This window comes from Echiichthys vipera, assembly GCF_963691815.1.
Source record: "Echiichthys vipera genome assembly, chromosome: 16".
In the NCBI taxonomy this organism is placed as follows: domain Eukaryota; kingdom Metazoa; phylum Chordata; class Actinopteri; order Perciformes; family Trachinidae; genus Echiichthys; species Echiichthys vipera.
This window is the reverse complement of record NC_139841.1, coordinates 7,545,839-7,617,927: the sequence shown is the minus strand read 5'-3', so window position 1 is coordinate 7,617,927 and position 72,089 is coordinate 7,545,839. Positions and strand designations below refer to the sequence as shown.

The following is a 72,089-nucleotide window of genomic DNA, read 5'->3' as shown; positions in this document are numbered from 1 at the left end:
GTCAATTAATGAACATGTAGCACAAAACAAAACTATGTACAGTTTAAATTCAATTAAAATTTAAGGACAGTGCTAGAGAATGTTGGTAACTAAGCAAGGTCATTAACAATGTACACATTTTGAATTTGATGAAATTTAAAACTGTGTGTATGATGAGTATGCTACAGTTGTTAACGTTTAATTTCATTAATGATATACAGTATATCAGGAGGACACGTCCTCTTCTGACCCAGAAGTCAGCACAGGTTCTGGTCCAGGCTTTTATCATCTAGACCACTGTAACTCTGTCCTGGCTGGTCTCCCTGCCCGTTCCATCCGACCTCTGCAGCTCATCCAGAAAGCAGCAGCTCGACTGGTCTTAAACCTACCTGATTTCTCTCACACTACACCGCTCCTCTGCTCCCTACACTGGCTTCCTGTAGCTGCTCGCATCCATTTCAAGACACTAGCACTTGCTTATCGTGCTACTAACGGATCAGGCCCAGCTTACATCCAGGACATGATTAAACCCTACACTCCAGCCCACCCACTCCACTCTGCATCGACAAATCGGCTTGCTGAGAGGAACACCTAGTCACTCGACTAAGTCACGACTGTTTGCTGTCCTCGTTCCCAAATGGTGGAATGAGCTTTACTTTTTTGTCTTATTGAAATGAATTGGAATACCAATGTATTTTTTCCAAAAGGTGGCTTTTGTCATGAGAACTTTCACACAGTGTGAAGACTACACTAGTTGCTGCCATTTCAGGGGACACTGCAGCTGCAGTAAATGACGCAGACATTACAGGAACTACAGAAAATTACTCACCTATGGTACAGAAAACAAGGTAGATGCTATCCTAAAGTCACCCGGTAATTGACAGTGCCATATGTTATCATTAACGTAACTGTAACAGCAGAGGATTGTTGGTATAATGAACTCTATCTAGATCTAACTTCATTCATGTTAATGTGGTGGATCATGAATGCAGGAGAAGGGGAGATATAGGGCTTCTGGTTCCAGGAAGTGAGACACTGGGGCCAAACCAGATACAGGAAGTGGATGGCCACCCAGTCATGGTGGAAACTGGGGGTGGAAGCTAAGGATATGATAAACCTGTGTGTGTGTGTGTGTGTGTGTGTGTGTGTGTGTGTGTGTGCAGTAATCAGATGATGAGATGGATGACCAGCCTTGTGGACTGAAAGTCAGGCCAGGATTCTTACAAACAGCCATCCATGGTTAGAGTGGAGGGACAGAAAGTTAGGTAAACATCAGCAAACAATTGAAATACATAAAGTTAAAAACTATGCAAATGAGAATTAATCAATTCATGGTCATCTTAATAATGCATTCATTTAACCCATTAATTGCTATGTGGCAATGCTAGTTATCAATAGTTGTCACATAATTAGCTATTGAAAGAGTGGATCATTTTCCATTATTGTTAATAATAGTTGCAGTTAAATTGGTGATCGAACCTGTGTTCCAGGGACCATATTCATATAACATCTAAGGTTAAATGTAGTTCCTAACTGGCTGAGTAAAATGATGGTGACAACACTATACAGTAGAAAATAAGAGGCCTGTGAGAGATTCCATGTGCAAAAGACGTCTGTAAATCTGTGGATCATTTCGAGCACAATCCCAGTGAAATAACTTGGTTCACTTTCAGAATTTCATCAATTTGGTCCGATAACATTTTGAAAGTCTAGAAGAGCAGCACAAATTCAAATTAGCCAGAGCATGAAATTGTAACGCCGGAAGTCTCTGTTGCACCTACTATATGGGCCACACAATGCGATAGCAGAGGGAAAGCAGTGCCGATAATTTGGGTATTTTTCGACGTGGCCATTGACCTTCTTGGTTTCATGCACCACTGAGCACCTTTCATAGGAATGAACACTGGCTCCACCTCCGGGACTGTATGTAGTATCTTAATACTGTGCCTAGAAAGTTAGAAGGATAGAAAGTTATGATAACTTTTTGAAATAGTCATATATGAATGATTAAAATCCAAAATACATGTAATAGCCGACGTGTGTCAAAATTATTTTCCGAAATTCTTACGGAATTTATAAATTGTGCAAAATATTTTTAATACATTTTTGAAAAATCTCCCTCTTGCCACCGAGAGATTCCCAGAGAGGGAGAACTATATTGATTTTCAATCAAGATTCCAGCGCGGCAGACTATTTCAGCGAGGCGGCCGCCTCCAAATTTATAATGCAGAAAAAAACCCTGCACATGCAAAGATCGACCAACCTCTGCTATAAAGACTTGAAACTCCTTTAAGGTCACCATGGGTGTCTTGGTAGCTTCCCTGATCAATCTTTTCCTGGCTCAGTCTCCAGTTTGGAGGGGCGACCCGATCTAGGCAAGGTCTTTGTGGAGCCATATGCCTCTACTTCTGGACAATCCTCGAACGGTCCTCAGAGGGAAAGTTAAAGCCTCTGAAATATTTTTATGTCCTTCTCCTAACTTGTGCCTATCCACAACTTCATCCCAGAGCTCTTTTGAAAGCATCTTTCCAACCATGGTGAATTCTTCGTGTTACCATGCACTACTAGGAGTGGACACCACAGTTGATGTCAGGTGGAACCAATTAATCTGGAAGGTGATTGGTTATACCTGAGAACGTTATAATGCTTATACTGAAGGGACTCATCACTTTTCCAACACTGCTTCTCTAGTTGTTCATTTTTTATTCATTTTGAAAATAATTCACTTGAATGTTGTAAGACAAAAAAAATTTTATTGTTTTTTTTAATGTATTATCATTTCAGGCTGCAAAACAAAAAAATTATACCAAAAAAAGGGTATCATAACTTTACATCCACATGCTAGTTTAACTTAGTCAAACTCACATACTTACTTTTTAATCTGTCTCCTGTTTGCTGCTGAGCTGGCAGCATACCAGTGTTTTTAGAGCTTTTTCTCTAGAAAAAAAAGAGAGCTGTCTGCCGCAGCTGAAAATGACATAGAGAGAAGTGAGACTGAACCAATACAGTATAGTTGCTAAAGCTCCATAAAGCTGAGGGGAGCTGCAGATCAGACAATGTCACATTGTATTCACATTGCCATTTGAAACATTGTTATACAATAGAAGTGCCAGCTATAGCTGCATCAATAATACTCTGTATTATTGCTCTTATTGGTGGAGGTGATGTGTCACTGATCAAACCCCTTTCTTTGATTTTCATTAGCAATACTGGACAGAGAAAAACTCTTCAATAATCTCCTGCACTCTCTCATATTGGTTTCTTCTCCAAGCAGCTATTGATTGATCATCGCCATAGACCCCGATCTTCACGATGACCTTTGGGACTTCATCAGAAAAATGTGAGAAATGGAAGAAAGTAGTCTGATTTCAGTGTGGCTTGAGAGACCGAAAGACATCCTGATGAATATGTCACTTTATCTGACTGTGTCCAGGCTGCAGCCACTGCAACCACCACTGCATCAATCAACACATTTTTTTGCGTCAATATAAATGCAAATCATACAATCTGGTAAGGCTGTGTGGATTATGATTTAGCAGTAGACTGTCTGTGCAAAATGATGCTGTGAAAGGTCACTGGCTCATTAAGTTTGGGCGATTGCCAAGACTGGAACAGCGAGCATAAGGGGATGAGCTGACTTGTCTGTGCACTGTAAAGAGCAAAAATATTGCTGGGCCTTTTTTAAGATGTTCAGAGCCGGGGCTGCTGCATCGGGTAGCAGCTGCATGATGTGTCAAATCGGTTACAGTGAGGCAAACCTGCACAAGAGGACTTTGACCTTTTGTCATTTATATTCAATGGAAATGTAGTTTATTTTGCCTCTTGATTTATCTTTAACTTGACTTTCTCCACAGTACATGCACCTCTTGATTTAACTGCTGCCATTAACATATCATGCTTTGTTACCTTGGTTTCAAGAAAATTCTAAATCAGTTGGTAAGAATTTAAGAGGAGAAAACTGTTGGGGGAACAGTTTGCATGTGTATAATACACAACACACACAAATGCATGTGCACAAATGTCCGGATGGTAATTTTTGGTAGTCATTTTTATTTTTTATTTTATGTGTCTTTGGAAATTGACCACTTGTGGCAATTTCCACCCTGGAAATCACTAATAAAAGCTTTGAAACCCAAACCTACAACCCTGTGTTCATCTGAACACTGACATGTTCCAACAGGAAAATGATTCAAAATTGGGTAGCAACTAAGATTGCAGGTTTCCCTGATGTTAGCATGTTTATGTAGCAGTAGACTAGCGGAGCATGCAGCAATATCACCAATAACACCAAAAACTACAAAATTGAACATGTTTTAATGGGAATGTTATCTGAAATTAAGGAGAAAGTAACATCTGCAACAAAGATTACAGCTTTCCCTGGCATTAGCATGTATCTACATGTAGCAGTGGAATGACTGTAACAGAGAATAGAAGCACTTTCAACCATGAAAACAATACCAATAAAGTCTTCTAAACTAAAATCTGCATTTGCCTGCTCCCTGATTGTACTGTTGCCTATGGATTGCTTACCTGTGTACCTACTTCAGCTAATAAAACCTTGCCAACTGATCTGCCTTGTTTCTGAGCCTGCATCCCTGATTCCTCTGCTTTGTTCAATGCTGATAAGGTCAGGTCAGATCTCGAAAACCCACAAAATGTACAATGTTTTTCAAAGCTTTTATCTTGCCCTGTGAAATACTACATCTAGCAGATTGATTGGCACATACTTTTGTAAAGACATTCATGGTTCCCAGCTGATGTATCCTTATTACTTTGCTAATCCTCTGACTTTTCCCGTAGTGCAACCATGAAGTAGACATTTCCGGTTTTCAGTTAAATGCCTCAACATCTATTGGATGGATTGCCATGACATTTAGTATAGGCACCCAATTTTCCCTTGAGATGAATTGTAATAATGGTGGTGCTCCCATAACTTTTCATTTAGAGCCATCATGACTTATGAAGAGTGCAGGAGTAACTAGTGCATTTGTTGAGGACTATTTTCAGCTGCAGATACACATTTGGTGCTTTGTAAGGTAGGTATCTATTGCAGCAGGATGGTCTATAAGGGACTGACTTGAAATACGCTACAATGGGCTTCTTCATGGTAATGAAGCTTAAGTCTAATCACGAAGACTGACTATCTTCATGCTTACTACATGGTATGTAGAGCCGCATTTAAGTTTACATTTACATTCATGATATTTGCGGAATCGCTATGTTTTAAGACAAAATGTCACTGTGCACCTTTGTTCTGGTGACAGCGCTCTATACTGTAAGTTAATGAGCATGGCCTCTGGGAGAGAGAGAGCAAGCTACAATGGATACCGTCTTTAACCTAAACAACGGCCCTGTGAACGTGTTTGCTGGCGACGCAACAATTAATTAAGGATTCTAAGGTACAGTTAACCAAATACACTCTCTGGGATTCTTCTTGACAAGACAGGCTGTGAGTTAGTCAGACTGCACCCGCTTTCCCATTGTGGTAAAATGAATGGAACATTAACAGAGGTCAAACAAACTCAAGACAGTTTTTGTCTGTACCAACTGCCAACTCAATGAACTAGCTGAGAGCATTCACTCTTTAGTCAAACGAATTAGATTTTGCAACAACCTCTGAGACCCAATCATCTCGTTGCTACCAAAGTTTAATATTGTCCGTTTACCTCCTGCTGGCAGCTGTCATTCCAGCATCAGCTCTCTGATTCAGAGCCAGTTTCCTAGTTGGCCGTCCAATGACAAATCTTCATGACCACCACGAGTGTATAGTCTAGACTCCATCAGGGCTATATTCCTGTACGGTTTATGGCTTCACTACTACTACTAGACCAGGGGTAGGCAATTCCGGTCCTGGAGAGCCACTGTCCTGCATGTTTTAGGTTTCTCTCTACCCTAACCCACACCTGAGTCAAAAAATAATCAAACTGTGACAAGCATCAGCTGCTTGATAACAAGCAAATCATTAGACTAGTGTGTTAGAGCAGAGAGAAATTTAAAACATGCAGGACAGTGGCTCTCCATGACCGGAATTGCCCCCTGTACTAGACCATACCTCTGTGGAGATAGGTCTGCCAATGCAATGAACTTGTGTGAGGGACCAAGCAGGAAGGCACAAGGAATCACAGGTGAGTTTAAAAAAGGAAGAGTTTTATTTACTAGTTTTGTGAGATGAAGCATCATGAAGCATTGAAGCTTTCCATCCAATTGATTAACTCACGGGCCGAAGCTCCGTGGTCCTTAATTTGGATTTTACCTGCTTAGACAAAAAGAAACAGAAAGTTTATACAAGATGGGATATGCATTTTTCTGTCTTTCCCAATACTCCAGGGGTTACTCTAATCTTCCTGTTATCGGACCTCCCCTCTTCTTCTCGGCAAATGCTTCTTTATTTACTTTATTGGGGCTAAAGGAGCCTATCTTGCATCGAGCAAATTGACACGATGCTCATTGCTTGCAAAGTGTATAGCTTCTCGCTTAACTGTCTCCTCAGACTTTCAGCCATTGCTGTGGTCTCTGGAGTTTGAACCTTTCCCCTTTCCTACTCCTCCAGTGTGTGGTGTAGTATTGGAGAATGACTTTTGATCCTAACACTCTCCTTCTCTGACAGCTCAACCGTGGCATAATTAAGATGGGGACAGCACATTTAGACATTCCGCAAGGATTCCATACTGCTCTGATGAGAGCGGATCAACATCAGAGTGTACAGTAGGCCTTCCAAAGCTGCTCCTACAGGTGCCCTGAGGTCATAAATACGGTGGAACATATGGTATGTGCTGTTCCAGTGAGTATCCACCTCTTGAATGAGATTCATTGCAGGCACATTTGCTCCTGCACCTGTGTCAGCCTTGCCTATAATTTAGCCAATAAAAAGTGACTAATAATATTAAAGTGTAACTGCAGCAGCAACTTAAACAAAACAAGAATATTGCAATGAAATAAATGAACTCACATTTGCAGTGGTGCTGCTCATGAAATAGCCCACTGTCTTCCTAGATTTTGCCCAGATGTCAGACAGTGTTTTGGTCAAGAGCCATTTTAATGAGTAAATTTAAATCGTGCAAACAAACCTCCCTGGCACAAACACCCATATTTGTTGCTCCATCAGTCACAAGGCAAGTAACTTTGTGTGTAATTCCCCACCCTGACATAAGTGCTGCTTATACAAATTTGCAAATCTAAATTTTCAGTATGCATGTATTTTCAGTAATGTATGTGCCTCAGGGAAATGCAGGAACCCTAAAGAAACAGAATGCAAAGTGATGCTTGCATGTAAAAAATGGCATGTCACAGCTAGATAAGCATCAGTGTTGATAGATGTCCACATATCTGACAATTACAGATGCCTTTGACCCAATGACTTTGGCTTTCTCCTTGGATTCCTTATATCTGTCCACCACCATGGCTTCCAAAGCCTAAAGGAAAGAAGAGAGCGCTCTTGGAATGGCAAATTAGGGGAAATGGTGAAAATGCTTATGTGCTCACATACGCACCTGCCTTGTGGGGAGAACATAGGTAGGGTTCAAAGCTCTAACAAGCTCTCTGAACCCTTAGTCCTCCACTATAGTGAAGGTCTGGGAATCCTGTAAAAAATGCAGTATTTAATTACAGATGGCATTCATTAGACACGTTTTAGATATAAATAAATGTTGTCTAATACAAATATGCCATGAAATTTTATTTTTGTATGCCGTCTTATCATTACATACTGAAACTGCTTACCTGAGCTTGGTCTCCTTGGTTGGTGTCCTTGTTTTCATTCAGGGCTCCATAATGCTTCAGCATAGATGAGGTGTCATTGTTGTATCCCAGTTCTTTTGAACACAACAGAAACTTAAAATTAAAATTCCATAAATTAGAAGAAAGAAATTAGATTAAGGGTGTCAAATCAAGCAAGCACACACCTGATTAAAAAAAAATCAACTGTGTGAAGGCAATTCAGGTGATTCAGGTGTGTTCTTTCTTGGTTGGAATGAAAATCTGCAGCCACAGCGGTCCTTTACTGGATCGGTTTGACACCTCTGGGTTAGATGGTGTCCACTGCCCTCAGTATGAATGGGTTGATTTCACAAATAGTGTAAAGGGTCTTGAGTAGTCAAAAGACTATAGGCGCTATAAAAGTAACAGTCCATTTAGTTTACCCAAAATTAAGCAAATTAAACATTTTACAACTGGACCTGCAAACGAGGTCAACTAAAAAGAACTTAACTAATGCTACTAACACAACATACAACTGACCTAACAAAGAAGAAACAAAGGGGACATATGTACTGGCTGATCAGACCAGGTTTGACAAACAGGGGAAACTTAACAACCAAACACTACTAATTAAACTACAAATAACAATCAAAACAACAAAACAAAATCCTTACACCCAAAAAAATGTTGATTTATTTAAACATTAACCACAGCAAAAAAGTACTCAATATAATGCACATGAGGAAACAACAAATATGTCTAAATAAAGGATGAAGCTTCCCTAATGACATGGTGAGAAGTGGTAGAGTCCAGTTTGGCCACCTCTCCTATAAAACAGCTCTTGCTCCAGGTGTCACCCTTTTGCCTAGATAAAAGCAAGCAACTATTCCAGGAGTGTGGAACCTCATACACTAGTGAGATTAAAGAAAGAGAAGTTTAGAAAGAAAAAGGACTCTGCAAAAGTAACTTCATGTGCACGCTACAAAAAGATACCTTGGCACTGTCAAACAAAATACATAAAGTATGTGTATGTGAAAAAAAAACCCATGTGGCTATTTTTTTTGTATTTGTACCAACTAAATATGTTAAATACATATTAAACATGCATGTATAATGTGTCCAAGAAATTATATGAATTGACTTAAGACAAAAAAATGAGCAAAATAAGATATGTCTGGGTGAAAGAGGTTACCCCTTTTTGGGATGGCTGTGTGGCCATTGCTATGACCATTAAACCATGTCAGAAAACTGTCAAATGAACATCAGGCATTATAGTCCTTTAACTGCAAACTCTGATTCTATACAGATTGGCTATATACATAGAGGTATCGAGTTCAGAGGTAAAATGAGGTGAAACACAGATGGGGGGGAGGACAATCAGAATCAGACTATACAAACAACCTATAAGCAACAACATATTTACATATACACATACCTGTATATACATACATAGAAATATAAAACAATATATATATATACAAAGCCTGACATCAGGCGCATGGCCCCACATCCCAGCACTGTACATCTGTTGAGCCAGGCTTTGCAATGCAAAACTAGTTGAACAAATTTCTTGTAAAACAAACTAATTCCTGTCAACCTCAACTGTACTAAAATGCATGTTATGCTATGTTGTTCTATAGATAAGTTCTCTGTTATTGACAACCTTACAGGGGGAGAATTCGTTATGCAACTCACCTGTTTAGATTATTTTAAGGCTTCAGGTTATGTATTGTATGCTATGTCGGTGCATCACAGGTGCAAGTTTCAATCCAGGCTTCATCCAGTCCACCTCAGCTCCATCGACACTCCACCTGATTAGCCATTTTTGGATTATCCAGGAACAGGCGGAGCAGGCACTGCCAACTACACTGAACTTCACTATGGCTCTTTAGAAACCAAGGGTTGATGTCACAGAGACTACGAACATATTTTATAGATGGGACGCAAACAGCATCCAAACATCATTTGGTCATTCCATTGATCTGTTGGGTCCAGAGCAAGATACCTGAAAGGCTGATGACAAGTTTGCTGTTACATTTGATATGTATATTTGTGGTGCCCAGAGGATCATTTCAAAAGATTGTAGGGACTTTGAATTTTCCTCTAGTGCCACATCAGGTCAAACTTTTGGCATCATGCTCAAAATGTCAAATTTAAACACAGATTTTTTTAGAACATTACATAGAGTCACTAAGCGCATTCATTCTCACCAGCAGATGACCACATTTGATTTAAATGACCGTGACATATCCTGAAGTGAAATATCCTGAAGTGTCATATTGTGTGTTCAAACCTTTGTGTTAGATACACACACAGGAACAGGCACACACACACACACACACACACACACACATTCTGGACTTTAGTGGTGGCTTAACTCCAGCCTCAATCAAACAGTCCATTTAAATTGCAGACCTTTCTCCACTCCGGGGATAATTACCCCCATTATTCCATTGATGAAGTGGCACCTGAAAAATCCCTTTAATGTTTTACCCTCTTTGTATTCTGCAGCAGTAACACACCTCTTGTGCTGCATAAATCAAAAAGTTCTTTAAAAAAGGTTGTTATAACTGTGTGGGCGCTGGTTCAACCTCCAGAAAAAAACAAATGTCCACCTGTGTCAAACTGCAGTTAAGGAGCACTAAACTCCACCTGCTGCTTCTCTGTGCTTCTAAAACATCAATGCAACAAAGACACCGTCATCTATTGTACCAATTTAAAACACAAAGTTACACAAAGTTATTCCTCAAATATCAGAGATGTATGAGTCTTGTTATCCATTCATGCTGGCCCCTCCTTCACTGCCCGTCCCCAAGAGGTTTCAGTGGCACGGCAGCCGTCCTCATTTGTTTTGCAAACTAATTCAGGGCTATCAGCAGCCAGACCAATTAATTAGGCAATCAGTCAGGAGCAGAGGGAGTCACAGCGAGGTCACTGCATGAGGTATCCTTTATTCCTGTCTCCCTCTGAGATGTATGTAAACCTCCTACTGTTGATCTTTAATCACTGAAAACAATACTAACCTTCAGCAGCAATGTCTGGACACTACTGTTTAAAGATTGTAATGCAATTCAGAAATGTTGTCATTTTTGGTCAATAAGTTACTGAAAGAATGACTTGATTATTAAAGTAACTGGTGTTTAATTGTTTTGTCTGATAGTTTGTAAACATTTTTTCCGTACTAAAGAAAGTATTGGTAAAATCTGATGTGCCATTATAATACCACTAACAATACCCATTAAATTCACATCCACAGATCTGCTTAGAAATCTTTGACCAAAAAATGCTCCTTATAACTCCTGATCTCGCTAAGAACATGAACGGATTATGAGACAATAGACTCATAGGCACAGACATGCAAAAGGCACCCCACACACAGATTTGATAGTAGCTTGATCTCTTTGTAGTTATTTGGTAGTTATTTCTTGTCTGTGGTCGTTTTGCCCCTTTTTGTTGTGGTTTTGTTTTGTGTCTGTGGTCGTTTTATTTTTTCTCGTAGTAATTTTCACCCTGTTACGACCTGGCACTAACGTACATTCTGAGTGATCCGACTACAGGTGGACGGCTCTAACTACAGGTAAAAGCACTCTCAGAACGCATTGAGGACGCATTGAAATCAGATGCCACAAACAACATTTGAAAGTGGTTCAGGACGCATGTGTCCACATTCTAATGGTAGTGAGAACAGGGATGTGACTCTGACCACATTAAGGACCGACCTTCACAATTGACGCCCTTTGTGTGAGCAAAACTACATCGTCATTCACACGCTTTGCCTGCACTCATCCGGCTCACTGGAGCTTTTCCGTGGTTGCCTTTAAAATGTATCAGTAGTGACCAGCGGTGGATAATAACCTTATTTTTTAAGGCTTCATAAAATGTACCTGAGTTCATTGACTACAGATATTCTTGTTTGTTCTTTGTGCTGTTGCTATTTGAAGCCGGAGCGGTTGTTGGATTTATTTCCTATATCGTCTTCTCGATAAAAGTCCGCTGTTGTTTTGTTATAGAGATTATTTTATTATGAAGCAGCGAAATCAGGTAAAGGGCTTTAACTGCAGTAACTTACCATGTAAACTAAAGCCGAGAGCTGAACATCGAGGCTTTAAAAGAGCCGATCCCAGCTGACATCGGGCGTACTCAAAATGTCAATGCTAAAGGCACATAGAGACGCACAGAGACAGACAACCATTCACACCTACGGGCAATTTAGAGTCATCAATTAACCTAACACATGCATGTCTCTTGGATTGTGGGAGGAAACCGGAGAACCCGGGGAAAACCAACGCAGACACGCGGAGAACATGCAAACTCCACACAGAAGGGCCCCAGCCGGGATGCAAACCTGGAACCTTCTCGCTGTGAGGCGACAATGCTAACCACCACAACACCGTGTAGCACCCTAAGAATCACACATCCCATTTTAAATTTCTTCAGCATCAAAGTAATCCAGTGAAAGATGATAATTTGGCATAATTTAAATGATGATTGGCCAATTTGCCAAAAAGTAAAGGGGCTCCAGCCGGTGGTGTAGAATTTGTCTGAATGGGGGGCCACAGGTTCAGTTAAAAACCACCAGCTAACGTAACACCTGCTTAGGAACAGGTTGTGATTTGGTAATAACATTGATCACAGTGAACTTTTTTGACCTGTTGAGACTATGCAGATACATCCATTAAATGTTTGTCAGTGTGTTGATAAAAACATATTCCGTGGAATTCCATTTCTGTCAAACCATACTTGCTCTTTCAGATTAGTAATATACTGTATAAATGTAATGCTAAGCAGACAGGTCAAGCATTTTCTTCTATGATGCTAGCAGGCCAGAGGTGTGTACTACAAAGCTCGATGGTGGGTTAGCGAGGTATGTTGCGCTAAAAGCCTGGGTCAACTGTGACACGAAGGTCACTCTCTTTCAGCGTGGCTGTATCACCATGGTAACTGATGCTTTCAACCAAACCTGGTCAGGAGGAGGTATTCAGCTCAGACTTAAAGCTAAATGACGTAGACTTTGTCTGTTTCACTGCGATTCTTTGCCACAGGTACATATTTGCATGCATGCAATTGGTGATGCTGGTGATGACTGTGAGCAAAAATACGGTGTGCTGTGCTATCCGCAGGGTTGTAGCTGTGCTCACCTCTTTTCTCAATATGTTCGTGAAGTATAAGAGCTTTTTGCCCACTCAAACTGTCAAGGAAGGATTGACTTAGACTTAGAGTTAGACTTAGACTTCCTTATTGATCCCTTTGGGATGACTGCCACAAGGCAATTGAGTTTCCAGCAGCTTACAAAAACGCAAGAGCGGTATAAAAAAATTACAGTATAGGATAACCAATGAACTATTAGCTAAATAAATACAGAAAGTATATAAAAAAACAATAAACAGTAAGCAATAAACTCTTAGTCAAATATATATGAGGTAGATGTAAGAATGTTAAATGTAGAGGAAATGTATAAGATAAAATATGTATGACTGTATATGACAGAAATGAGCAGTAAGATTAAATTATTGCACTAAAGTGGTGGATTAAGTTATTGCACAAAGAAAAGAAGATAAGTGCCCAGGTATGTTAGAATTGGAAGAAGTGTTTGAGATGAAAAAAAAATCTGTGAGATAGTGGTAGAGTGGAGGCAATATTAGACTTTTGCATTCCCTGAAACAAAAGTAAATCAGGTTGGACGTTGCTTTTGCATTTTTAAATCAGCATCACTCTATCGAGATTAATGGCGAACAGTTCTACATTTGGCGTAGTTTATTTTTAGACAATATGCAGAATCTTTTTACCTACACAATCTGCTATTATTTTTTTATTTTTTGTTTTGCCAGCATGCCTCCCTAGTCTTATTATGTGTTGCCCCTTGCTGTTATTATACTCTTGAATTGCTCATAGGAGTTCATTATAGTGATCTGCTCCTCTTGAGTGAACTATGTGGCCCTTGATCCATCCAAAGGGTGAGTCAAATGACACGATACATGCCCTTTTTATGAGAATATGCATTGAAACTAAAGTAGAAACCCTGGCTTGACAAATTAACTCTAAAGTGAGCTTCTTGGTACCATTTAACTCTGATTGCGAGTTTCGTATTTGTTGATCCTGGTTATCCAAAGAAACCCTGGGTATGTTCAGTGCGCTTCATAGTACACCCCTCAGGCTTTCAATGGCCATAAACATAGACAAAACTGACTTCTGAGCTCTCTAAAATAAATATACTCACTTATTCACTAAATTACCAGTTTTATATGGTCCTGTATGTGATTCTACAATAGAAAGTCACGTCTTTAATACGTGGCATCGCAATATAATCCCTATACTGAAGGGACTCACTCATGAGGGGCAAATAAATACTACAGAGACAGTGGGGTATTTAAACCTACTGGTTTGAAATCACAGGCCACATTATAAATGAACATTCTGCTCTCTTCTGGCTTACAATATGAACTACAGTTCAAAAAATGAAAAAAAGTAAGGCACAACTTTAAATTGAATTAGAAACTATAATTTAAGAACAACTCTGAGCATTCAGTTCAAAAACACAAATAGTGAATCTTGAAAAGCAAAGTCTGAAGCATTAACCGTCACTCCATAGGGTCAGATGTGTTAGAGGCTGAACTGAATAATTAGACTGATGAATGCTGTAAAGACAACACCAAAATCAAAATACATATAAAAACTCAAAAATATGAAGTATGCACCATAACAGACATACTCAACTGTTCTCAAATGTGGATATTCTTTCATTTCTCTTAGCATGCTTTTATCCAATTCTGCAGGAGCCCTAAAAGGCAAGGTGACTTTGTTTTTTAGCATTGTTGACACAAGAAAAAAAAAAAAAAAAAGTATATCTACTAAGTGGGAGATATTAACTTGCACATAGGAGATACTATCTTCTGCGTAGGAGATCAACTTTAAGGCTTAATTGGCCTGACACACGATACAAAGAGAAGTGAAAGTTCAGCAAAATACACAAAAAACAAAATGTTTGACCTTATTAGTTAATGACAAATGTCTGTAAAACATAACGGGACTGTGCATAGGTGCCTACTTGGGTTAAACAGTGTAGATATATGGTCTGATGGAATCATATGCGTGTTGCACATGGCTACTTAATATTTATAACCACTTCTGATGGGTGACAGTTATCATGGTGTCTGCAGGCAGCGTAACATAAAGGTGGTTAACTTATCTAATGTGAATATGATGCACCTGGATAAAAGAAATGTAATATGTAAAATACGTGTAACATCAAATGGAAAGTTCAGTACACACCTGGACATTATTTGTACATTAGAGCTGATGCGAAACATGGCTATTTCACAGGAGGTCTTTGAACTGAAGCAGACTGCTGTTGTTTTCAGGTGATTTAAGAACATAAACATGAAATCTACAGTACCAGTCAAAAGTTCTGACACACTTTCTCATTCACTTGAATGGAAAAGCGTGTCCAAACCTTTGACTAGACCGCATGCATAAAATTATGTACAGAGCTGGGAACTGGCTGACTTCACTATCTGCATTAATCGTTAAGGTTTAATTGCATTTATAGGTTATATTGTAACATTCATTGTCAAGTCAGGTGTGTGTGTGTGTGTGTGTGTGTGTGTGTGTGTGTGTGTGTGTGTGTGTGTGTGTGTGTGTGTGTGTGTGTGTGTGTGTGTGTGTGTGTGTGTGTGTGTGTGGTGCGGATATGCCTTCATGTTGTGTGATCAGTGAACTGTATGCTTATTTTGTCCAAACAGTCAACACCATCTAAATATCTAATGAAAAGGACAAACTAAGCATACAGTTCAGAATAAATGCAGTATTAATTATTTGCTCTCTAATTTACATCTCCAGTGTATATGTTTCCTTTTTCCACCTGCTTGACACCATTTAGCTGCTAAGACATTAGCGACTAAATATGCAAATTAATTAAGTCCAGGATGCACGCACAGGTGTCTTGATATATTAACTAAAACCTGGGGTAGGCAGATTATTTTTGGCCTTGTTGGGCAGGAAAAAAAAGTGTGTCAAGACTTGGTTCTGTCAGTACCCTCCTCTCTTCCTTTTGTGTGAGTTTGTCTCCCTCTGTCTGTGTTTCCCTGCGTGTGTGTTCCTCTTGTGTCTCTCGTCTAGGTCCGGTAGGCATTCCCCCCAAGCTGCAGCCTGTTACGCTGATCACCTGGATCACTACTAATACCCTGAGCGGACAGGCATGCAGCGCCGGACCGTTGTATTCCTTCGTTGGTAAACTATTCCCCCCGGATCGGCATCCCCTTTCTCGTTGTGGTTATCACGCTTCCCGTCGCTTTTTCTCCGTAGTTTCCCGTGTTCCTATTTCCTCGTCCGTCCCCCTGATTTTTCCGTCATCTCCTCGTTCCTGTTTTCCCTCGACCGTCTCGTTGTTTGTATTGCCTGTTTTCCCTGTAGTGTTTTGCCGTTGTTTGTTAGTATTATTAAACTTTTCTTTGTACTTTTACTTCGTGTCCATGTCTGCATTGGGTCCATCCGTTTTTGTGTGTTATCTCTGTTCCGTTCATGACAAAGTGTTAATAATTCAAGTGTTCAGGGACAAAAATAGACATCTCCACCACCTAATGGCTGTGTTTTCAAACTTTAGAAAATCCATCCCAGGAGACTTTCAATCAAAGTTTATTTCAGAGAGGGAGAGAGACTTTATATTTGGTCAGGACAGAGAGGGGAGAGAGAGAACTGTAAGAAGAGCTCTCAGTCTCTTTTTTTTGTTTTTTTGTTGTTGTTTTTTTTGCTTTTTACCTACTGCTTTAATTATGATGTAAAACTTTACAGACAAGTTCCGTGCTAATACATGTAATTAACCCCTCCTTGTCCCAGAAGAGTCCAGGCCCCCAGTAAGTGCTGAATAATGTCATGATTCCATCCTGGCAGCCCTTCTCTCCCCTATTGTTTTTGTGTTTTGTCTCCCTCTGTCTGTGTTTCCCTGTATGTGTCTCCCCTCTCTGTGTTTGTCTGTTGTGAGCTGGAGGCATGGTTTTCCAGGCAGGCTGATCCAGGTGGATCTCATTGGCACTAATCACCTCCCTTCCTGTATATTAAGATGGACCTGAGACTCATTCGTCGCCAGATTGTTTCATCAGCAAGAGCGGAAGCGTGTTGTGAACCTTGGCTTCTTATGTGCTCAGTTTTTTTCTCCAGGTCTCTGTGAATCTGTTCTTAATTGCTGCTGTGCTTTTTGCTTCAGTCACCCATAATCCTGTCGACCTGCCTACCTACCACCTCTCATTTAGAAATAGTTTGTGGAGTGAAAAGCCTGAAAAGGGGGAGAGTCATTAGAGCTCATGCGTCCGGACATGGCTGTTACACAGGAGGTCTCTGTGTTTTAACTGAAGCAGACTGCTGTTGTTTTCAGGTGATTTAAGAAGATAAACAAGAGATCTACAGTACCAGTCATAAGTTTGGACACGCTTTCTCATTCACTTGAATGGAAAAGCATTCACCGTCAAGTCAGATGTGTGTGTGTGTGTGTGTGTGTGTGTGTGTGTGTGTGTGTGTGTGTGTGTGTGTGTGTGTGTGTGTGTGTGTGTGTGTGTGTGTGTGTGTGTGTGTGTGTGTGTGTGTGTGTGTGTGTGTGTGTGTGTGTGTGTGTGTGTGTCTGTCTGTATCTGGTGCGCTCTCTGTGATCAGTGAATTGTATGCTTATTTTGTCCACACAGTCAGCACCATCTAAATATCTAATGAAAAGTTTAAGTTGTTTGGTCAAAATGTGTTCGATTTGTGATTGACAGCTGATGTTGTCCTTAGAAAAACACACACACACAAAAAAAATTATAATCTTTTATCATGTTGTAATTCAAGTCAAGTCAAGTCAGTTTTATTGTCAAAAATTGCAATATGCATGACATACAAAATGCAAAAAATGAAATTACAGTCCTCTCAGACCCAGTGCAATCGGCATAATAATAATTAAAAATAAAAATAGACTAAAGAATTAACAATTTTTTTTTATATATATACAACATAATAAAAATAATAGAAATATACAAAGAGTAAAAAATGTAAAGTGGCAGTGGTTTGTAAAGTGACAAGTGAAAATGACAGTGGTATAAATCAGAATAAGATAATAATAATAAATAGACAGTAACAATGCAATGACATTTGTTGAATTGAGGTAGAGCGGTATTGTTCATTAAGGTGAGGTAGTGCAGTGAAGTGCAAATAGCAGTTCGAGTCCGAGTTCAGATGTAATGTGGTAATGTGTGTGTGTGGGGGGGGGGGGGGGGGGGGGCATGATGTCAGATGACGGAGGGGAGGGGAGGTGTAAGGGTGGCTGTGGCAGGGGGCAGAGTCAGAGGGGGGGGGGGGGTGCAGAGTAGGGAGGGAGTTGAGTCTCCTGACTGCCTGGTGGCAGAAACTGACTTTTAGCCTGCTGGTTTTGGCTCGGAGACTCCGCAGTCTCCTCCCCGACGGCAGCAGGCTGAAGAGGCTGTTGGAGGGGTGGGTGGGGTCACCTGCGATCCTGATGGCTCTGCAGGTGAGACGGGTGTTGTAAATGTCCGACAGGGGGGGGAGAGAGACACCAATAATCCTATCAGCTGCCCTCACGATGCGCTGCAGAGTCTTGCGGCAGGACACGGTGCAGGCGCCGTACCACACGGTGATGCAGCTGGAGAGGATGCTCTCGATGGTGCCTCTGTAGAAGGTGTGCATGATGGGGGTCGGGGCTCTTGCTCTCCTGAGCTTGCGGAGGAAGTACAGGCGCTGGTTTGCTCTCTTGGCCAGTGATGCTGAGTTGTTGCTCCAGGACAGTGTTCTGGGAGAAAAATAGACATCCACCTCCTCATTGATTTGTTTTCAAACTTTAGAAAATCCTTCCCGTGGAAGGAGACTTTTGCAAATCATAGTTCATTTCAGAAAGAGAGAGAGACTTTATATTTGGTCAGGACAGAGAGGGGAGAGGGAGAACTGCAAGAAGAGCTGTCAGTCTCTCTTTTTTTTTTTTTTTTTGCTTTTTACCTACTGAAGCTTTAATTATGATGGAAAACTTTACTGACATGTTCTGTACTAATACATCCTATTAACTCCCCTGTGTCCCAAGAGTCCAGGTCCAGTAAGGGCTGAATATGCTGGAGCTTGGAGCTAAATTCTCCAAAATCACCTTAACTTTATACTGCTGTTAGACATCTAAGTATATCTTTTGGTTCAGTTTTGTATTTTTCAGACTAAAGTTAATTTATCCTTCGTTCCAGTCAGGTTTTAGACCACACCACAGCACCGAGAAAGCTCTTGTAAAGGTCTTTAATGACATCCATTTAAACATGGACAATGGTAAAATTTTAGTGTTAGTATTATTTTATCTCAGTGCTGCATATGACACACTCGATCACAACATATTACTAGACCGTCTGGAAAACTGGGTGGGACTTTCTGGCACAGCATTAAAATGCTTTGAATCCTACTTTGTGTCTATAGGTAAATACACATCTGAGCGACCAAAAATTACACGTGGAGTTCCCCAAGGCTCCATTCTGGGGCCTCTTCTGTTTAATATCTACATGCTGCCACTGGCTCAGATAATGAAAAAGAACAACATATGTTACCACAGCTATGCAGGTGACACACAAATCTACATTACTATATCACCAGGCGACTGTAGTCTAATACAAGCACTGAGCAGATACATCAAGCAAATCAACGGTTGGATGGAGCAGAATTTTCTCCAATTAAACAAAGATAAAAATGAAATTAATGTTTTTGGAGCCAAGTAAGAACGATCAAAAGTCAGCACCCAACTTCAAGCAGTAAAGCTAAAACCAATGAAACAAGCCAGGAAATTAGGTGTTATCATGGACCTGAACTTCAACAGCCACATTGCTGCTGGAGTCCTCACTAAGACCAAAACAATCATATCACTCCAGTCCTCAGATCTTTACACTGGCTTACTGTCTGTCAAATAATTGATTTCAAAATACTTCTGTTGGTTTACAAAGCACTGCATGATTTAGGACCAAAATACAGTTCAGATCTTCTGCTCAGCTACAAACCATCCAGACTCTCAGATCGTCTGGGACATGTCTGCTCCATGTCCCCATAGTTACAACTAAACATGGAGAGGCAGCGTTCAGTTTTTTTGCTCCACAAATCTGGAAAAAACTCCCAGAAAACTGCAGGTCTGCTGCAACTCTCAGTTCTTTTTAATTAAGACTGAAGACTTTTCTAAATGCCACTGCTGTTCAGTAAACTGCACTGTAACTTCTGTAACTGTAACCATCTTCTATGTTTTAAAAATGACCTTTAATGTGTTGGAAATATTTTATATCTTTTAATTGACCCTTTACATGTTTTAAATCTATATGTTTTACGTGTTATTTCTCCCAAAGCTTTTAATGTTTTATGTGGAGCACTTTGAATTGCTTTGTTGTTGAATTGTGCTATACAAATAAACTTGCCTTGCCTTGCCTTGCCTTCATTGACCTTGAGGTGGTAAAAGCTGGTCTTTTCTTGTTATCTCTGCGTTCACACTGTTGCCTCTCCCTATTTTCAGGTCTTGGCCAAATTTCTGTTTCATTCTGATGGTTGATTAACGCTCATTTAGAAGTAGTTTGTGGGGTGAAAAGCCTGTTTTCATGAAGGGGGAGAGACGTGACATTGTTTAAATAAGGCTCAAAAGCGTTCATTTTGTTTCACTCAAACAAAAAGTGACCAAAGAAGTCGGCGTAGATGGTTGGATCATACACAACCAGGACACTCACCCAGAAGACAGAGGTCCTATATAAAAGTGAAACTTAAAGACGTAACGGCATGTTTAATTTTACCCATCTTTTCTTAAACTGTACCATGTGATTTTGATTTTGAAAAAAACTTAGAGCTTGAACTTCAAAGAACAATCAAGCATCAAAAGAGGGCAAGGGGGGGAATGAGAATGGGTTGCAGCAGTTCAGAAACGTTGAGATTCAGAATTCAGAACATAGAATGCAAAATATGTTCTGCATTCTATGTAAAAATTCTGGAGACTTGGCTTAGAATTACCCCTCTTGTCTAGAATATATAAATATAGGGCTGTCAAAACCAGGCCCTTAAGTTAAAGTCAAACATGTAAAAAACACTGCTATGATTAACATTTTGTTTAACATTAAAAAAAATATAGAAAATAAAATAAAAACTCTGGAGGCGGGCTGCATGTTAGTGTTGTGATTAGCACTGTCACCTCACAGCGAGAAGGTTCCAGGTTTGCATCCCGGCTGGGGCCTTTCTGTTTGGAGTTTGCATGTTCTCCCTGTGTCTGCGTGGGTTTCCTCCGGGTTCTCCGGTTTTCTCCCGCAATCCAAAGACATGCACCTGTTAGGTTAATTGATGACTCTACAAAATTGCCCTTAGGTGTGAATGGTTGTCTGTCTGTTCGTCTCTATGTGTCCTGTAATAAACTGGCGTCCAGCCCCCCCGCAACCCCGACCCCGGAATAAGCGGTTGAAGATGAATGAATAAAAGAATGAACCACACAGCAAAGGGTTCCTGGTCAAATCCACATTCCTGCCCGTAGGTGTAAATGTGAGTGAATGGTCTCTTTCTCTATGTGCCCTGCGAAGAGCGGTGTATAAAATGAAAAAAAGGACCTATTATTAAAATAGAATTGAAGATGCAAATTAGACAGTAGAAAAATATGCAATACAATTAATTCATTAATTAATGGGAAGGAAAACTAAATCAACAGCATCTTTTTTTGGAGAAGGATGGCATTTTTTTTATCTGTTGATGTCTCTTATTATCTAAGTCAGTATTTTAGCAATAAAATAAAAGAACTTCAAGATGGTGTGGACCTTAGACATGAAATGACTCTTCCTGTTGGTTCATAAAGGAAAGAAAAATGTGTGTTAACCTTTTTTGAAAATTTTTATTTCAAAAAAAGTTAGTGGAGGAACAGTAGTACAAATGATGGAAAAAAGAAGTGAAAACCTTCGGGTGTCGACAACCTTGGTGTGAAATTGCTGAAACATGTGGCTAAATTGATTTCCTTGCCAATTTCCCATATAATTAATTTAAGTCCGGAGAAATGTGTTTGTCCTTTAAAACGGAAAATATCTTAAACTGTACCATTAGTTAAAACAATAAAGAATCACTCTCAGGTGATTTTTAAATGACTTGAATACAGTGTACCGGTATGCATATAAGAAGGGACACTCTACAACTACAACTTTAACTCAGATAATAAAATAAATGAATAAGAAAGGATTTTGTTGGAACGGTGTTTTTGGAATTGAGCTCAGCTTTTGATATACTTGACCATAAGTTATTATTAAATAAATTAAGTTGCTATGGTTTTGAAAGGCCCGCTGTGGCATGGACTCACTAATATGGAATACACTGTACATTTTGATGCTACCGTGTCTGAGATAATAGTGATAAATTGTGGAATGCCACAAGGGAGTTGTTTGGGGCCACACTCAGTCTCAATATTTACAAATGATTTGCTGTTGATTTTGAAGCGTGCCGCCATGGTGATATATGCAGATGATTCTACAGTATATGTGTCTGCACAAAATCATGTAGAACTAAGTAAAATCTTGAATAAGGACTTATTAGCTAATTATGAACTATTGCAGAATAGGTCAGGGTTAAAATGGTTATTATTACAGAAATGACTAAAAGTATCCTTCTGGGCTCATATTATATGTTAAAAGATATACCTAATCTTAATTTAAATACAGGAAGTAAAGATACTGAACAAGTTATAGTAGTTAAGCGACCAGGACTCACAATTGATAATAAAATGTCTTGAAACTCAATGTTTGTAAAAATGGGCAGAAGTATGGCTGCTGTAAAGCGCTGTAAGAAGTCCTTGCCAAATTGGTTAATTAAAAGACTAGTGCAGGTAGAAGTATTATCACAGTTAGATTATTGTTCAGTTATTTGGTCCAATACAACAGAAACTAATCTAGACTGCAACAGAACAGAGCAGTGACTTTTGTACTTTGCTGTCCATGCAGGACAAGAATAAGTTTGAGATTGACATTTAAATTCTTATTTCAAACATGTAAAAACCTAAGAAAAAAAATAAAACAAAAATGTTCACAGGAAATAACGATGTTTCACAAAATAGAAAGCATAATTAGTTACATTAATGACAAACTTGAAAAGAAAAGCATGTTCAAAAAGGAGTGGGAAGAAGTTTGTTATCTAATCCCACCCCTTCTCCATCACTCATTTTAATTAAGCTTCCTTATTCATAATAATTATAATTAACATTTTCATTCATTCTTACTCATTATATATCTTTTTTATTATTTTTATTCTATTTAACGTATACAAATAGATAATTTTCTATGAATAAAATGTATTACTTATATGTTCATATCAAATATATACTATAATAATAGTAGTATAATGTATGCAAATATAGCTATATATATATATAACTATAATAATTCACTAAAAATAAATATAAAAGAATAAATAACAAACTAAATAAATAAATAAACTATTAACACTCAATGATCATCAAACACCCTTTAACCTCTTTTTAATTTGTATAATGTTTGGAAATTGCTTAAGCTCTTCTGTCAACCTGTTCCATAATTTTACTCCACAGACAGAACTCTGGTTGTACGCACCTTTCTCAATTTCATTTTATACAATCCCCCTAAAAAAATAGCTCCCTTCCCTTTGGGTGAACATTCTTTGAATATTTGCCGGGAGTTTGTTATTTTTTTCTTCAAACATGAATTGTGCTGTTTGAAATTCAAACAGATCTGTCAATTTGAGTATTTCTGAGTGTATGAATAATGAGTTTATAGGATCCCTATAACCAGCATAGAAAATGGTCCGTACAGCTCTTTTCTGCAGAATAAACAGTGAATGTACAGTAAAGTACTTTTGTAATTATTGCCCCAAACCTCTACGCAGTAACTTAAATAAGGTGAAACCAATAAACAATAGAGAATGTGTAGTGATTTAAGATCCAGAACCTGTTTAGCTCTATATAATACTGCAATGGTTCTCAACACCTTGGAGTGTATATGTTTTCTGTGTGATTTCCAATTTAGTTTTTCATCAATTGTTACACCTAGGAATTTTATTTGACTAACTCTTTCAATGTCTACCCCATTAATCCGTAACTTTTATTTCTTCATTCATTCTGCAGTTTGCAAATAACATTCATTTTTTTCGCACAAGTTTTAGTATTTTTTTTTATTTCTTATCAGCTTTTGAAAATATACATCATTATAGAGCGACCACATGTTTTATAGATGTTTTTTCGAGTTTAGTTGACTGTGTAATGTATTGTTTTTTTTGCTTGTTTTATGAATGTTTGTTGTACTCTTGTTTTAATCTGTATAAATGTTAGGTATGTTTGTAAACTAGCTAATGCTAGATTGTTATGAAATTGTAAAGACCTCAGGAAGAGTAGCAACTGTCTCAGACAGAAGCTAATGAGGATCTTAATAATAAACAATTAGCCAGTACAGGTGAATTTTAGGACATCGTCAAAATTTTCCCTTTGATGCTAATGATTGCACACTTTGAATGGTATGGAAACAGATACAAACATATCATTTGTATCATATCGAGGGATAGGTGTATTGGAAAATCTGTCCTGAGAAAGTTGGATCATGTTAAACCACAACGTTGTCCGTTTGTCAATAAAATATTCTAGCTGCAAGCCAAAGTCAACTTCAGGGATCCTTTCTGATCGTTCGTCTGGGTTGAGGCCAGATGAATTAGTCAACTTTCTGCTCCCTGATAAGAAAAGGCATCCTTAACTGCAGCTCACCATGACATGGTCAGTTCTCCTCCATCATTTGGTTCATCAACCGGCTCCTATCAGCCACAATCAGCCAGACACAGTACTGCTATCCACAGGAAGCACCGAACACAGAGCTGCAGGGAGTCTACAACTTGGAGAAACACACATGATGAGGGTCAACCTGCAAACTCTTTTAGCATGTAAGTAAACTCTTCAATGCACCCCTGCTTGAATGTATATCTTTATATGCTGTTTCAGCTGGTGTTAAGCACTGAAATCTGGTTCTATTTCTTAAAGACAGAAAAATGCCCCTCAAAAGACAGTGGCACCGATTTGTCACAAAACAGTTTAATCTTTTTTATGTAAAAAGTAAGACTGAGCCTTGGTAGTCAAGTGGTCACAGTGCATGTCACATAAATGTAATGTTTAAATTTGTTCAATGTTGTGGAACGTAGTAAACATTCAAGTAGACACTTTGAACTTTTTGCTTTGTAACTGTGCGTATTATTGTTTTGACCACTGAAGGTGGTCCCCCCCAGTCATCCAAAATTAGAGGGTAATTCTGTGGGAAACGCTCACTATTTCATTAGAATAAAAAGGCACAAGTCAATAAATTTACCAAATGACATTTTAGCCTACATTAACCCATCCTTCTGCTTGAGTCAAGATGTCATCACAAAACGTATTTGCGACACTGTTATTTTTTTTGCAAAACTTGAGTATGACTACTCTACATTAATTAATTGTGAGTACTTTTATATGAATGTTACTGAATACAACCACCCCTAGTTGCATGTACCCCTCTCTCTGCCTCATTGCTACACTGTCCTCTGTCAAATAAAGGCGAAAATGCCCCCCCAAAAATAAAAAATACAATATGTTTTTAAAAAAAAGTAAAAAGTGGGGGACAACATATGAGAGTAAAATAAGAATCGGCCAGCGAACTGAAAAATCTAATTTTTAAAAAGAAAATTCTTGACAGATTTACAAAAATAAGATCTACAAAAAAAGGTTACCATAGTAATTTACAGTGCAAACTCATTTGTTTCAGGATTATTTGCTCTTGTTAAATAAACCATTTCTATTAAATTATCATGGTTTAGTTTTAAATAACACAATATTACATTAGCAGGTCTTTCTTTCAGTATATTTTTAAGCTTTTATGTGCATTAGGAAAAAGTGATGATTGATTTTCTTAAAAAAAAAAGAAAAGAGGGAGAGAGAGATAAAACGCAAATGCTGGATGAAACAGCTTTAATTCAGTCTATCTTTATAAACCACACAGCAGGTGGTACATCTGGTTTCAGTTTGATTTCAGTTGATAGAATTCTGCGTTAACGAGACATTTACGGGAAACAGAAACTCATCTCAGAGTACTGTTTGAACAAAACAGTTATGATAAAGGTGGGGGAAAGATGAAAGCATGAGATTTAAGATTGACCATTTTTTTGACAAGAATAAGACTTAGAGGACTAAACAGCCTGCATTCAATTGTTAATGTGCTTCATTCATAAACAGGTACAAACTATATACACCTTTAGTCAACACACGTCACGGATACATTTAGGACAGAGGTTACAAACTTCAAAGGTTAAGAAATTGGTATTTAATAAAGCATGTTTTCAAAGTTCAACAAAGATAACCTCAACTAGAGTGTTAATATGATAATAACCATAGTCTTATAAATTAGATAAAGATTATGAAATAATAAATACTCATAAAAGCACATACAATATGTGATGAATATGTTGCTTGCCTATTTTTTTTAAGAAAACTCAAACATGTTATATCCAAACTTCTCATAAACTCAAAATACAGTATACCAACATGATATTATTGCTACTTAATTTGAAGTAGATAGTCAAATTAACTCAAAGTTATCATGCAGGTGGTATATATATTAAAAATAGGCAACTTTTGAGAGTTCACAAGAGGTGTTATTTAGAGCCATTTAATTTCATTAGAAAATATGAAGTAAAATGTACTTAAACAATTTTGGTGGTGTAATGTGTCATTTTCCATGGCAGGTCAGGGGTTCCCTGCTAAACTGCCAGGAGCACCCTCCTCCCCAGCACAAACAAACAGACAAACACACACTTACACACACACACACACACGCACACACACTCCTCCACCATCTTAAAAAACACAGACACACGTCCTCCCTTAGCTCTATCCTGCTTTGATACGATATGGCTTGGTGCAACTTATGCTTTGGCTTGTAATCAAACAGTCTGCAATTATTCCTTGAAGTAAACCATAATTGAACATACATTAATTATTATTATTATTATTATTATTATTACGATTATTATTATTAATAGATGCCATTTTGTTTTATTTATTCTCATCTAATCAGTCTTTCGTGGTCATCTAAGCCAGTGGTTCCCAAGTGGATTGTTATGGTTTTTCCTCAATATTAAGGGTGGTTTAGCCTAGGCTACTAGGAGAGAAGCTTAATGTTTCAACCATAGACTGTATATAAAGATGTACAACAGGGTTCCACGTCCTCCCACTGAACACAAGCAAAGCCAAATTATGATATACAGGCACTGCTATGTTTTAATTTTGCAATCAGAGTCTTTGCAGCAGTGATCAGGCAGTAGACTCACTTCATCAAAGTCCCGTCCATTAACCAGTCGATCACAGCTGTCAGGTGTACTTTGAGTTTTGGTCCATGTCCCATCCACTAACAGGGAGACTTATGACCTATACTCATGACCTTATGGACATCGACCTGCAGGAACAGGACCAGAACAAAGTAACAATCAAGCAAGACACTCACCTGTCGAGTTACCACCACCAGCTCTTACATCAAAATCAATAGTGAGAAATGAGGATGGGAGCGCTGACAACAGTAATCTTCAAGTTGTGATAGATCTATTATAATTACTATTAGGTACAAAATCGCTAGATGATACGTGTCTAAAGAAAAATCTAAAGAAAGGCAGATGTAATGTATTATGTTGAAGTACTGGGTGGTGCTATATGCATCGTATATGACGTTCTGTAAACTTTCAGTCTGCACATGCCATCTTTTCCTTTTTCCTCTGTAGATACTTGAAACAGGAGCTTGATCTATCCCATCCACACTGCTCACTTTTCACTGAACCCACATGTTAGAAAAGGACATTCTTCACATCCACATCCATTGTAGTCCTGAGCCTTTTATAAAAAAGGGCCTATGTGTGGCCTGTTATTTAATGATTCACAGCTTCACTAGCAACTAATGAATTTCAGAGACACAGATAGGCACAAAGTTGAAAGTGTGGTTTTGGTCACAGTGGAGCGCTGAGCTAAAGGCTTACATTAGCATGCTGAAAGTCATAAGCTAGCTAGGGATGTTCCATCCACCTGTGGATTTACTGTTAAGCCCCTAACCCTAACTCTTTTACATTTACCCTTAATGTAATCCTACGTGTATATGGTTTTGTGAAAGGGCAGAGAAAGAGTGTTTTTACCTCTTTTGTTGATATCAAAGTAAAATACATGTATTCTCTAGTTTTGGTTCCAATGCATTTTGATTCAGTAATAGTATTTAACAAAAGATTACTGGATTAAAATTTACTGGAGCCAAAACTATGACATACATGTTGTGACAAGAAAAATAAGAACACTCTTTCTTGTGCCCATTCACAAAACCATATACATATACTGATTATCCTTTAAAAACTGACATTAAACCAAAACATTCATTTAAATGTTAAACAACAGATGTATATCGTTATCCGCATTTTAAAACTTGACAAACTTGTCAAAAAGAGAATGATGACACCGGGGATGACTGCTTCTGATTAGTGCAGCTTCGCTAGGCAGAATGAGGAAACATCAGTCTAATGAGAGTCCATGGTAAAGGACAACAGCGCCACACTGCCTCTTGTGGGCAACACAAAAATACACAAGGTGCATTATAAAGAAGCTTGGTAGTTATACCAAGAGCAAATAAACCATAATTACCCATATTATCATAAAACTCTCAGAGAAATAAAATTCAAGAAGTACAATCCTTGTTGCTACCAAATACTGCCAGTGTTTACAGTACTGCACATAGCCTACTGATTAAATAGTGATAGTAGGCAACTGTTAAAATTAGCCAGCTACGTATCTAGTATTCTACCTATGGACTCAAATTCCACCTTTCTCACAAAGACCTCTTGAAGAATATTTTTTGTTGTCATCCATAAAAGCTAGATTTCCAGTGTTGTTATGAACAGACATCTCTTCAATTCACAGGTCTGCTGTTCTGCTGTGCTCCATCAGGACACACTGCAGCATCTTTATCAACACCACCACCACCATCCTTAAGTGAACTACAAACCTCTCTTTCTCCAACAAATGTTCCTTCATCGGCAAGTGGGGATAAAGTGACAGCCATCTACTCCCAGACTGCATCTGTAACCAAAACAGTGAAGCCTGAAGTGAATCTAGACACATCTGAACAGGTGACGGAGAAACCCTCAGCAGCAACACCGACCACAACTTCGTCATCTACCCAACCTGCCACATCATCTGTTGATGTGACGGCTACAAATCCAGCTCAGTCCAACAGTGATGCTGAGGTCACCTTTACAGTTTCTAATCAATCTGCAGACCAAGTGACAGACAGGATGGGAGAAACCTACAGCACCAGTACTGTTGTCCATCCAGATTCATCACCAGTGGACACTTCCTCAGTTCATTCCATATCCCCATCTAACACAGCCCAGCCAGCCGTCTCTACTTCAGGACCTGGTCCAACAACTGGGACCCAGACTACACCAGCCACCCTCACAACCACCACAGCTAGCGGCAGCATCAACAGCAGCTCTTCCAATAAGGAAACTGTCTCTTCCTCAGGTAAGTTGGTCCAAAGCCCAAAGACTAAACCTCCAAACAAGATTCTACAGCCATGCTACCATCTCTGTGAGTTTGTATTGGACAAATTGAAATTCTGACCTGATGAATGATTTAGCATATCGCTAACATTGTCAGACTCATAATTAAGAGTTTAAAAAAGAGATCAGATTGAGCACCAGAAATATTTTCTTATTTTATTCCACCATTTGTCTTCGTTGTCAAAACCTGCCAATTAGACCACCCACAATGCAATATGACCACCTACAGTTCGGTGAGATATTTATGTGTGTTATGCTAGTCATGGCTACATGTAGCCTTGGGCCACTAGTCTAAAGCAGAGATGAGGATTGGGCTACAGTACAATAGAGATGCTGTTTGTGAGCCATTTTGATGGCTGGTCGCCCTAACAATCAACAACAGATTCATCATTAGTAGTAAGTAGGTTACTAGGATGATAAACTAATTAAAACGAAATAATGATGTCATTTAAAATTGTACATTGAAAGAGCTCCTGTTTGCAGACCAGATCTACATGTGTTGTTGAATTATCTCAGCTCAAATGTGTGAACCTTGCATAGTCAGAATACATCTCACAGCTCATTGATACGTAAAACATTTAGATCTAGAAAGAGATACAAAGCAGACAGATATTGACAGATTATTTATTGAACATTCACATGTCTTTCTGTATGACATCCTCTGAGTTTTTGCAGTTTCTTAATTGAAAGAAAAGACCAAAGACCAACACTTGTTTTTTTTACAGGATTGGAAGCAAGATATTTTCTTTACAGTTTGAAAATTCACTTGTCAGCACTCTCTGGTGGATAAACTATGTCATGGCTTCACTGTTTCAAATCATCTCTGACATATCTGTGGCTTTATTGTACTGCAAATTTGAGTTAGATTGGCCGATATATACCTCAATAGTAATTTATTTACAATTAAGTAATATTAGCATATCTACTGGCCAGGCTCCATTAGGTAGGGTTTATCTAAATGATCTTTAGTACAGGCTGTGAATGACAGATTAACTCATTATCACAGTTCTCTATGATGTATATGTAACTTCTTTACTTTAACTGCTGTTCCGCTGTGCCCCAACAGGACATACTGCAGCTGCAACCCCACCCTCTTTATCATCAACACCACCACCATCCTCAATTGAACTACAAACCTCTCTTTCTCCGACAACTGTTCCTTCATCGGCAAGTGGGGACAATGTGACCGCCATCCACTCGCAGACTGCATCTGTATCCAAAACAGTGAAGCCTGAAGTGAATCTAGACACATCTGAACAGGTGACGGAGAAACCCTCAGCAGCAACACCGACCACAACTTCGTCATCTACCCAACCTGCCACATCATCTGTTGATGTGACGGCTACAAATCCAGCTCAGTCCAACAGTGATGCTGAGGTCACCTTTACAGTTTCTAATCAATCTGCAGACCAAGTGACAGACAGGATGGGAGAAACCTACAGCACCAGTACTGTTGTCCATCCAGATTCATCACCAGTGGACACTTCCTCAGTTCATTCCATATCCCCATCTAACACAGCCCAGCCAGCCGTCTCTACTTCAGGACCTGGTCCAACAACTGGGACCCAGACTACACCAGCCACCCTCACAACCACCACAGCTAGCGGCAGCATCAACAGCAGCTCTTCCAATAAGGAAACTGTCTCTTCCTCAGGTAAGTTGGTCCAAAGCCCAAAGACTAAACCTCCAAACAAGATTCTACAGCCATGCTACCATCTCTGTGAGTTTGTATTGGACAAATTGAAATTCTGACCTGATGAATGATTTAGCATATCGCTAACATTGTCAGACTCATAATTAAGAGTTTAAAAAAGAGATCAGATTGAGCACCAGAAATATTTTCTTATTTTATTCCACCATTTGTCTTCGTTGTCAAAACCTGCCAATTAGACCACCCACAATGCAATATGACCACCTACAGTTCGGTGAGATATTTATGTGTGTTATGCTAGTCATGGCTACATGTAGCCTTGGGCCACTAGTCTAAAGCAGAGATGAGGATTGGGCTACAGTACAATAGAGATGCTGTTTGTGAGCCATTTTGATGGCTGGTCGCCCTAACAATCAACAACAGATTCATCATTAGTAGTAAGTAGGTTACTAGGATGATAAACTAATTAAAACGAAATAATGATGTCATTTAAAATTGTACATTGAAAGAGCTCCTGTTTGCAGACCAGATCTACATGTGTTGTTGAATTATCTCAGCTCAAATGTGTGAACCTTGCATAGTCAGAATACATCTCACAGCTCATTGATACGTAAAACATTTAGATCTAGAAAGAGATACAAAGCAGACAGATATTGACAGATTATTTATTGAACATTCACATGTCTTTCTGTATGACATCCTCTGAGTTTTTGCAGTTTCTTAATTGAAAGAAAAGACCAAAGACCAACACTTGTTTTTTTTACAGGATTGGAAGCAAGATATTTTCTTTACAGTTTGAAAATTCACTTGTCAGCACTCTCTGGTGGATAAACCATGTCATGGCTTCACTGTTTCAAATCATCTCTGACATATCTGTGGCTTTATTGTACTGCAAATTTGAGTTAGATTGGCCGATATATACCTCAATAGTAATTTATTTACAATTAAGTAATATTAGCATATCTACTGGCCAGGCTCCATTAGGTAGGGTTTATCTAAATGATCTTTAGTACAGGCTGTGAATGACAGATTAACTCATTATCACAGTTCTCTATGATGTATATGTAACTTCTTTACTTTAACTGCTGTTCCGCTGTGCCCCAACAGGACATACTGCAGCTGCAACCCCACCCTCTTTATCATCAACACCACCACCATCCTCAATTGAACTACAAACCTCTCTTTCTCCGACAACTGTTCCTTCATCGGCAAGTGGGGACAATGTGACCGCCATCCACTCGCAGACTGCATCTGTATCCAAAACAGTGAAGCCTGAAGTGAATCTAGACACATCTGAACAGGTGACGGAGAAACCCTCAGCAGCAACACCGACCACAACTTCGTCATCTACCCAACCTGCCACATCATCTGTTGATGTGACGGCTACAAATCCAGCTCAGTCCAACAGTGATGCTGAGGTCACCTTTACAGTTTCTAATCAATCTGCAGACCAAGTGACAGACAGGATGGGAGAAACCTACAGCACCAGTACTGTTGTCCATCCAGATTCATCACCAGTGGACACTTCCTCAGTTCATTCCATATCCCCATCTAACACAGCCCAGCCAGCCGTCTCTACTTCAGGACCTGGTCCAACAACTGGGACCCAGACTACACCAGCCACCCTCACAACCACCACAGCTAGCGGCAGCATCAACAGCAGCTCTTCCAATAAGGAAACTGTCTCTTCCTCAGGTAAGTTGGTCCAAAGCCCAAAGACTAAACCTCCAAACAAGATTCTACAGCCATGCTACCATCTCTGTGAGTTTGTATTGGACAAATTGAAATTCTGACCTGATGAATGATTTAGCATATCGCTAACATTGTCAGACTCATAATTAAGAGTTTAAAAAAGAGATCAGATTGAGCACCAGAAATATTTTCTTATTTTATTCCACCATTTGTCTTCGTTGTCAAAACCTGCCAATTAGACCACCCACAATGCAATATGACCACCTACAGTTCGGTGAGATATTTATGTGTGTTATGCTAGTCATGGCTACATGTAGCCTTGGGCCACTAGTCTAAAGCAGAGATGAGGATTGGGCTACAGTACAATAGAGATGCTGTTTGTGAGCCATTTTGATGGCTGGTCGCCCTAACAATCAACAACAGATTCATCATTAGTAGTAAGTAGGTTACTAGGATGATAAACTAATTAAAACGAAATAATGATGTCATTTAAAATTGTGTATTAAAAGAGCTCCTGTTTGCAGACCAGATCTACATGTGTTGTTGAATTATCTCAGCTCAAATGTGTGAACCTTGCAAAGTCAGAATACATCTCACAGCTCATTGTTACTTAAAACATTTAGATCTAGAAAGAGATACAAAGCAGACAGATATTGACAGATTATTTGTTGAACATTCACATGTCTTTCTGTATGACATCCTCTGAGTTTTTCCAGTTTCTAAATTAAAAGAAAAGACCAAAGACAAACATTTGTTTTTTTTACAGGATTGGGAGCAAGATGTTGGATGTTGGAAAATTCACTTGTCAGCAATCTAGCATCCCTAAATTGTACTGTCGCCCACAGTAGGATGCTAATTTTAAGCAATTTCTTCAATCGGTTTCTGAAATATTTTGGATGTGCTAGAACACCATCTTAACCACTGTACATGACCTTCGTTTTACTCCAAGTCAAATTAGGTGTTAAAATAACACCAAGTGAACTTGGATGATAAACTAAATAAGAAAAAATAATTATTTGAAATATGTTGTTAAGAGTACCAAACAATAGCTGTTGACTGCCAATATGCACTCAGAGTAGGGATCATGTCGATAATGCAGTTAATTACTATTATCTTGATTTAGCTCTCAGCCAACAAGTGTTACTGAACAGTTGCCTCTGTTGAAGAGGGAGCGTACGTATGTGCCCCGGGAAACGATGTTCCCTCGTTTTCCCAAAAAGGGTCCTCTGTTCCTATGTATGTTATTTTAACCCTACCCCCTAACCCTGACCCTAACCGTAACCTCTTACCCCATCAAAATGCTGAATTAAATCAGCAAAGACATAGGCTTATGCAACCAGGGAACATAGGATCCGGAGAACATAGGGATGACCCCGTTGAGGATGCTAATTTAGCATTAGCATGAGCCTCAAATCTCTCGACCACAGAATTCCCAATTGACAACTTTCTGCTTCAGAGTTCATCAACAGGATGGCCTCAGTGAGCAGAGCGAGGCACTAATTCAATCTCATTAAAAAGTAAGAGGCTCCATCTAGTGGCACAAATGCATACTACAGCAAACCTACCTTTTATTACAAGTCTTCAGTCTGAATCTGCAACAGCATATTAGGGAACCTTGTAAGAAAGTGGCAAATCTACAAGAGAAAAAAAGGAAGCTGATTTATGAGAAAAAAGTCAGAAAAATTGACTTGTTTTCAATGTAACCAAATCGCTTCAGGATCACCACAAACGCTGCTGCATGCCTTGTACTATGTCTGCTACTGACATTAATTTTAAGTCTTTATTAGACTGTGGTGTACGGTAAAAAGGATATTGAAAGTTCAGTGAAATTGCAGCATGAACAAAAGGTTTTTGCTTTTTAGTTAACTACAAATTTCTGTAAAACATAATGGAACTGAGCATAATTTCATATTGTGAAGAAACTGTGTTCAAACCTTGTTGGGCTGTTCTCTATACCAGCAGTCCACATGGCTACTTAATTTTCATATACACATCCGATGGCGTGACTGTGATCATGGTATGCACGGGTAGCATAAACTAAAGGTGGGTAACCTACCTATTGTGCATATGATGTACCTTGATTCCAAATATTTTCATTAATACATCTTAATACAGTAAAACTATTTACTTAAAAAAACATGTCAGTGATATTCTGGAAACATTACGGTGAAAAATACTGTACTCCCGAGTAGTATAGGGATATGTTATAAGCACCTATAGGTATATTAGTGATACCATATTGAATACAATCACATACAATATTCTCACTGCTACTTTTCTAAAAATATACTACCAATATAGTTCGTCACCTATATATGCGATTTCTGTGGTCTTCAGTTTTTAAGTCATCATTACAACAGCTCTATAACATGACTGGGCCGCCCTTTGAGGTTTGAATGTGACTCAGTCATCATGTGGCCTCGCCCCCAGGCTTTATAATCAGTCACCTCTAGTCACAGGCAGCCACACACACAACAGCTGAACACAGAGAGCAGAGCACAGAGCTGCAGCTACACAAGTCTTTTCGGAGATATACAGTGAAAAGAATCACAATGATGAGGGTCAGCCTGCAAACTCTAATAACATGTGAGTAAACTCTGACATCAATGCATGCTATTTGATGTGGCGACTAGAGTTAAAATCTCATTTCTCTTTGTCTTTTTATGGATAAGATTTGTCTTGAGCAAGTCAGTATATGGAGAAGATCACATCTCAAGTATCAAGTTGATTCACTAAATTGAAGAAAACTTTAGCTGAGGAAGGTGAAGGGAATGCAGACATACGTACCACGTTAAAAAGTTGACAAGCCACCTCAACTCAACCCCGCAAATTGAATTGTGATTAATATTCAGACAAAAATGTCCCTCGTACTAGCTCTAAACCCTTGGAATTATTGAGGACAACAAACTCAAGTAACAGCATCTGTTAAAACGAACATTTCTCACTGGTTTAAAGATGTGTCACAAGATCATTTTCAATACAAAACGTTTCACAAGCCGGCTTTTCCTGATGAACAGTGGGAAGTGGGATAGTACATTGGACATTCATAAATTTGTGATTATTAAACAAATTTGTGTATACACTTAAGCTCAGAGACAGGAAATCATTTTTTTACTTTGACTTTGACTCCATGCTGTTTTGAAACCTGTGGGTAGGTCTTACATCACAAGATAATGTGCTGTCAGTTAAGTTATTTCCGACTTTCTGTCACAGGATGATGCTGAAAAACAAATTCATTTTTATTTCCAGTAATTCCAGTGTGATGTGACTTTCTCTCTGATCTTCCTAAAAAACAACTAAATTTAAACAGAGAACTAAGAATACAGAAAAACCTTGAATGAGTCATACCTGATCTCTGCCCTGACTTCCTGTTCATTGACACATTTTAAGTCCCGGCAGCTGAAATACACTGACAGAATGCGTTGTTAAAGGAACAGGCTAACAATCTTCTATATATATTTTTTTTTTATAAGACTAAAAGCAACAATGTGTTCATATCCCAATACTTTCTGACAGTACTCATACAGGAAGAATGACATTTGCTTTTTGGCTTTCATGGGATAGGAAAAAGACAAAAGTATTAAATATAGATCAGGGATCCCAAGCTGTGTACATGATTATACTGTTTGTAGAACATTACATAGTCAAAAGTATGTGTGCATCGGAACATAACACCTACAGTGTATGTGATAGCCAAAAATCTGATTCCAAAACCACAGGCATTAATATTAATAACAGACTCTTAAATAACAGGTTGGGGTTCCCCTTGTTTTTTCCGAATATCAATCATTGGCATGAAACTATTTAACCTGACACTGTTGCTAGCATAGCCTTGTTTGTTTTTGCCTTGAAGCTAGCTAACTTTGCATATGCCTACCTGTTTTGCTGTTTTGCTAAGTCATTTGTCTGCGCTGCCGTCCTTGTGTTATGACTGTGATTTCAAGGCATATGATTCTAGGGTTGCTGTTACTAATGTCACTGATGAATTATATGTGTTGAAATACATTTCTGCAGCAATTGACTTTAAAAAAAAAACAACAACATCTTTTTCCTTGAATTGCAGGTCTACTATTGGGTGGGGCAGTAACAAAGAAACCAAATACCGTCAAACCAACATCATCTTCATCACACATTCCAACAACAGAACTCCCTCAAACATCTTCAATGAACTCTGGGACTATGTTGACCAACGGCACCTTCCAGCCTACAACTCTGAATTCATCAGCTACCCACACTGCCGTGTCAACTACTGATGTCACCAATAAAAATTTCACCAGTACAACTCTGTCCACCAACCATACAGCTTCCACCCCAATGACAGCCAGCACTGAGGAAAACAGCACTCCAGCCTGGACAACTTTAGAAACTGAAACCGTGTCCACGTCTCATTCATCTTCTTCCTCATCTCCATCCATCACAACTGACATCAACAACCAAACCAGCAGCACCGCCACCAGCGGCACCGCCAGTTCCACTGCCAGTACCACTGCCAGTACCACTGCTAGTACCACTGCCAGTACCACTGCCAGTATCACTGTCAGTACCACCGCCAATAACACCGCCAGTATCACCGCCAGTACCACAGCCAGTACTACAGCCAGTACTACAGTCACTACTACAGTCAGTACCACAGTCAGTACCACCCAAACCACCATAGTGGTACAGGAAAAACATGAGTCCAAGGCTCTGAGCTCAGGTACAGTATGCAGCGATAAAATGTTTGTTTAACATTTGCTCAAGTAAGTGTACCATGTGAAAAAATGAAAACAAAAAAACAGCTTTGCAAAATATTCAAAATGCTGACAGTGAGTGTTGCCCAAAAGACGTGTGTTGAATGAAGGAAAGGGAAGGTTCAGGATTTTTTTTTAATGGCCACATGGAGGCCCTATACCTGCACCAAAGGAAGCTTTCTTAACTATGAGTCAATTTACATCTATCAATAAAAGTTGCATTACTCATCTAAACCAGACAAGTTTATGTGGTTACATCGTGAACTTCAGTTGTTTTGTGTTCTTTTAGACCCATAGATGTATGCATCAGTATTCAGCTAAGGAATTTTCCCAGTCCCGAACTAATTTTTCTGATTATTCCGACTGTCTGCCCTGTAGTTTGGATTCACTCCAAAATGCTCCACCGTTCAACCAAGTTTCATGAAAGTCTGGCCAGTAGATTTTCCATAATATGCAGACACAGAGCCAAAGACATGACTATGGGGTTGCTTTTGTTTCTTTACTATACAATCAAAACTTCCCACGCTGCAATCAAAAAAATAATTTGAGAGAAAAACTACTAACACTTCATTCAAAAAAGTTTTATTGCAAACACAATACATTTGTGATTAAAATAGATGTATTCATGTAAATCAAAAATTTTTTGATTGTAAAGCAAAAAGGTTTGTTTACGATAGAGCTGAATCTTGTGGGCGGGACCTATGCTTAAAGATAAAAGACACACATCTATCGGCCAGTCTTGATATAAGTGACAACTTGGCAACATTTGCTGTTAGTAAAAGAGAGAGAGAGTCGGACATAAACTTAAAGTCAATCAGCAACATTTGTTTGATCATATTCACTAAAGCCGACACTATGCTCCGATAAAACAACATAAATAATGCGGTTTTAGAAAAAAAAAACGCACCTCTATGTGCATGTAGAGCCTGTTGTTTGTTTTGCAAAAATCAACAGCACCTGGATCATCCTGTCCACTCAGCGCAGGGCAGTGTGAGAGCTGACTCTCAATCATCGTTCATGCACCCGCCACAGATCCCCCCTCCCCGCTTGTGCATGTTACAATTTCACAGGCACTCGCCTCAAGCTAGGCATACGCTAAATGACGTTAGCAGTTGCTATGTATGAGTAAGTTAGCCAGCCTACCTCCATGTAGCATATACTCAATGTCGTTTATTGATGAGAGAAGACAAGGGCACGTTCACAGGAATCTGGTGCACGTGCACTGACGAGCACTCGATTGGAGATTGGAGAGGAGCTCGGTGGTAGTGGGGAGAGGGGTGTGAGAGTTGTAAACATTCAAAATTTGAGTCAACTCAATCTGCCAGACTTGCCGACTGAAGCTTTAGAAAAACTGTCATTTAGATCAAGACACATAAGGGACATTTTTCAGAAAAGCCATTGACCTGTTCTGGCTAGAGCAGGAAAAAAGAAACTGTCTGATGTATAGAGGAGCAAGGCTGTTTAGAGCTTTATAAACAACTTAAATAAACTTACAAAAAAATACATACACAGCCACACTTAAAGGAAACTAACAAAGCAGAGGTTATCCCACCTGTTTGATTAAACAGGTCAAATGCTACATGCAGAGCCCATGCATCAGATTGTCTGTTCCTCCTTCTCTCTGACCTCCTTAAGCAAGCTGTGTTAATCTGTGGTTAATATGTGAACACAACGCTTCCTTCACACTTCCTTGTTTACTTTGCAGTTAAGTCTTTTCTAGTTGAATGATTGAAAATGAACTGCTGCCAGTTCTTTCCCTGCTCATTCTATCTTTCACAAAGGTGGTAAACCACTGACCTGTTTGTTAAGGCCACCCAGTCACTGTCACCATGTTGTTCTTTGAAACAGAACAAGCTACTCATTACAGACCTGTTAGTAAATGTTAGAAGTTGTACAGGTAACCCTTTCATGGACAATTCATGAGCTCAATGGCTCTGCAAATGGGAAATGATTTAACTTTTTTTCTCTTGTTATTCTAGTTGTATGTTCAGTTATCTTCTTTGGACGTATGGTCTATTTCATCACATTTACTTCATCTTTGCAAAGACATGTTAAGCCAGTAATACAGATCTTTACATTCTATCTCCCTCTTACTGTAAATATTTGCCCTGTTCTTTACTAAAGCCCCAACAACTCCATTTGTTCCAAAACTGAGTTTGAACTCTGTCCCTCATGTGCATGAATGTGAATTTCCTTCCCGTCATCAGTAATCATGTATCTGATAATATATCTGACTCACAACTTTTATGGCATCTTGCAGGGTGGTGTTTTATTTTACCTCAACTAGGTTACCTATTAAAGTGTCAAGTAGTAGGAGTCATCAAGTGGAAAATAGATCCAGAAACTTAAATCAGAAAATAAATGTGAAATGAATTATCTGTAGTTATACACCTTTGCAGAACTAAAAGTCCACAACTAAAAGTTCCTGTTTGCTTTCCTATCACATCTGAAGAACCATCAGGATTATGCAATTTCGACTGATAAAGGTTTCAATGTCGACGCTTTTTGGTCCATCTGTCAGTACCCAGCCCTGGAGCAGAGACTTTTAGGGGACCAGGAACTATATTTAGACCCTGGTTCCTCCAACTAAAATGAGGGTTAAGTTTCTGAGTTCTTACAAAGTTAATTTGATCCCCTGACCTTTTACTGCCACCATGAAGTTAAGTCAATTAAATCAGAATCATAAGAATCAGATTGCCTTATTGTCACTACAACAAGTACAGCGAAATTGAAACAAATGTCTCAACTATTGGGTAGGTTTCCATGACATTTGGTATAATCCATGTTTCCCTCCGTATTAATTCGTTTTTTGAACCTAACCTTTTCTTGCAATCATTGGGTCGAGTCTTAATTTGTCCATTTCTTTGGTATATGACCAAATACCTGCAAAGCTAACGATTTTCCCATCAGCCTCAACTTAGTGTCTGATTGAACTCTGCCAGGTAATTTCATCTTTGCAGTGCATATGTGAAAGGGGCTTTAATTCTGTTTACACTTAGAAGGGATGTCATATCTCTTGTCACATTTTGAGATACTTCCTAACTCATCAAAATTAGCCCAAATACACCAAGGTTGGCTTGGTTTTCCGATGTTAGAAAACACACATGTAAGCAACTTTTATCATTTTTATTATCATTATTAATGTCAATTCTATTTTATTACGTTATTTGACAGTGACAGTATTGGAAATGAAGGGAACAAAAGATGGGGGATGAGCTGCAACAAAGGTCCCAGATCAGAACCATTGACGTTGTGGTTCATGGTCGACACCTCTACCCTTAGACATCAAGGTTTTCCCCTTTAACTGATTTAATTATACTAATCTGAACTGGTCAGCGCATCTTCTTTTATTTTGTTGTGGCCTGTAAAAGCATAAAAACTGGGCGAACAGTGGTCAGTAACAATTCCGTGTGATTCCATTTCGTCACTTTTCTTCCAACACGGTTGCATTTAAATCTGTTTCCCCCATCTCTTTGTCGCTCTGTGTGTACCTGGCCTGTACCACTATACTTCTTCTTCCTTCTTTTACATAATGGTATGATCCTAGTCTGCCTTCACATTTGATTAGCCGCATGGTGTGCCCAACAAAATACAGTCCCGCCCCTGCCTGCATGGATTCTCAGCAGAGCTGAGCAGGAGCGGCTGAAGATTCGGCACTCCCTGACGGAATTGAAACTTTGACCTTAGAGTGAGGCGTTGAGAACAGCCTGCAGAAATTTAAACAAGGTGTTGTTAATTGAATGAATTCTGATTCCAGATAAGAGCGTGTCAGAAAAACCTTTCACACAAAAATAGAGCTTCAGCAACGTACTCGGTCAAGTTTCCCACAAGGAGATTACTAATTTATACTTGAGCTCAAAGATCAGCGTAGTCTGCTGGAAAAGGAATTATCTTAAGCCCATGGTACATTGTGAGGCAAAGTGGCCATCATGTCTTACCTGATACAGAGTTAGAGATTTTACCATGAGATTGAGGTCAGTCATATGAAGTATGAGTTGAGGCCAGCAATGTACTGTATAGGTCTGGCCGATCAGGGAACTGTGAAGCGTGCTCTGCTTTGGCTAGTGCAATGACTATGGATGTCAATAGCTATTGGTCAGTCCATGGGTACCCACAAGTACCTAAAGTACTTTTATCCTCCTTTATAAACATGCCCACTTCTATAAAATAATCCCATGCACTTTTAGAAAAAAAACATGCAGTTTTTTCTCTTTGTGTACAAATGGGGTATTTTGGCCTATTCTAAAATGGTGTATCCGAATAATTCTGCATACTGGGTTCCCTAAACAGTCTTGGAATTGTCTCCAGCTAAGACTAGTGTGGATTTATTGGTCCCAATTGTATTCACATGTGATGATGTTAGCCCCCATAGTATCCATGTGATTATAGTGAGATCATTTTTTGAAACTTAACCTCACTATTTAAAATAATCCATTGTGACTGTAGGATAATTACAGCCTCACCTGAACAACCACAAACCAGAGACCGAGGGCGTTCAGGGGATGGATGGCTTTCCTTAGTATATTGACAATACATGGGTTTCGTCTACACAACACACGTGCTCACGAGCCAATCGCTGAAAATAGCGGGTCCTACTGAAATCTGTCTGGAAAAGTTTTTGATATCAAATCACAGCGTGGATTTGTATATTGTTAAGAAACATGCTGGCCTTATTTTTAGACCTAGGGACGACAGAGAAGGTGTGCTTCCAGATGAACATAAAACCTTCAACAGAGCTGTGCTAAGTAGCCAAAGTACAGTAAATGCTCATGAGTATTTAGTAAAATTAATATAATTACCTATTCAGTAAGTAATGAGTCATTTATTACAGTTTTTTAAGTAACTTTCACAACAATGGTGATAAGCGAGCTGAAGATATACAAATTAAGTTATGGAGTAATGTGTTAAGGTGGAACGAATGTAAGACGAAACTTTGAGCGGATCAGTTCTCTATTGCAGGGCTAAAAAATATATTTTTTTACTAACATGGCTATTTTCAGACTTATTGCCTCATTTATATCTTTTTCTGTCTCTCATTTCAGGAAGTATTGCAGTCATTCTTATTGCATTCATCATAATCGTCGTCCTAGTGTTAGTTGGGCTGTACTACTACAAGATTCGGTGAGTCCAGAGCTCAAAGAAATCTCTAAAATACATTAACATTCAAATGACATACTCAGTAAACTCTATTTAACATGTTGTGAAAAGGTTTCATAGGGACTACTCTTACTGTAGTACTTTGTAGATAAATGAAAACCGTTGAGACCAGTGAGATTATTTAAGGTTTCAGATCAGCTCTAAAATGTTTGTATAACCAAATGTGCAGTTAAATAGGTATCTCTATATCCCATTATCATTATAACACTTTTGTCATCTAGTTTGTTAGTGAACATATTAGAGTGATTCCCGGTCATTTCCCCCCCATTTTCCTTTACCCAACTTCGTCCCTTACTCTATTTTACCTATATCCTTTTCATTCTAGACGTACATCCTACGGCCCTCTCCTGGACAACAATGACCGCACTGCTTTGGGAAACTTCAGCAACCCCATGTATGACCCTTGAATCTGCACTTTTGACCTCTGATTCCAGAAGTGATCCCCTCAACCCAAGGCCCTCGGTCTGCAGGAGACGTTCTAATCAGAGCGTGTGTTATGAGTTCAGGATGGTCATATTTTAAAACTGTGACATGGCTTGATTGCAAAGTGCAAAACAAATGTGACGTTTCTATTGATCCTTGTTGAAGTAACCTCATTTTTGTATTGCTAAGTACAGTGAACATGGACATGTACATTGTTTTCTTATTACAAACTGAATGGTGCAGATGAGAGAGAGACTGACTTTTAAAAGGACAATCCCTTGTATTCGCTTATATTCGTCCTGCCTAAGTGTCCTTGAGCAACATACAGTAAGAACCCCCTCCTGTTCCATGTCCTGGTGGGCAGCTGACCTATGACCTCTCTGCGGAGCCAAAAAAAAGCAATCCTATTTATGGAGTTCTTAGAAAAACTCATTTACAATAAAATTGTAGTCCCTAAGATTTTTCTAGTTAATTGCCTGTTACTATATATCAAAGAGTGTGTTAAAACAATAGTGATTGATCATATGCCCCTCTAAGGAAAGCACCTGTATTTAATGCTTTTGGCGAGATATAGGATCTGAGTGTCTGTGGCAATTTTCCTGCGGTAAAATCAAATGCGCCTTATGCCTTGTGCCGCTTTATATGTCGTTCCCCTTCTCTCCTCTGACCTTCTATCAGTGTGGAGCATGTGTACACATCACGCCACATTGCGCATACGCAAGCTGCCAATCTACTGACACCATACAGTCGACACTTTGGTCTCGAAAGGAACTGCCAAAGCAGCGGCTGGAAAAATTGTATCTCAATTCTTACGGATTACAACTTTAAATGTGGGTTTATAACAATGTCGGGCAGGGAATTGTGTCTCTCTCATACCTGCTCTGATTCAACTACTATTTATGACTGAGCTTTTTTTTATTATTATTAATGAATGTTATAGTGTGACTTTTTTCATGTTTCAGTGTGATTATGCTTTGCTTAGCAGCTTAGTCAGGCAGCATTTCTGATTGTATCTGAATGTTTACTCCCTCAGTATTTCATGTAGTATTGTTTGTTTGCATTCAGGTGAAGGATAATGTGACATTTTATTGTGATATGATTGTATTAAGTTGTTTGTGGAATAAAAATAATAAAAAAATACAATATGTGTCCCTGTGATAATGAGTGGCATATGATAAATACAAGCACACGCAAGGACTTGTACAGTATGCTTTTATTAGCCATGCTAGCAACTTGGTTCAAGGGATTGCATTGTCAATCTGTTGGACCACCACTTTGGTCCAGACTGATAGATCTCAACAAATGGGTGTATTACCAGTAAGTCCTAATCGCAATTCATGAATGCAATTGACTTTGATCCTCTGACTTTTATCCTAGCTTCTTCCATGACATGATGTTTTAACTGTTGCATGGATTGCTATATAATTTGCTTCAGACATTGATGTTCGCCATTTGTCAAGTAGTTTGGATTGGGGTCATCCCTGTTTGGAGGGTCCTCATTGTAAGAGAATGGTCAGGGCTACATCTATGATTCAAATTGCAAAAAAAAACAAATAACCAAAGGTTCAACCACTTTGGAGAAGGAATGGTCATTTCTCCTCTGAAGACAATAAACATAAATCATAAAATATAATGAAAATCCTGTTTGATACATTATATTACAATACATTTGTTTATTGTTACTAAATTAGCCTATTTATATGAAAAACAGAAAATGTTCAGACCTTTTGGCTCATTATTCAGAATAACTACTGTATCAAAGCTAAAGTTAGTAACTATGTAAAAAAAAAAAAAATTCCGAGCGAATCCCTGTGACACCCGTGAGCCGCCGGGTTCCTTTATCCCCCGTCCCTCACCAAGAGGAACCCATGCAGCTAGGCCGTAGCCACCTGACCCCCATGGAACGAGAACGGCGTTTTCAGAACCATTTATGCATTTATTGTGGGGATCCGAACCATCAGATTTCTTACTGTTATTAAACGTTTAATTTGTAACTTTCTTTTGTCCGTGTCTGCATTGAGTCCACCTTTGTGTTATCCCTGTACCGTTCATGATCATGGTTTGTCCAGCCAATCGGCTGGTGGGTGGGGCTTGGTTTTGGCTCAACTTGGTCGCAAACTTTCTCATTTTACAGCCAAACAGTACACTTAAATGTGTTTCTTAAAATACTTTAGGTGAGAAATAAGCAGTACAGTGACAGAGTATTGATTCATATTTGATTAGAAGTTTCATAGTTTAGAGCAGAGCAGGAGTTCAGAGCGGTCATTGACACTACTTCAGAGACTGTTCCACTTTGAGTGATTGTTTTTTTGAGTAAAACTAGTCCATTAGGGGCACACCATTACTTTTTTATAGATTGTCTGTCTTGTTCTGCTGTTAGGCTACAAGAACAGTTTCAACAAATATGAAAAAAATATATTTTCATTGAAATTTACCAACTTCAGTTTCAATACAAAACATGAAACATGAAATAAATAAATTGATAGGACAACACATGGATGCTAATGCTCACAGCAATGCATTTGTCTCTGCTTCTCAATGGGCTGCAGGGCATTTATTAGTGGGAGCTATAATAGCGGTCCTGTCACCAAGACCTCCTATTGTAATGACTTCCATTCCTTTTCTTTCCCAAACACGTTCCCAAGAAATCCTCCTCTCCTGCCCAGGCTTTCTCTTTTCCTACTTCACCCCACACCAGCTTCCTTGTGTTATTTAACTAAACTTCAATCTACGTTCTTCGTTTCCATCAAGATTCTGCGGATCAATTCAGTTGATATATTGTGTATATTTTGGCAACAACATTCATGACTGCATGTTACTAAAATACTGTATTGTAACTGGACAGTCATTCACTCTCTGATCTCATCAATGTGTGGGATGAACCTGAGCGTCACCACTTATGTTCATCTCTTTCCTAGCCTGCGCTACAGTGACCTATTATGCTCTTTTCAGGTTTTCGTGTTTATATGGTTTGTATACTTCCCATGGCTGCTGCACCTGTCTTCACCCTTGGTCTCAAAAAAGCTGAGTCTGCTCTGATTGGTCAGTGTTTCCTGGTCTTCCCAAAGCGCCAGGAAGTGCACCGGGTTTTAAAGCCAATTTTTGTTGTGGCAAAACAGTGTGTTTGCTACCTATGCCTTTGGGCCCAAAACACCTTTTTCTCATTGACTTACATGGAGAAAAAGACATCTGTAAGTCAGTGGATATACTGAATACTTTTTGGAGCGTCACTACCTCAGCGCAATGACTCATTTTACAAACATAATTCGATCCATACGGTCTGATAACATTTGGAAAGCCTAGAAGAGCCACACAATTTAACCATTTTATCATCATTCGAGTTAGCGCTAAACCAAAAGCCTGGCCTAGCCAGCCGGGGAATTTTTGATGCGACAGTTGGACTTTTTTGGCTTTGTGTCTCATTGAGAAACTTTAATAGGCATGAACGGTGCATCGCTTCCAACGTTGTATCCAGTTACCTTTATACCTCCATGGGTTTTTCACATCTGTGCTCCCAGTGTCTATGTACTTTCTGTTGCAGCTGGGGACTGACATAACTTATTTCTAACGTTAATCATCAATAAAGACTAAAAAAACTAAAAACTACCAGACATATTCCAGCAGGAATGTGATATTGGGGAGAAATTGAAAACATCAGCAACAGAGATTACAGGTTTCCCTGATGCTGGCGTGTAGCTACATGTAGCAATGTTTGTAACCATAATTATTATCATTTTCATATTCTGTCACCTTAGCTGTGCTTGTTTCTACTATTCTGTTGTATTAACTGCCTTAACATATACGTTATATTCACATTACTATAAATATTATAGTTACTGTTAGGCTTTGCTTGCATCTCTGGAAGTGTGTCTGTCTGTCTCTCTCTGTCCATCTGTGTGTCTTTTCTCTCTTTCTCTCTCCTTTTCTTCCTCCCCAACCGGTCAAGACAGATGGCCGTCCTCCACAGAGCTGGGTCTGTCTGACGTTCCTGCCTGTTATAGGGAAGGTTTTCGTTGCCACTGTACTCTACAGAGGAATTGTTGGGTCTATGTAAATCATAAATAAGTCATTGAGTGTGGGCTTTACCTACTCTGTAAAGTGTCCTGAGATAACTTTTGTTATGATTCGACACTATAAATAAAATTGAATTGAATTGAATTGTAATGACTAAAATATATAGAAATCCAGCACAAGTTGATGTTAGCTAGAACCCAGAGTACGAAAACCTGAGGTTTTTGCTCATTACTTAAACATGCAGTCTGCAACATTTGTTCGGTCATATTCACTGAAGGCTACACTCTGCTCTGATAGAACAACATAAATCATCCGGTTTCAGAAAAAATACTGCCTCTACGTCCAACTAGAGCCAGTTGTTTGTCTTGCAAAAATCCACAGGGCCCACTGTCCACTCAGCGCAGAGCTGACTCTCAGGCACAATTTGTGCACACGCCACAGATCCCCCCTCCCCGCTCGCGCATGTTAAAATATCACAGGAACACACCTCATGATAGGTATGCGTTAAATGACGTTAGCAGTTGCTATCTATGAGTAAGTTAGGCAGCCTACCTCTGTGTAGAGTCCATGCATTTATCTTCAGCAGGCTCGACTACTGTAACAGTGTCTTTACAGGTCTCCCTAAAAAGTCCATCAGACAGCTGCAGTTAATCCAAATCCTGCTGTAGGTTGTAATCCTCACTAAGAACAAAAAAAGCGGTCATATCACTCGAGTCCTCAGATCTTTACACTGGCTTCCTGTCTGTCAAATTACTAATTGCAAAATACTTTTATTGGTTTACAAAGCACTGAATGGTTTAGGACCAAATTTCATTCATTCATCTCCTGCTCAGCTACAAACCATCCAGACCTCTCAGATCATCTGGGACAGGTCTGCTCTGTGTCCCCAGATTAAAAACTTTTATGTTTTAAAAATGACCTTTGAGGTGTTTTAAATTAATATGTTTTATGTGTTATTTCTCCCAATGGTTTTAAAGTTTTATGTGAAGCACTTTGAATTGCCTTTTTGTTGAATTGTGCTATACAAATAAACTTGCCTTGTCTTACCCCTTGCTGTTTATTGATGAGAGATGTCACAGGCACATTAACAGGAATCTGGTGAACACACACTGAAGAGCACTCTATGGGAGAGCGGAGGAGCTCCGTCGTAGTGGGGGAGGGGCGTGAGAGTTTTAAATTTGAGGTTTACTTCCTGTTGTATTTTCACAAGATTCAAAATATATTTCCAAAATGTACCTGTTGGAGGGCATTGCAGTATAAATGTACCAAGTTACTTTCCCCCACTGCTACATTGCCTCTCTATTTGTCGTCATTACTGGGCAGTAGCAGTAATAATAGAGGGAGCAGATTTCTGTGACGCACTGTTATTACCAGGCCTTAAATACTCTAAGCAGTGTGTGTGTGTGTGTGTGTGTGTGTGTGTGTGTGTGTGTGTGTGTGTGTGTGTGAGTGAGAGCGAGGGAGAGAGAAAGAAAGAGAGAGAGAGAGAGAGAGAGAGAGAGAGAGAGAGAGAGAGAGAGAGAGAGAGAGAGAGAGAGAGAGAGAGAGAGAGAAAGAGAGATTGTTTATAATTACACTGTAGTTAGGGCGGGACCATTTTTTACATTACGAACATCTGGACAGCAGAACTCCAAAATGATACACCACACAATGACTTACACTACAAAGTTCTTTAAATGAGCCACAGTATGTCTCCCTTACTGTAATTGACGGATATGACAGCCAGATATACACAGTGCATTTATGTGTCGGCGAACTGGGATTATATAAAGAGTGGAATTCAGTCCCACTGTACATTCTCTTTCCGTTGCATTTTTTTCCTGATTGAACAGGAGAAATAGCAGGACGAAAGATAACAAGAAAAGTAAGGGCGCACTCATACTGTCCACCCTTACCGTGCCCCAGGACGTGTCACGGCTAAAGTCTAGTTCGTTTGAGCAGTGTGAGTGCAACCTTACCGTGCCTAGTTGGGGAACGCTTGCCGTCCAAGGCCCGCTTTGGAGAGGTGGGCTTTTGTAAAGCACGTTTGCACATGTATGAGCACGAGCGTGCGCACGTGTACGAGCACGAGCAGATTTGGACAAGACGCACAAAAACTTTGAGGTCTGAGGTCTGGAAAGATTTGAAAAACAAAGCGACGCATCACATTGACGTCATCAATGCATAATAAGATGCATTATGCATTATAAGACAATTATATCTTGAGTAATACACATAAACTATGTATTTTAGAAATATAACCTATAAAGGTAAAAAGTTATATAAAAGTGTACTAGCTGCAATTGGAAAGCTGAACCATACAGGGAGCAGTTGGAAAGGGCAATACATCTTAACTCTGGTCTGTTAGCCTCACTTCAAAACCACAAAAACACACACACACACACACACACACACACACACACACACACACACACATACACACACAGTATATGTGCCCACACACCTGGACTACTAACTGAACGGAAACCATTTCTGTTTCTTTGACTTGGAAAAAACAGTTGCAGGTTTCACTTTTGGCCTCACTGAGACTAAAGCTTCACTGCTTCTGGTTTCTTCTCACCTCTACTGAACATGTTTTAACTTTAGGATGACAAGTCGAGAACACTTGGGTATATAAAACATTTCATGACCCATTTGATAAACTCCAAGCTGTGGTGTGGTAAAGCTTCGGTGGCTGTTATATCATACGGAATGTCTTTTTATGTTTTTTGTTTTTAAAAATATGATAACATTTTGATATATTAAATGTCTTTAAGCAAGCAAACCACTGTAGCCTCACTCCTATCCAATTATCAAAAATACAACCATATATCAGTGGTGATGCGGTGCGAGTAAAAAGGCAGAACTGCAAAATACAGTTTGGGGATTTCTTTTTAATGAACTGGTTTTAATTAATTAATTTAATTAACCTTTATTTAACCAGGTTTGTCCCATTGAGATCCAAGATCTCTTTTGCAAGGGAGATCTGGCCAAGAATGACAGCACATGAAGTTTCAACACAAGGACACATTAATCAAAGACAAAAAAAAGAAAAGAAGAAACAAACAATTAGAATACAATAACAATTGAATTTTCCAAAAAAAAAAATAGTTAAAAGAATTTACAAGATTAATTCAAACATTTGCACTCAATTAAAACATTTGCACTCCCGCAGCCTGGATGTAATGGAGTTGATCTTGGACTTGAATACATTCAGAGATACCAGACTTTGGAGTTTAAGCTCTGACTGCAAAATGTTCTATGCACTTGGAGCAGAAATCTAAATGCTTTCTTCCCCACTTCTGTTCTCACCTGAGGAACAGCAAAATGATAAAACTCCTGATAAAGGCCCTGTTAGTTAAGACTAGTAGTGAAGATAAATAAGATGGAATCATCTCAAGTATAGCCTTGTAAATCAGCACATACCAATGACCGAGCCTGCGCACATATAACGATGGCCAATTGACTTTACTGTATTAGACACAATGATGAGTTAGAGCTCCACAGTTTGTAATGAACCTAAGAGCACCACTTTGATGTGATACATTCACTGCATTTTTTTAAATCAACCTATGTAAAACACATACACTAACACACGCAAGTGCTTGGTGCACCATGAAAATCAAGAAGTGCATCCAGCCAAAAACCTAGTGACCACTGTTCCTCTTTAGTAAAACACTTCTGTAATTGCAATTTTGCAGTTGTTTATGGCTTATGTAGCAGAAGTTCTAACAGCAACTCATGATGCTGTTAAACTCACCAAAAAACTGACCAAAGCTATCACACAAACTGAAAACCCTTATCCAACACAGTTTACTTGTAGCTTCCCTCCTCTGAAACTGTGTTATACAGTCTTGACAGTCAAAAAAAAGTAAGTTGATAATCTTAAATTATCAATATGATAGGAATGACAGTTTAGCTGACTATCACAGACCATGTTTAAAGTGGCCTTAAATAAATAGTACCGTGCAGCACAATCAGTTTCAATGTTTAACTTTTTTGACCAAGAGTAAAGGAGTGTGTTGACACAGCTACCCTGACGCTTTCTATTGTTATGTTGATTGTATTGCATACACTTTCTGTTTTGTTGATGTGTTGCTTCATCTTGTGGTGTGTATTGTGTTGTTATCCATGGTGATATTCAAAGGGGCTGTACTCAATATTCAGATCAATATATAGCAGCAAACAAATATTTGCCATGTAAATATACAGTGGAGTAATGGCGCTCTGAACAGATAAAGTATGTGTTGTAATCTGAACTTCTGTGTTTGTATGTTCGTTGTGATAGCCGATTTGGTCACGCGTGCATGTGAGCGCATGTGAGTGCATGTGAGTGCCTTGTGCGTCTGTATTGGAAAACGACGGTATTTGATGAGCTGGGAAACGTTTGGTGACACAGTTATTCCTGTGCATGTGATCATATGGTCCAGTATTAAGTTAAAGGTATCCTGTGTAGTACTTTGTTCTGGATGAGTTCAAAATTACTATTCCTTCATGTCACAAAAGTGTTATATTTGGAATCACCATTTGACGCACATTCAGTTCTTCCCATTTTAATGTTGACAATGTGATGTGTTTTTGTTAATATGCTGTAGTTGCTGTAGGTTGTACAGGATTACCACCAGCAGATGTCACTAAAAACCAGGATTACAAGATGCAACGCAGAGGCAAGGGCTGAGAGGAATGGAGAGTCCTGAGAATGTGTGTATGTGTGTGTGTGTCAGCTCTTGTTAACCTATCTTTATAAAGATAATTTGTGGTATTTTTAGATCTGATAAACAGTAAATCTCTCAAATTCAGTGCCCCATACTACTATTTTCCACAAAATCTGTAAAAAGCCATCATTGGAAAGCATTTGGAAAAGGGCAGGCACTTGGGCTGTGGAAAATCCAGCTTTTATCTTAGTTTAAGACTTCTCCCAATTCCAAGGCTTGAAGTTCAGTTTAGTTTATTTGAAACCAGGGACAGTGCACATTATAACATTACTGTAAATGTGCCAGAATTAGCCAAGAGGCTATTTTTCATCTGTACTCCCTAGACAGATGTTAAAGTCACCCTAAAAACAAAACAGAATATAGAATATAGAAAAGGCAAAGTTAGTCTTAGCTTTGTGAATAGGTTTACACTCTAAGCAAGGAACTTTTTGGTGCTGTTGACTCCTCCTGGTGGAAAGACCATAGGCTGTATAATAAAGAGGGATGTAACTGACGTTTAAACAGTGACATCAATGCGGAAGTGCCTTAAACCTGAATTCAATCTAAATTTCAACAGGGGGTGACTCCACTGGTCTATAAGAAAGTGGTCCTATTTCTCAATTGATTTATTACTGCAGTAAACATTTTCCTAGTGCGTTTCTGGTCTTAACTGTTAGTTTCAAGTCTTCTTCAATACAGCATGATGTTCATTGTAAATGATGGTCTCCTTTAGAGTACAATAAACAATAAAGCAGGTTATGCTTTGGGGCGTGGCTACCTTCTGATTGGCAGGTCACCATGCTAGTGACATGATTGTGATACATAACAATGGCACTGCGAACAAGAAAATAGCAGGGAACTAGTTTTTGTTTGTTATCTGTGTTTAAGTCTCAGGACCATCTCACAATGTGTTTCACGTCTTTAAACTTTTGTAACATTGTGGTCGCTCTGGATCAGCCTTGCACATTGCTAACTGAGCTAATGTCAGCTAGCTAGCACTAGCGGGAGCTGGTAACTAAAGGGAAACTGGTTATTTTCTATCAGCTCTGTGTCACTGCAGCAAACAGCACCAGTGACTGGAGACTGGCACCATGGCACTGTGGAAACAACAGCGGGGCGCAGCCTGAAGCTGCTTAGTTCTCCTCCCCAGTTCCTCACCAGCTCTGCCCTCTAGTCCAAATACGGTCACAAGATGGTGATGGCCAAAATGCTAATCTCTTGGGTTCAAAACAGCAATCCACAAAGCAATGGGTCACTGTAGCTACATCCATACAGTCTATGGTGAAGACAAAATGTCTTGGAAATATGGTCCAGTTCTGATATAACTGATACTACTGCATCATCTACGCTTACCTCTTTAGGAGCGGCCATTGTTGTTTTGAACAAACAGTTGTCTCTCCATGTCGTAGTCACCCCCATCATATGCCGATTTGTGCATACTGTTGGTTCTGACACTAACACATCACTTGTAGCCAGACAAGGTAGTTTTTTGTGATCCTGCGGTTCTATTATATTGGGATATTGCGATTCTGCTGCCTTGCAAGGTAACCTTCAGTTAGCAATGGTAGCAACTTGGAATTCAGCCAGCGTTACGGTAAACTAGTAGCCTACATGTAATAACAAAAGGGTACATTGCTAAAATGAGCAGCAGTCCTGTAACCTCCTACAGGAAATGTTGTAAGGATATCCTTGAGCAAGACAGTCGGCAAGTTAGTCAACAATCAGCTTCCATAAGATTGTTTACTTGCCTAAACTGACCACATCACTTACATACTTGAATGAGAACTTTCTGTGCATGACCATACCTGACAAAAGACTGTGGTCGGATGACGGAAATAATTGACCAATGAGGATTTTCCCCTGAATTGCTGTGGATGTCAGTGTGGTTGAAACTTTCCAGAGCTGTGTCTGACTATGACTCAGAATAGATTTACTGCGAAAGTAAGGCTTACAAGTGTGTACGTGAGTGAAGATGTGTTTAGGAAGTGGGTTTATGTCTCATGCTGTTGTAGACATGCGCTGTGTGTGCAAATCCAGCTCTGTGTCATGGCAATCAGGGCAGTGTGTGCAAATGAAGGAGGTTGAATTCCCTCTGTGGTGTTCAGAGCATCGTAGGTCGACCGAGATCCACAGGATTATCCCAATCTGTTAAATTTGCCAAAATCCGACGACACGATTTCTGCAGTTCCCTGCTGGGATTTTCACCCTAAAGGGAAGCCTACACTCACTGGCATTACACAGACTTGGTTAAAAACTGAGAAGGTATCCCTTTTAAGAGAACACCAGTTATTAGAGTTCATCCTGAGGAAAACATGAGATTCATCGGATTAATTTCAAAGTAATCCAACAAAGTATCCTATAAATAGTTTCACCCGAAGCCCAAAACGTCAACCTCACGGCGGTTCTAGAGGAAAATAAAGGGATTACCAAAGTCATTAGGCTTCCCTTCTGGGAACCATTAATGTTGGAAAAAAAGGTTCAGCTTTCTTTATTGTGCGAAATCGCAAAAAATACAGATAGGAGAAAGTGAGCATAATTGTTGCAGGTGGTGAATACAGTTGTGGTCATAACGTAGCTGCACATTATAATCACTTCTTTCTCTCTCCTAACATTAGGTATCCAGCTGTCTAGTCATGACATAGCAATTACATAAAATACGATTTCTGGGTCCAAGCCGTTCTACAATGCCATAGTGCTATGTTCCTGTTGTTTGAACAAATCTGTGTATAAAAATTCATGAAGCCATGAATTCATAAAGCAACCATTCTACTAAATGTTACTGAAGTACTACATTGCTTGGCAAAATATGTTTTTTATCAATAAAATATTACAGTTTCTGCCTGCTCTGTGTTTATTTAATGAAAAATGTATGGGTATATGTAGTGGCCATTTTTAAAAAAGCAATAAGCTACATGGGGCCTTGATCCATGTCATGCCTAACAACACCACTACACTATTCTGTAATCACTTTAAGCCTTTTGCTTAATTTAGGATCAGCAGTTGTGACGACCCACAATTCCTCTGGTTGCTGTGGTTCGTCTGTCAGTTTTACATGTGGTTCTGGGTGAGGTCTTGCATTTTTCAGAATTGTTTGTTGTGCTGATCTGTGACCATAAATTTTTCTAATCTGAAACCTTTTCGTGACTCATCTTGTTCATGATTTCTCCTGAGGGGTTTTCACAAGGAGAAGAGAGAGGAAGAGAGGACGGGGAACGTTCAGAGTGATGAAGTAACACAGTGGTGTCACACAAACACAGGTCTGATCAAAGTGTGGCTCTGACTCTACTGTAACATTCCACTGACTGCTCAACCATGGATCATTTCTCCATCACCTCATTCAGACATTTATCTCCCTTTGTCATTTCTCTGTCGCCACCTGTCACCACATCACAATTTAGAGTAGTCCTGACATCATAACCAAACACAAGTCTCTGTATAAGGGCTGTGGGGATTTCTCTGTGGATTGAGTGTTTTGGGAAAAAATGGTACTCATGTTGTTGTGTAAAATACTGCCTGACTGACTCTCAGAACAAATCCATCTGTTCTGTCTTTTACATATATGCAGATGACACACTTATGATCACATCAACATACACTGCAAACTATAATGACCTCTCTGACAGGTTGAGGTGCACAATAATAGTAGCCTAGTAGTATTGGGTTGTACTTTGTTGTTTGTCCGCCTGTGTACTTGCTATAGGAGTCCCAGTTTTAAAGTTATATTATTAATAAGTCTATTGCATAATGGAGAAATATCTGTATAGTTGCCAAAAAAAATGACTCATGAGACAAAATAAGTAACTTTGCCACTGATTCATGCATGAATTCAGTGATGTGTAAGTTGTGGTAAGTTTCCTGTCCTGCCCCTCCTCTAAATTCTTGCCCAATCCCCCCCTACCAGGTCCCCTGCCTAACCAGCCAAGCCCAGCCTCTGTCCAGGCAGCATATATGAGCAGCAGCCAGATCTGTATGGAGGTTTGACGTCTTTCTGTGCTTAAACAGAGAGTTATCACAGTTGCACGGAATCCCATTGATTTTATTCAGGATTTAAGAGAAGTACGAAAGAACTAGAGAGCAGAAAAAGGTACGTTTTTTTTTAATTTAACATTTTTGTTTTAATTTAGCCTATATCTTGTGTTGTTGTTTGTTTCACCAATTATGTGACTCCTATAGAAAAAATTATGTCCTGGCTATTGTTTGAATTCTCCATTGTTAATCAGCCTCTGACAGTGTCTTGTTTCTGGTTGTGTGTAAGTGAATGTTTGTGGCTTCCCTACTTTGCAGACAAGAACCAATCAGAGATGGAGCTTCTGATAACCACCCTCGCCATCTTTCTTCTGTCTACAGCAGCCTCCGCTAAGCCGGTAAGCTAACCACAACACTGTTGAAGAATCTTCCCTCACCTTGCTCATTGCTTTTTCTCTCTCAGTTGCCCTTCACTTGTGTTTTGCTGCAGTCACTCTCACAGCTGGAATGTTTAACCCTGAGCTAGAGTGAAATTGCAGTATATTTTTAGTATAATTATTTACAAATTGTATTTGAGAAATTCTTGTTTAAATGTTATGCTGTGAACATATTGTGGCAATTCCTTATTACTGTTATATTTGCTCTCAACTGTTCTAGTATTATGTTTGTGGATTACATACCTGCTTTATTATTTGTTTTTAAAGATCACACGACTACGCCACACTAACAAAAGTTGATGCTTGTTTTGTCTTGTGAATGATTTTAGTCAACATAAGTATCAGTGCATAATTGTGTAAGTTTAAATTATTCTCCTGCCATAATAGCAACCCCTAAATGAGTTTTCCTCACCAGGCCTGAATTTGAAACTTATGATGTTACAATGGTGCAATATCTGTGGGGGACATACACTATAAACTGTTTGTAATATCATGTCAATTCCAACAACCACACAGGAAGTTGACAATGGTGTTAGCCCCGTAAGTTGCATCTGTGATTCGAGCTCTCCCTATTTTTCTCCATGACTTTTTTTTGCAACTCAGTGTTGTGAAAAGGGACAATGATGTTTTTAAACTTAACTGACACCATTTTTAAAATGATGTATTCCCACAATGCCTGCACATCACTGTTGTGATATCAAGTGACACTGGGCTGGGCTATCAAACAGCACATTATTGGCTCTATCTGAGCGTAACACTTTCATTTCATGTTCCCTCCACAGATTGGCTGGCGTTTGCATCATGATGCTGACATCGCTGACAATGACTTGATGCAGGGATGGCTGGGCGAGAATAACAGGTTGACTTGGTGGTCTACTGAATCTTCTAACTATGAAGACTCGTCTTCAGAGTCAAATCAGTCTCACCAGTCATGGGAATCTAGTGAATCTAGTGAATCTAGTGAATCTAGTGAATCTAGTGAATCTTCAGAAAGTCAATCTTCGGAGGAGTCCTCTGATGAAGTTCTAATCACAGATCAGACCACTACAGTCATCACCACCACTGACATGACAACCATCACTACACTGGACGGGAGTACACCCACCCCTGATCCAGACACAGAGAGCACTGACAAGCCAACTGTGACAAGAACAACACCTTCACCAGCAACACCGACCCCACCTGTTGTTCCCACGTCAACTGGCAGTGTGACTCATTGTGTTACTGTGGAGATTCCAACAGAAGCTCCCATCACAGGAAGCAGAGGTGACAACTAAACACCAGTAGTTTCTGTTAACCAACAAACAACAACTAATCACATGCTAGGTGTGTGTCCAACTAAGAATTTACATTGTCTAATCTGATGGACAAGTCTTGCCTAGCGTCAGCAGATCGTCAATCATGTTTCTTTTTCCTTCTCATCCATATCTTGAATGTGCCACAACTTGTCAATTGTATTTTGCCCCCTCTGTTTATGTTTTATGTAGAAGTATTGCAAAAACAACATTATTGGCCATGATACATGACGTTACTATTGCTTAACAGTTGTTTCAGACCAATGGACAGTGTTGTTAGTTATGTCTAGGAAGTTCATATCTAGGTGCCATTGAAATTTTACATCGAAAGTGTTTTTTTTTATCTGAAATTGAGAACCAGCCTTAAGTGGCCATTCAAAGAACTGCAGGGTTCAGCACTTATGCGTTGACTTTATATTTTAGTACTGGAGGTTGCCGCCTGGAGAAAGGAAGCAATCAGACATTCAGCATATTCCAAATGGAATTAACCTTTGTTTAATAACAACATCTTCCACCACTGCGAACCCTACCACATTCCTATTAAAAGTTGTTGTTTTTTTTACTTATTTGTCTAGTGAGAGTTAAACCTCAGCGGGCTTTACCAATCAAAGAAGCAAAAAAGTCAACATATGAGAACAGATACTCAGTGAAAATCTTCTAGAGACTAACTAGCTAACAGTATCGTCAACAGCCTCAAGATCTTTGCCCTTAATAGCCACTAGATGCTTGATCCAAAAAACTATGTTGCTGTAATTTTTGTGTGATTTTTTTTAACGTTTTAAATGTATTATTGAAATTACATTGATTGTTTTTTATGTTGACTTAAACACCAGATCACATATATTTTTATTTATGGTTACAGTACATAAACAAATCTGAGGCTCAGACATGTTTAACTAAGGATTAACTGATCAGGAAAGAACTGGCAGGATGCTTTGGTGGATTTCTTTCAGTGTGACAACGTAACCAATTTCAGTGTTTCAACTATATATTATTACTTTACTGTTTGAAGTGTTTATTTTTTCGTATTTTATAAGATTTTACTTGTGTAGCACCCGCAGCATGAGCTCGTTACAACAAGTACATATTTATATTGCAGCAGAATTTAAAAAATCCAGAGTATAATATCCCACAGCAATGTGTTTATAGACTGTGGTGGGTGTGCCCTGTTTGTTTTGTTCAGCATGTACAGACAACAGCTAAAAAGACAGACATTGCCACTGTGGATTGGTTTAATTATGGGTTGGGAATTCATATTTTCCCAAATTAAATTAGGCTTAGATGGCTCAAGACAACTAATGCTGTCTGTTTGTTTTAGCGTGTTATATCATGTTGTTGAATGGATCTTATGTGTACGATTGTTTTATACACTGTAACAGTATTCACAATGAAATTTTCATTAAAAATCATTAACTTCCTTAAGTAGATAGGCTTATGGATTTTTTTTTTGCGGGGGGAAGACTCCTAGTTTTTGTAATGTCAAAATGATTGAATGACCACATTTTGTAGTCTTATTTAAGAGAATTTGTGACATTTTAAACATGATTTTAATGAAATATTTATACGTAAATAATATTAAATTTAACAATCTCACACGATGAAGTGACCTGTCATATGGTCCCAACCCAGTGGTTTCAAGACTGGGAAATAAAGAATGTTGTTTACTTTTCACAGAACTAGACTACACTTTTGCATGTGTCTGACACATATATATTTAAGATTTATATGGTAAGTTTACTGCCCTCTACTATTATCTAGCCATGCATGTAACTTTGGATTTATGTATCCAGATGCTTCTCCAATAAAGTGAAGACAAAAGAAACTCCTCCAAGTGTACTGATTCATCTGACATGGTGACATGAAACTGGTTTATCAACTCACAAAACCATTGAGCCTTGACAACAGCTTGACTAATCATTACACGTGTGTTTAAATGGACAGTACTTACTGGAAAATTACAAATAAGTTAGTTAAACTGGTGCTTACGTCATGGGCTCTGCCATCGTCTACTCAGACGCTAATATACAGTCTGTGGTTGCTGCGGCTGTAAAACGGTGGATGAATTGTTTTAAGCGTCACAACCTCCACAAAATGACTAGTGTCAGAATCTGATCTATTCAGTCCAGTAACATTTGGAAAGTGTAGAAGAGATGCACAGTTTGATTATGTTATCCACATTCAAGTTTGTTAGCAAAGGGCTAAATCGGAAGTTGAGGACAATCAAATCCCCCACCCCCATTGAGAATCAGTTACAAGCGCTAATCTATAGATCTCATTGATTTTATTGGACCTATGTCTTACTAAAGAAAAAGTCCCTATAAAAACAGAGAGAAATATCTCAAAGCCAGGGAACAGTCAACCAAAACTCTCTTCCAGGGTGATGATTAAATTTGGGTGAACTGACCCTTTAAGGTCTTCTTCTGTACTTCACAGCAGTGAGCAGTCAAATCAGGTCAGAGATGTAAACTGATGTATTACTCTTGCTTAAAGGAGCAGTGTGTAGGTTTTATCGACATCTAGTGGTGAGTTAGAAATTACAACCAACTAAATATCCCTCCCCTCACCCTTCCCTTTCCAAGGATGTAGTAGCCTTCAGGTACGGTCACGTCACCTTTTTAATTCTCTTTTTTGCTTTTTCTGTGACGAGGGTTCCTTCTCCTGTGGCGTGGCATTGGTATGATCTTACATTATGAACAAAAATGCAGTGCACACTTTCAAATTTGCAGGAACAGTGACAAGCGTGTCGCGCTGAGCTCTTCTCCAGTCTTCAGTCACGCTGGCTCTGAGCGAAAACCTGTTTCGCCTTACCTGTACCACATAGTGCTATATGCCTCTCAGCCGTTCATAGTTTGTTTTGTTTTTTTGACCAGAAGGACATCAAAGCCTCCACAGAGCTTAGCCCTCCTATATAAATACAGATAAGAAATGGTTCACTCAGGAGCATAAGTCACATTGTGGTCAAAGGTAATGAATGAAGAAGTTGATTTGAGGTAATAAATTACTCAAAACTCTACACAGTGTCCTTAAAGGGTTCAAAACAAAGACAGCGTATCATACTTGACCCACATGTTGTAGTTGTTAGGAAGACCTTTCGATTTCTCAAAGTTATTTCTAATTGCTCAAAGGACCGAAACAAGCTCTAATCACTGCATAACTGGTAAAAAAAATATAACTCTTTGTGTGTTCAAAGTAAGCCGGATGGACCATAAGCACTTGCAAATAGCACATCAATGAATTGTCCCCATCTAGTGAGGAAAGTCATGTATTACAACCGTTCGAACTTCAGGGTTTCAAAGTTTCTGACACCTTTGGGTTGAACTGAAACCAAGACTTTGAGTCAGACCTGAACCAGCCAATCAGTGTTAGACCTCACTAATGCTGCTGTGACTGAATAGGAATAAATCCCTGCATTAAAGTTTTAAATCTGGTGGAAAGCTTGAAGGCTGTTATAGTTGCACATGCATACCCAAGTTTTTATACTGACATGTTCAATTACAAGGGTGTAAAGATGAAGACATTTTTCTCTTGTGGCATGCAAACCAAGCAAGAGAAAAATGCAGCACACTAACTCACATGCAAGAAGATTGAACGTCATGAATTCTGCATGAAATGGATTTGCTTCATATACCAAATAAATATTCAAAAGTGTGGCCTATTATTTTTTTTTTTTTTAGCAGACTGATAAGTTAATTGCACTATTTTACCTGGAAACAACACCTCAGTGACATTCAGTCAGTGGTGACAGCTCGGCTTCAGCAACCAGAGTATTTTAAATGATAGATTTTGTACCCCTGAGGGCAGCACTACACAAGAAGAAATGCGTTGAGTCCATTAACATTTTGATTAAGGTTTTTCTCTTTTTCTTTTTTTTCTTTTTTTGGACAGTTGGAACTTTGAACACACTGTTCTGCTGAAAAAGTCACTGTTTCCAAAGACATGATTTACACAGCTCTCTCTGTGACTCATGGATAAATAATAGTAATTAAAATTAGCTTATCCTGTTATTATTAATCTTGACTTCTACATAAAAGCTCATGCATATTTCCAATGCTGGATGAGGGGCCCTCCCTGAAGCAGTGGCACAATGCCAAGGTAAAGAAGGGGGCGGGAGGGATCGAAGCCAACCTTTGCAGGATCCTTCAGTAACCAAAAACATGTTTCAAATGTTTTTTAAAGTCTGACAGGCTACAAAGCTGTTCAAACAAAAACCCATCAGGAGACTGTCCTTCTTAAAAACACACCATGGATTTTAAGTCTTCGATTGAGCTGATTTTCGCTGATGGTTCAGATTAATTTGTTTTGTTTGGTTTATTTGGAATTGAGCACTTTGCATTCACCAGAGCAGAAAAAGTTAAGGCTTTGCTTATAACTTACTTTCTCTTTATTACCAGAATGGATCTGATAATTACCAGAAAACTGTCTGTTAATTATGAGACAAGAATGTTGTAACTAAGAGAAAATGGTTACGGTCTGTGACCATTAAGTCACCACAGCCGGCAGCATTGCCTGCTGCTGATGGAGGAACTGAGGACGTAGCTTCTTTTTCATTACAGATGCAGCAGTGAAGTCTGTTTACCTACACAAACACACCCATGCACGGAAGACATCACTGTTCATTAACGTGTACCTCCTTGATTAGCAGTTCAGAGTATTTACATGTCTCATCTTTCCACCTGAGGGGCTTCACTGCTGCAGACGATATGACGCCTGTAATCAGCCACAACTGCCTCTGTGTTTATGTGTCAGAAGGGAGACGTAACAGATGCAAAGATGAGGTCTAGACACAAACTAGGTGCTTTAATGTGATTTTTCTGTGGAAATGACTCTGTTGTTGCTGGTTGTTCTGAACATTTCTGCTTATAGAGGACACTAGTAGGTCTTTGACTTGACAAATTCAGGACATTTTTTCATGCATAGTGCAAGTTTGGGTCAAGTTTGGGTTGAAAATGTATTACTTTAAATGTGAAATTTACAATTATACACTGATTAAAATATGCTCTGTATCACACTGTAGCAGAATCGTACTGTGTCCTGCACACGTAGTTTAACAGGTCCTGACTTGCCTGGCAACCTGCTGCCTACCAGTCTAGGTCTTTCATGAATAAAATTGTGGAGAAAAATATGCATAATTCCTGTTTAGTTTATTTCGCAGCAACTGTGTATGTCTTAGAATTCTATACAGTCGTTCACATGTTTCTTATGTCATCATGATACATGGACTGATAACTTATTGCAGCAGTGTAAACCGAGACTGTGAACAAAGTACAGCCAACAAAGTTACAGCCCTGCATACTGTACAACCTGTAGCCTACAGATTGTACAGTATGCAGGGCTGTAATCCGGTATCGTCCAACCTATTTATGTTATTATTCAGTATACCACTACTTTCTAACGAATGGTAAAGGCTGGAGTTATTATAAGTGTTGGGCAAAATCAGCCAAGTTCCTATTCAAATAAGCCAAAAGGATGACACATTTGCAGCTGTGTGAGATAGTCTTAATGTGGGACAGGATATACATTACTACAGTATTTTGTACTACCAATTTGTAATACACAACAAATTAATCAGTTTGGCGGGAATAGATCAACATTTTGGGAAATAAGCTTATTTTTCTTTCTTGCAGAGAGTAAGACATCCAGAGGCAATTAGCCTAGCTTAGCATAAAGACTGGACGCAGGGGGAAGCTTCAAGGAAGTTACAAAAGTAAAAGTACTTATTATGCAGCATGGCCCTATGTGTGTGCGTTATGTGTTCATCACTTACATGTAGCAACTGGTAAATGTGGAGCTAATTTTAATTTATTTATATATATATTAAATATTACTTTCCATACTGCTGGGTAGCTTAAGAACCTATAATACTATCATAATTAATTTATTGGTTATATTTGGTATTGTTAATCTGAACCTGCCAAGTAACTCAAGTTGTTAGACGAATGTAGAGCAGTAAAATGATGTTTCCCTCTTGGACATAGTGAAGTAGAAGTATAAAGTACAAAATACAAATACTTAAGCAAGTATACCTGAAATGTACTCACTTACTGTCCACCACTGCTGTCTTAACATCTTATCATGTAAACAACCAACATCTCTTTTTATGAAAAAGAACTTTATTAATATCTTAGAAATGGTACAATATGATACATTACAGTAAATGACATGGGACAAACAACATGTAGTGTAGGTAGGTAACTGTGCAAATGAACAGGGCTGTGTTGTATGTATGTGTGTGTGTGTGTGTGTGTGTGTGTGTGTGTGTGTGTGTGTGTGTGTGTGTGTGTGTGTGTGTGTGTGTCTGTACTGCATCTACTCCTGACTCAACCCTTTAATAGGTTGTGACTTTCTCTGTTTACATCCCTTTATCTACACCAGCAGATTTGATACAAGCGAGCAACAAAGCTAAGCCACACTGGCAGCAAATGTGAGGCTTAATGTCAAGTTAAAATTCTATTGTGCTTGAAATGATTATTAAGTATTAAGTATTAAAATTAACTTTGCACTTTTCTCTTGTATTTTATAAGCTCAAAAACAATGTAGGTTTGCATATTGCAGTCATTAATTAGTGGTTAATGCAGTGTCGTGCTAGTGTAGATATCAGGACTCGGTTTCTCTGCTCTTTTCCAGTTTTCACCTTTTACCCTGCAGTAACAGAGGGGAGTGGAGAGAGGGTAAAGGTCCTGATGTCAGTCAGCCTCCTGTTGAAGGTAGAAGTCGTCAGTTTCAACATACTACCACTTTTCCCCTGTGGGGTCAAACATGGGATTTACCACGGCAACCAGACCACAAGATGCAGGAGTTATTGGTTTATTAAAATACAATCCAGAAGGGAAAGCATTTCGGCTTTCCAAAGGATGCACAAATAATAACAGAAATGCTGTCTGAACACATTGAAATCAATAATAATCAAGCCTTGGCTGTCCCTGTTTGGCCCTACAGTGGGAAGTGGTTCTAGAGGGAGCTTTTTGCACCTGGATGCAGTGTGTGCTCTTTATGTGACTCTATTTGACACCACCGTCCACTATTTCCTAGATGGGCAGAGCTTATTTGGCAGTGATGACCACTGGCATGTCAGTGGTAGTGTCAGGTCCCGCTCCCTTCTCATCTGAATCACTCCCAGTGCTCTCATCCGACTCGCTGTCAGCGGCTCCGGGCGTGGCTGTGGCCTCCTCGCTGCTCTGACTGTCCTCGTCCTCGGACTCCTCGCTGATGCTGGCGCTGTCACTGGCGGTGTCGGTGCTCTCCTCCTCTTCCTCTGGGGCACTGGAACTGTCGCTAGTGGTGGCGTCGCTAGTGGTGGCGTCGCTGGTGCTAGCGCTCTCCTCCTCTGGGAGGGGGGCCTGGCGGAGGCTGATGTCTTGATCCTGAGAGGTGCTGGAGGAAGCGTCAAGGCCCTGGCTCTCCACGTCAGGGGTGCTGGTGTCCTCCTCCAGGATGTCGGAGTGGACCTGAAGAGCCTGGAGGTGCGGCAGAGGAGGGACAGAAGGATTTAATTTTTTGATTTGTCTCAGGAGAACAGAATTCATACATGCTGTAAGGTTTTGTTGAGTTTGCAAACACTGACATATGGGTAACGTTAAATTAGTCCAAGGTGGAAGGTAGCATTTTGGTCATTATTGGACAGTTTGACAGTGTTAATATTCTAGAGCAGCCTAATATCAAATTTGACTCCCTTTGGACTCTATGAACGGATAACACAAACACAGTTTTGAAGCTCAAACTAACCTGTACCTTATACACCTTCATTGTCTTGTCGACCTCATTGTCCTCCGTCATGTCGTAGGCCGTCTTCTTTCCTTCACTGATAAACTCGTAGGACTTGTAGGGAGCAGGAACCTTGTGGTAGGATTTGTCCTCCACGTACACTATGGACTTATAGTCGCTGGGGTAGCCTCCCAAGCTGTCGCCGCGGGCTGTGTCTGTGACGATGGAAGGCACGATGGGCTCTTCAGTCGTTTCAGTCACGGGTTCCTCTGTTACGACCACAGGGACAACGGTGGCAGGAGCGGGGGTGGAGGACTCGCCTGACTCTGAGCTGTCACTAGATTCATCCTCCTGGATGACAAAGATATATCTATATATAACTATCAGAGATTGGAAACCTCTAACATCTGTTTAATTAACAGGTATCAGTACAATGATACACAGCAACAAAACACTGTGTTTCTGGCCTCAAAGTTGGTAGGCCACCTATATACAGACCATCAGGCAGGCATTTATAATCAGTTTCTACTCTTACACATGAAACCCACATTCAAAAACACATGCAGAGGCCATCACTGCTTCCTGAAATATGATATTCTAAATGTCTGATGTTGAACCAACCTTCTTCTAGTGCAGATCAGGTTTTTTATGCTGATTAATGTTCAAGATTTAATAACTTTGGTCTATCAGTATCATTAACCAACCATGTTGTATATGTAGCCAGATGTGGTGTGTTTTTACTCACACTCTCCTCTGTGTCATCATCATCGTCATCATCATCACTGTCTTCGCTGTCCTGGCTGACAGAGGCTGTATCTGGGGATATAGTTGTGTCTGCGCTGCCAGATTTGACCTCTACGGGAGCCTCAGCTGCCAACAGCTGCAAGAATCATTCAAACACAAAGTAATAAACATCAGAAGACATAAGAAATATAGAATTATTTAACAAGATGAGTCCTAATAAATTACTATTGATCTGATTTGATTTAACATCTCTCACCTCGTCTTCATCTGAGTTCTCTGTGCTCTCATCTGAGTTGGAAACAGCAGCCGCTGCATCGCTCTGCAACATGATGGAGACACAATAATTTAGATGAATCTTCTTTTTATGCTATTGGGCCCCTATCGATTGTGCGTTCCTGTTCACTGTCACTCGGAGCGGCAATGCCCTTAATTATTTATATCTTTAAGCCTTGATAAAATTTAAACAGGTGAGTTCTAAAAATATTTATCCTCTTTACAGTTGTCATGAAAATGGAAATTAGCTCTAGAGACCAAAACCATTTTTGTACCAGTCTGTAAGCATGATTATTTGGGCTGTAACGTTGGGCATTAGGGGTCTGTTAGGCGGATTCGCTTTTGGAGTCAGCCTCAAGTGGCCATTTGATGACTGTTGTTTTAGATTCTTCTTGGTTGTCGCTTGGTATTAAGAAGACCTCTTGAAGGCCTCAGGATAAGGTATTAAGGAAGTACAAGACTAAGTATAGTCCAGTGATCTTGTATAGCACGTCCATAAAGTAGGGGGACTCACAAGAGACAAATTAAAAAAGGAATTGTATACATCAAAGAAGCAAAGCCTGAGACATCCTGACTTCCCTAGTAAGTGTCACCGGATCCTATGTTTCCCATAATGAAACCAAAGAGCATCTCTCATGAGACTTTCCCTGCCTCCTCAGTGGCCACATTTTTCACCTACAGTTTGTAACTAATCCAAGATAACCCTGATGAAATCAACAATGAAACATCATCAGAGAAGAGTATGAGTATGAAAAATAGAATATTTCACCTGTACAAGTGCTGCATTGGGTGGAGCTTCTGGTCGTCTTACCTGTGGACAAGACCAACTTCAGTCAATATGGAAATTTCTCTCTCTCTCTTTCTCTCTCTCTCTCTCTCTCTCTCTCTCTCTCTCTCTCTCTCTCTCTCTAGCTCTCTCTCTCTCTCTCTCTCTCTCTCTGCTGTTACTACCATACTTACCACTTCCTCAGAGCTCTCTGAACTGCTGAAAGAAATCTTCCCCGCCTAAAAAGCAAACAAAGATGTATACAATTTTTGAATCAAAATCCTCAGTTCAATTCAATTCAATTTTATTAACTGTGCCAAATCATTACAAAACTTATCTTAGGACACGTTGCTGAGTAGGTATAGACCACACTCTATGACTTACAGTATAATGTCATAATATGTAATGTGTTTTGAGTCCAAGCTGCTGTTCCCAGTTCAGCAAAAGTTATCTTGAAGTTTTGACCTGATCAATTAAATGACTCACCGGCCGGCACAGGACCGTGGCGAAGAGCAGAACGAAAACAACAGCCACTTTCATTGTGTCAGGGTTTTGTGTCTGGATGGGGAGGACAGAAACATGCAGGTTGAAGTCAGACATTAACTCATTATTGTAAAACACAATAAAACAAAACATAATCATGATGCACAGCGCTTGTACAACACCAAAATTCTTGTACGAAGGCCATAACATCACAGGAAATACAATGACATATCAAACAGAAAAGGAGCTGCTAGTAAATCCTCTCACTCACATTCCGTCCTAAAAGCGGAGGCTTGCATGGCTGTTAACTAGCAGTGGTGCTTCCTGAGGCCTTGGTAGTTTACAGGAAGTCATTAAGTCCTTAATTACAGACCTAAACAAGCGGTTATGTGTCCATTACAACTCTGTTTCGATACAGTAAAATATTTTCTCTGTCATCAGAGCGAGAAAATCCCATCGTTTTGGTGCGTGGTTTAGTAAACTATGTAACAAGATGTTACTGGTCCAGAAGATGTGAGAAAATAACAGGTAAGATTTACAGACAGATGGATGTGGGTGTTTGGCTAAAAGGATTTAAGGGAGAAAACCAGCAACATTTAGAGTTACTTCATTTCCATCAATCATTCTGCAGAGCACTGTCTAAGGAGTTATTAAACATTTATTATGATATATTAAAATGAGAAATAAAATGTCAAATGATGTCAATGTACACTGCAAAAATAAATACAAAACACTACAAAATCATTGCTACTTCTTTTTAAGCCTTGGGACATACTGTATATTTATATTGAAGTCAGGCTATTTTCAGCAGAGGAGTAACGCTCACTCCTTGGTGCTCTAGTGAGTGTTTGGGGCAGCAGGATGGTGTATGAGGGATTAAGAAAAAAGTAAACTAGAATGTGTGTGTTCATGATAATGGAGGAACATGTCACAGTTTTTTGGACCCCAATGGAGCACTGTGGCACAGAGGAAAAACTATATATTTAGGTACTGTCGATGTTAATTTTTAATCGGTATTTAGATGCAGTGATTCTCTCTTGAAAGATTATGCATAAAAGTCAATAATAGGAAATGTATTGTGTGAGACCTCACACCTGCATTTGGTTTTTGTTAACAGTTTATTGTTGGTTTTGGTCTTAAGATGTGTAACAGTAACACTGAATGAAAATGTTTTGAGTGAAATACCGGCAAGACGTTATTGTATGCATTCCTTTTTTTCACTGTAGGTCTTTGCTAACAGCAGCTTTAAAACATTTCTATGTTTCTGTGTTCCCCTCCCTTATTGTAACTATTCTCTTCATGCATGCTGTGGGAGGAGCAGTCAGAGTGTCTGCGTCTATCTTTAATGATGGACTCTTCCTATACTGTGTAATTCACCAGGTTATAACTGGAAAGCCACAGTGCAGCAGATGAAATGACAAACGCCCATATGACTGTATGCATGTGTGTATTTCTGTATGTCTATCTTTGAGAGGCCCAATTTCAGTTTCAGACCTCTGGAGTATGGACATTTTGTCTGGACCTCACTTCTTCTAAGGACTGTTTGAAGGTCAAGTCTCTGTTTTTGGGTTAAGGTTAGAATGGGATTTAGGGTTAGGGTTGGACACATAGCTGTGGTGGTTAAAGAAATAGTTTTGACATTTTGGGAAATGTGCTTATTCGCTTTCTTTCCAAGAGTTATATGAGAAGACAATACCAGTCTCATATCTGTATGCTGTACATTTTAACCTAACCAATGGGCCATCTTAACCATTAGAGGTCAGTGCCTAACCTCAATCATCTACGGATTGCGTTTCCACCATGGATTGGACAGCCACGGGGCCCTTGGAGCAGTTTTGGGGGTTTGGTTCCTTGCTCAAGGGCAGGTCCAAGAAGGCGAGCTGGCACGCTCCAGCCTCTAGTCTGCATTTCATACTTTATCCGTAAGGGGACTAGAACCAATGACCCTCCGGTTCTCAAGCCAAATCCCATTTTAGCATAAAAACTGGAACAGGGGGAAAATGGCTAGCCTTGCTATGTCCAAAAGAAGACAAACCTGCCAACCAGCCCCTCCAGACCTCGCTAATTAAATGTCATATCTGATAAACACGTACAAAACCAAATTGTCAAAACAACAACTTGTGGTTTTACGGGGGTTAATGGACAAGACTATTTCTTCCTGGGCTTCCTGGAGTCTTGTCGCCATTGTGGTGTTGCTAGGCAAACAATGGCTTTGTCAGCTCTTCAGTCAAAATCACTTCTGACTGAGCTGGTAGTTAATCAGTGTGTGTTCGCTGGTGTGGTTAGTCAGGGCTGGACCTGGACATGGACAACACCAAAAAATTAATTTCCTGCTGCCCACAGCTTCCACTTCCTGCTTTGGGGTCACTGTAATACTAATCAGCCAATCAAACACAGCCACTCCCAGCTTCACCTCTGACCAATCAGAGGCGGACTTCCACTGCTGTAAAGTTTTTTTTTTATTTTATTAAATTTAACTGCAATAAACTACATAGCTTTATGGTGGACAACCAAACCTTCTTTGTAGCTCCACAAGTTAATGAGAGCTTGCTCGACAATGACTTTTGATTCCTGCTAATGTTGGACAAGTGTTTGAAAATCAGTCAAAATAAAGTCACAGTTGGATAGAAAACTCTCAAGGCTGCATTTAGACTCTAAAACAATGAGCCCATTACACTGAGTAAACTGCAAAACAATCTTGAAGCCATTGCTACCTAAAATGTATTTTTTACAAAACAATGTTTCTAATTTAGATGAACTTGTTTTAAAAAAATTGTCAGTAGTTTTCTATTTTTATTTTTCAACCTATTTCCTTATTATTTACTCAATAAATTAATGCTACAACCTTATTTACTCAAGGGAGTTTCACTAAGATGAAGCCTCTTTCTTCAGGATCGCCATGATCAACCAATCACAATCTGGCTTGTTAGCCTTAAGGCCACTATTGCTCATCTGGAAACTGCATGGTATAAAGCAGGTTAGAGCGCTAGGATGAAAACAAATTGCATTTGCTAATGTAAAAATTTGTATTTGGAATTAAGTTAGGCACAACACTTTTCTTACTATACTACTATATATATCATACTATATAATACTTTGGGAATTGGATTTTTTTTTTAAGATGGTTAAATTATTTTTTTGCAGTGAAGCGGGAATTAAAAAATTAGAAAGTAAGTTATAAAATAACCTATATGGTCAAAGGTATGTGGATACCTGACATCATATGTGATTGTCATCCCAAGTCCTTGGGCATTCCTCTGCTGCTTTAGGTTTTCTGCAAGGTGTTGGGACCTGGCTGCAGCAAGGACTGACTCATAGTCAGTGTCCCAGTTCATCCCATCCCAGTGTTGGATGGGTTTGAGGTTAGAGGTCTGTGCAGGACAGTTAAGTTCTTCCCCACCAAACTGGAACAACCATTCATTTATGGACCGGTCTTTGTGCACAATGCAAAAAAGACCTTCTACCACACCTTTAGCACACATTTGGAAGCAAACTATCATCTATAATATGACTGTATGGTGTAGTATTAAGGTGCCCCAAACTATGAAGCTCAGCCTAATGAAAAAACAGCCCCAGACCAAAAGTACACAAAAGTATGTAGAAATGGGTGTACACCTATTTAGACCTTATTTCAAATGCATAAAAGAACTTTGGACCTTTACACACTGCAAGTTTCCAAATGTTGAATCGTTTTCATTCCGATAAATAAAGCACATTTTCAGCAGCTTACACAAACATTACCCTGCCCTCCCATATCTTCATCACACCATCAGTATTCACAGTAAACACAATTTCATATATTTGTTCTGACCTTGTTTGCAGTCTTTGGGAGCTTCAGGACTTGAGAGGCTGCAGATTGTGGGGCAGAAACAGACGGACGTGGTTTGTCTTTAGTTTATCTCCTGGGCTTCCAGGGATGTTGTTGGCTGCTCGGTGATGCTGCTGCTGAAACTGAGGCTCCCGTTGGCTTATAAACGCTCCAGCTTCAGGCAGCAGCCAATCAGCTCAGAGCTTGTTATGTCATGAGGTTAACCGCTCCATGGTCCACCTCTACTCTTTCTCCCACTCTTCCTGTGGTTGGTATTGTGGTGGTGCGGGGGCAAACACACACACAAACACACACACATACACACACACGATGCAAAGACAAATACATGGATAAAGACATGCAGACTTTTACAACCCAGACAGAAGCATGTGAATGTACTTGTTTGCCCCCCTCTCTCTCTCTCTCTCTCTCTCTCTCTCTCTCTCTCTCTCTCTCTCTCTCTCTCTCTCTCTCTCTCTCTCCCTCTCTCTCTCTCTCTCTGTGTATGAAGTTAATTTAAGGACATGTAGTGACAGGCTCTGGGAAAAACTGCAGCATATAGTGGCGGTCGGTATGACAGTGATTCAGCTTCCTCACAGACAGAACAAGATCATCTGACTGAGGTCTCTCTGGATAATTGAGAATTTGTCTGTGACACCAGACTGATTTATATGTGTGTGTGTGTGTGTGTGTGTGTGTGTGTGTGTGTGTGTGTGTGTGTGCGTGTGTGTGTGTGTGTGTGTGTGTCTGTTTCCAAGTATGTGAGTAACTTTATTCGTTTGAATGTGTGTCTGTCTGTGTGTATGTATATAATTGGATGAGCTCAGTCAAGTTGTGCTCATGGAAAAACATTATATCCTTTATTTAACCAGGTAAAAATAAAGTTGTGAATAAATCTCTACAAAAACTCCTTTTCATTAATGACCTGGCCAAGAGGGCAGAATAAGCATTGTTACGACAATAACACAAACAATACCAACAGATGAATACGACAGCCACACACTAATGTCTGAGAAGATACCAAGTTAAAAT

General features: G+C 39.3%; 3 protein-coding genes across 4 annotated transcripts; 2 read left to right on the top strand and 1 right to left on the bottom strand.

Moving 5' to 3' along the window:
- The first annotated feature begins 35,070 nt into the window (after positions 1–35,070).
- parm1 (prostate androgen-regulated mucin-like protein 1) lies at positions 35,071–43,543 on the top strand. The gene is made up of 4 exons (XM_083930237.1): positions 35,071–35,173; positions 36,651–37,283; positions 42,360–42,438; positions 42,800–43,543. The coding sequence occupies exons 1-4, from the start codon at positions 35,140–35,142 to the stop codon at positions 42,879–42,881; spliced, it is 828 nt and encodes a 275-aa protein (XP_083786363.1). The 5' UTR covers positions 35,071–35,139; the 3' UTR covers positions 42,882–43,543.
- An 11,993-nt stretch (positions 43,544–55,536) lies between these two features.
- Positions 55,537–58,828, top strand: scpp8 (secretory calcium-binding phosphoprotein 8). Its single transcript, XM_083930000.1, has 3 exons — positions 55,537–55,668; positions 55,869–55,948; positions 56,770–58,828. Exons 2-3 carry the CDS (start codon positions 55,886–55,888, stop codon positions 57,262–57,264), a joined length of 558 nt encoding a protein of 185 aa, XP_083786126.1. The 5' UTR covers positions 55,537–55,668; positions 55,869–55,885; the 3' UTR covers positions 57,265–58,828.
- Positions 58,829–64,070: 5,242 nt separating this feature from the next.
- Positions 64,071–71,186, bottom strand: spp1 (secreted phosphoprotein 1). Of its 2 annotated transcripts, none has more exons than XM_083930500.1 (8): positions 71,061–71,186; positions 67,253–67,324; positions 66,961–67,005; positions 66,770–66,811; positions 65,984–66,046; positions 65,729–65,863; positions 65,005–65,334; positions 64,071–64,736 (listed from the first exon to the last, which is right to left on the bottom strand). In XM_083930500.1, the coding sequence occupies exons 2-8, from the start codon at positions 67,304–67,306 to the stop codon at positions 64,323–64,325; spliced, it is 1,083 nt and encodes a 360-aa protein (XP_083786626.1). In that variant the 5' UTR covers positions 67,307–67,324; positions 71,061–71,186; the 3' UTR covers positions 64,071–64,322. The 2 variants fall into 2 exon arrangements, with proteins under 2 accessions (XP_083786626.1, XP_083786627.1); XM_083930501.1 differs by having other exon boundaries at positions 65,011–65,334.
- Positions 71,187–72,089: the final 903 nt, after the last annotated feature.

Excerpts from the sequence above, each read along its gene's own strand:
- scpp8 (XM_083930000.1), top strand. The coding sequence starts at position 55,886 with ATGGAGCTTCTGATAACCACCCTCGCCATCTTTCTTCTGTCTACAGCA. Across the intron at positions 55,949-56,769 it reads CAGCAGCCTCCGCTAAGCCG|ATTGGCTGGCGTTTGCATCA; the intron begins GTAAGCTAACCA and ends TTCCCTCCACAG.
- spp1 (XM_083930500.1), bottom strand. The coding sequence starts at position 67,306 with ATGAAAGTGGCTGTTGTTTTCGTTCTGCTCTTCGCCACGGTCCTGTGC. Across the intron at positions 66,047-66,769 it reads CCAATGCAGCACTTGTACAG|AGCGATGCAGCGGCTGCTGT; the intron begins GTGAAATATTCT and ends ATCATGTTGCAG. Across the intron at positions 64,737-65,004 it reads TGAAGGTGTATAAGGTACAG|GCTCTTCAGGTCCACTCCGA; the intron begins GTTAGTTTGAGC and ends CCGCACCTCCAG.
- parm1 (XM_083930237.1), top strand. The coding sequence starts at position 35,140 with ATGATGAGGGTCAGCCTGCAAACTCTAATAACAT. Across the intron at positions 35,174-36,650 it reads CCTGCAAACTCTAATAACAT|GTCTACTATTGGGTGGGGCA; the intron begins GTGAGTAAACTC and ends CTTGAATTGCAG. Across the intron at positions 37,284-42,359 it reads GTCCAAGGCTCTGAGCTCAG|GAAGTATTGCAGTCATTCTT; the intron begins GTACAGTATGCA and ends CTCTCATTTCAG.